General features: G+C 39.2%; 2 protein-coding genes across 2 annotated transcripts; both read right to left on the bottom strand.

Moving 5' to 3' along the window:
- Positions 1 to 5,420: 5,420 nt before the first annotated feature.
- Positions 5,421 to 26,662, bottom strand: LOC110919481 (zinc finger BED domain-containing protein RICESLEEPER 2-like). Its single transcript, XM_035985488.1, has 6 exons — positions 26,604 to 26,662; positions 25,208 to 26,499; positions 24,400 to 25,124; positions 24,262 to 24,319; positions 24,172 to 24,202; positions 5,421 to 5,922 (listed from the first exon to the last, which is right to left on the bottom strand). Exons 1-6 carry the CDS (start codon positions 26,660 to 26,662, stop codon positions 5,421 to 5,423), a joined length of 2,667 nt encoding a protein of 888 aa, XP_035841381.1.
- Positions 26,663 to 51,320: 24,658 nt separating this feature from the next.
- LOC110919482 lies at positions 51,321 to 56,426 on the bottom strand. Its single transcript, XM_022163749.1, has 6 exons — positions 56,183 to 56,426; positions 54,434 to 54,456; positions 53,822 to 54,056; positions 52,826 to 53,668; positions 51,781 to 52,720; positions 51,321 to 51,630 (listed from the first exon to the last, which is right to left on the bottom strand). The coding sequence occupies exons 1-6, from the start codon at positions 56,424 to 56,426 to the stop codon at positions 51,321 to 51,323; spliced, it is 2,595 nt and encodes an 864-aa protein (XP_022019441.1).
- Between the last annotated feature and the right edge of the window lie 15,663 nt (positions 56,427 to 72,089).

Raw genomic sequence — 72,089 nt, 5'->3', positions numbered from 1 at the left:
CAATTTTTCCAAAATTTAATATAATTTAAAGTTAAAATAATTATTATTTGAACAAGTGCTTATAACTTGTAATAATATTGGGAACATAAGAAACGTAACTAAAAAACGTAAATACTAAGGCAAGGCACGACCCGTTAGTCTAATAGACATTAGTACATTGTAGGGAGTCGTGTTCGCTGAGGAGATTTGGATTACGATTCTGAAGACACAATACTGTGAGTTCATGTCCCCCTTTTCTTTTAACTGTTTTCAGTTTTATACTTCGGGGGTGAAATACATGTTACAGTTATTACAAACGTTTTATACATGGTATGATTAGCTTAAGGAGGGTTACTGCTTGATCATGTGAAAGGTGGGTATAACACTTAAGGCCATTAATCCTCATCGTAGAACCGAGGGACATGAGTGATAGATCTATTTGGGTGTAGCGAGCCCACACCCATGGGGACAAGGGTGGCCCATAGGGTGACTATGTCTTCCAGCCGGAGGCCCGGTACAAATTTGCTAGGTTTGAGTCTTCCTGCACCATTTCACACATACCATTGGCTTTGCAACCCATTGGTGATCTGTTTTTCCTTATTGCTACATACCAGGGACATACATACATACAGACATACTTTAAAAGGTTTATTCATACACTTACACATGAAATCGCTCAACTTTTGTTGATGTTTTCAAATTACTTGTATTTCAGGGAACTAAGTGGATCTGGCAGGTGTGTGCATGTTTGTCAAGATGCGTCACGAATAAAGGATGTCATCCGTAGAGTTTAGGAGATGTATCCTATTCCTGGACGGGATACATGTTTCTAAACTTGGTTTTAAATTAAAGTCTTTTGTTGAGTCTTTATGAACTCATTTAAACATGTTGCATGGTTTGTAACTTAAGTTTGGTGTCGACGTTTCAGACAATTTATAATGTGGTATTTTCTAAATTTAAGTAATGGATGAACATCTTATGGTTTTTATCATATAGCGTTGTTATGATTGAATGCTATGGTATTAAGAAAGTCATACCGATAATCACGCCTCCGCAAAAGTCAGGGTGTGACATCATGGCCCGAGTCTTTTGACTTTCTAATCCACGTTCCCGTCTCTTGGTTTACGCATAAACTCAAAATCCTACCCATCTATCGGGTATCTTTACCGAAGTCATCTTCAAAGTAACCATTCCGATATGGTTTTAGACTTCGTTTTAATTTATTTGGTCGTCTTAGCGAAATCCATCGTTTTTATTCAATTAAGTCCTTTATTCTTTATTTAATTCGTTTGACTTTTTCCGTGTGAATTTCATCACTTATGACTGTCAAACTTTTATCCCTATGCCTTAGCATTCCTGTTAGTCGGTCCGTATTTTCATTTACTTTGATCCTTGTCCCTTTTATCGGGCTCGTTATTCTAACGTAATACGTTGCCGTCATCCGACTTGCGTTTACGTTTATTATCAAATATTTTGCTCATTTTATTCATTTGGGTATCCTTTTTAAATTGTCCCATTCACCTCGTCCTTAGTACATCGGACGTAAATGTGTCCATCATAAGAAGTTCCTGGTATTATGCGTTCACTACTTACTTGGCCATAGTAAGCGATCAACACATGGTACACATGACCTTTTATAATTTTCACATTACACCCCATGTAAGTAACGCTTATTCGATTGGCAAAACTTAGTCAATTGCTATTTAACAATTATTAGTTTTACCCGTTTCATTCTTGAACATATAAAATGTTTTTCCTTTTTATCTAGCTATTATATAATCACATTCATTAATGTGATCGCTACCCTTTCTCAATAATATTATATTGAGAATTATTCACTTAGATAATCTCTTCCGCCCACGTTTCCACATGAACTCATCATGTTATTACTTTGTTATTCATCATCGTGAATAACACATGTTTCTTATTTAGTTTTTCTTGGAAACATCATCCTGAATAGGTATCCTATTCAGATTTTCCAAGTTTGATCTTACGTATGCAACAATCATTCTCTAGTGTTTGTTGCATATTACTATTTGTGCGATAAAAATTAAAACGTGCACCTGGTAATGCTTGCCCTAACGGGCTTTCCTTGCCATTGACCGTGTTCGCGATTGTTACGCAATTTTTGTTCTTGGCGAGCATGCTCTGCTTGTCATACTCGGACTGTTCCACCATCATATCCACAATTTGTTAGATTCTCGCCATCTTCAGATGCGAGTGTCCTTCAATTAAACAATTACAAAGGTTAGTAATGTCAACATTAATAAACGCCCGTATTACAATACGAGGCTTTCTACTATACGCGTCAACGCACGTAATTTCGTTAACTATATAAATTATTTAATTGGGGTAACGTGTATTACACAATAACCCTATGTGTTGTTTATAACACTTTAATATGCTAAATCGTTTATATACATATAACTTACCGGCAATCAAGCCTCGGACCGAACACACTTTACTCTTTAACCATAAGCTCTGATTACCAACTTGTAACACCCGTCTTTATTAAATCGGGATTATAATAATAAACTAAGCGTTTTTCACGAAAATGCGTCCATTCAAAAACTTTTAAGTGTTATTATACTTACATATTTAAACATTCCAAAAGATAGTATCATTTGTCTACATAAGTCGTTTTAAACATAAATAAACGACATCATTGCGGAAGCTTCAAAAGATGAGTGTTCGATTCTTGACACTTGGCTTGACCAACATCCGGATGCAAACTATGTTCACCTACATTCAAAACCAACTTAAAAGTTAGTTTTGATATCTTTAAAACAAGTTAAAATGGGTACCGTAATCATAATAAGCAAAAATCAAACTTGTTTCAGTGTTTGGGCCCTCGCGGGCCGCGAAGAAGATATAAGAATCCGTTGCGGGCCGCGACCACTGTCACGTGACGCGACGGTGTTTCCAGTACGGTGTCGCACGACGCGACCCCATGATTTTGACAGAAGCTTGATTGAGTTGTTGCTGCATATTCCCAGCTCTATTTTTTTTTACAAACTCAACTTTAAACATACGTAACTTTGGACTTATAAACCCGATTTACGTGATTCTCTTTCCTACGCGACCGTAATTTGATTCTCTATCTTGTGGAGTTAAAATTCAACATTCAAACAAATAAAAATTCCAAATTTTTATGCCTTCGGCTTATTCTTCAATTTCAACATTTGGACCCGTTTATATTTAAAACCACAAACTTGTTTCAAAATAGTCATGGGGCATACGTCCATGTAATTAACTCAAATTCTTTTTCCCAGATTGCTAACATTTGTGAATTACACGGCCAATGTCTAAGTTATGTGCGTAACCAGTTTTGACCCGTTTAGAGGGTCTTATGCATTTATGCATTAATCTCACTCTTCTCCTTTCGCACTTTATATTTCCACGTTCAAAGTATCTACCTATATCACACAATCATAATGCAATTTCTAAACAACCCATATGGGTCGTTTGCCCAATTTACCCATCAAGGGCTTTTTGGTCAATTTTAGTCCTGCATTTTACGACAAAGAACTTTCGCTAATATTTGACCAAAATATCGTTTTTAACAATTATTCAAAATATGCGTACCTGGCTCGGGTCATGGGATTGACCCGTTTAAATATCTTTCACTATTAATTTCTAATTAATACCAACGCGAACCGTATGATATTTCCTGTAATCACAAAACTTAACAAGCGATTATCAATTAATATTGTCAAATGATTTTACCAATGTCATTTGACCCGTTTAGTCCGAACGACCACTTTCCATTATGAGATGTTATCTAGTTACCATCTCGCCATTTTACCCATTCCGGTTTACACCATGACGTAATGTTTCAAAAATTTCTTATTAGTTCATCGTAACATGACCAATTTACCAATTTACCCTTTTTGCCATTGTTTACGATTTCTCCCCATTGCATTTGTTCCGACTCATATTATTTGCGTCGGAACATTATAATTCTATTACTAACTTTTCCTTAATCATTTTCAATACTGACAACTGATGTATACTATAAAAGGGTGTAAGCTTTTACTTACCTTGTATCCGAAAACATGCTTTTCCTTCACACTTGATTCGTTTGACCCGCTTCCTTTCCAAGCCTCCACCTAGCTTGTTAAGCATCAAACTACCATCATAATTCGTAAGACGGTTAGATCAGTCGTCACTAATTATGACTATTCCATCTTACGGATTTACATCAAAATTTACCATTTGATTTCATTTTGGTCAGTTTGACTTTTAAAGGTCAAACTGCCTATTAGCATAAGTGATTATACTATGAAACTCAACAATTCATTTAAGCACTTTATTAAGTATCCGATAGGCATTATTCTTACGCCACCGTTTTAACCACTTTTCAAATCTAAGTTCATGCTATTATTAACACCAATTTAACTTAGCTCTTGATTATCAAAGCCAATTATTCATTTGTTAAGCAAGAACTAAAGGTTTCCCTCTACTTGTAAAACCCGTTTCATCATAGCATTAGACATTCATCCGAACATCTAACATAATCAAGTTCTACATATTAATTAGTAGACATCATGATTCCAAACACCTATTTACATGAACAAAATCACCGATTCCGTTATAACATACAAAACCCATTTCAAGTTATGTATGAGCATTCATTCGAACTTATAAATTGTTCAAATATTCTGCTCCAACCATCAAATATGATGATTCTAAGCACATGCGTATCATCATCTTTACTTATTTAGTCAAAACCCACTTAGTTCATACTTGAATTTATGGCACAATTCTACAAGTTTGCATCTAGGGTTTGCTCCTAGACATAGATTCACATCAATATCACTATAACATTCAACATTCATACAAAATTTCGTTTATGCATGTTTATCATAAATTCAAAATGTCACCAAACATCAAATTTCAACATACCTTGTGATTCCCTAAGCTTGGTGATCACGATTTTATTAAAAGCCCCAATTTCCTGGCTCGATTTCTCTTTTAATTTGATGAATTTTTGTGATTTAGGGTTCAAGAGAAGAACCCTCTTTTGCTTTGCATAAAAGTCGACCAGGAACACACTCTTGTGTGTGTTTTTGGTGTAGATTTTTCTTTTATTAAATTCACTTTCACTTTTGCCCATTTTAGTCCCTCAAATATTCAAGCTTTATAAAAGGCTTACTAATTCATGCTTCTTTATTGTTTTAAAACAAATAACTAACTAGGTTATTTATTCCTAGTTAACTTAGTGGGTTCCGGGAGTTATAACCCGTTTATTTTAAGTCCCGTTAAGTCGGGCCCCTTTTTATATACATTGTTTTTTTTCTCAACGTATTTATCCTCCTTTTAATTAATATTAGATTTATTTATTTAATTCCTAATATTTACCAGGTTAGTTTCACCACTAACGGTATTTTACCGTTCATAAATATTAATGTGAGTTGATTACCAAACCCATTTTCGGGGTGTTACATTTTTTTCTTGAAACACAATCTTTTTTCGTCATCTGGACACGAAAGAGTTTTTACCAACGTCGCCCACTCGGGATAAATACCATCTGTGAGATAGTACCCACACTTATACTCCACGTCGTTTGCATAGAATAAAGTATCTGGTGCAACACCGTCTTTGACATCGTCGAAAAGATTCAAGGACATTAAAACTGCAATGTCATTGTTCGCACCGGCCATGCCAAAGTACGCATGCCAAATCCATAAATCTTGAGAAGCGACCGCTTGTAATATTAGGGTAGGACCATCGTGGTCACCACGATGATGTTGCCCTTTCCAAGCGGTCAGACATGCCACCCAATCCCAGTGCGTGCAATCAAGACTACCCAACATCCCAGGAAACCCGTGTATCCGCTGATGTGCCTCGTATAGAAGTGGAATATCGGCGGCGGTTGACATCCTCGAATGTCGGCGGCAGTTGACATCCTCAAATATCGTCTCCCGTACAGAGAGATAACACCTAATAAAATAGTGTTAATAAAAAAAATAACAATGTAAATAAAAAAAATAACAATAAGAATAAACAATATTGTTAATAAAAAAATAATAACGATGTAAATAAAAATAATAACAATAGGAATAAACAATAGTGTTAATTAAAATTACCTTCACAAAAATTTTCAAAATAATCACGACACATTCTTGACGACGTCCTTAAATATTCATCTCACGCATCACTTGCTGTGCCGTACGCTAGTTGCCTATGTCACACCCCCAAAATCCACACGCGGAGTACCACCGCTTGGAGGCGTGACATGACCAGGATCAAGCCACCAATCATATTGAACATATAGATGAATAGTAAAAGTTATCCATCAATACGAAAGGTGCTTATCAAAACCAATGTAAGTAAGTGTAACGGAAGCATTAATGTAAAACCCAACATAAGTATTAATGTTTGAAACGTCATAAGTATTTATTAAGTAATCACGATCCATTTGCCCACAACGACTCGCCCCTCCTTGTGCAAACTCCAAAAGTACCTAAGGTCCTGCAAGGCATGCAGCAGAGAGTCAACAACTAGTTGAGCGAGTTCACAGAGAGTAAATGCGTAATAGTAAGTTCATGAGTATCAGGTGGCTCTACTGGGCCAATATAAGTTTCTATTGGTGGGGGGCTTCCCATGTTATTAACCCACTAGACTATTCGTAACCATAGGTGTTCTACATATCCCGAGAACAGTAATACTTACAGTTTACGTAGGCTTTACGTAAGTATCCTTCACAACCGAGGATAGGGGTACGTGGGGGTTTACGTAGGTTTTACGTAAGTGCCTGACACAACCGAGGCAGTAGTGAGTATCCGTTCACGTAGGTTTTACGTGAGTGTCCTTCGCAACCTGAGGACAGTGAGCAATACAAGTATACGTAGGTTTTATGTATGTGTCCTGCACAACCGAGGACGATGGTATGGTAGTCTAGTAATAGTATCCGTATTGAATCTATTCAACCTTATCCTCTCAATCCCATTCCCAACACCCCGGGAATCCCATGCCTTGGTAAGAGTGTGAACTCACCTTGGGTTGCTCGGCAGATACACAGAAAAGTTAAATCAAGCTATTTGGTGGTCAACCACGTCCTACCATGGTTACCATATAAGTTAGGTTCGTATTCAAGTATAGCCCGTATGTTATACACGTATGGTACACAAGTATAAGCATGGCATGCACAAATATTCATAGCAGTTCAAAGGCAATCACGTAAACAGTCCAAGTATCCGGCCCAATCAGTTGGGCTCGTGACAGTGCAAGTCCAAACAGTGTGCATGTGTAGCTGGTCTCGAGTCGAGACTAGGGATCTCGAGTCGCAACAAAAGGAGGTCTCGACTTGAGCCTAAATCACTCGAGACTAGGTGGTCACGAGTCAGGTCTCGAGTCGCAACGGGACTCGCAATGCAGGTCTCGGGTTGTCATGATCAGGTCGAGATCACACGGTCTCGAGTCGCAATCCGGACCCGCAACCAGGGTCTCGTGTTGTGCTGTTTGTGGTCTCGAGTCAAGACTGTGAGGTCTTGACTCGAAATCTATGTCGCAACTAGGTGTGTAACTGATTTCCTGATTTCCTTAATTCAATCTCAATCAATTCCGTGATTTCAGCTAACAAGTTGGGCAGTTTCGAAAACAGATCAAATCAACAATTAATCCATATTCAAGCATGTTCATAATCATCATCAAGAACAATTGTTTACCCACATGCAACCCCTATCATCGGTTTCATGTGATTAATCAACTGATGGACTAACATGCAACCTAAATCATAATCACCACTCATAATCATCACAGCCGGTTACAATCATATATGCGAACCGATTAATAACAAGAATAATGACAAAACAGTAACCTTCCATCCGGACATCATGTATTCATACAACATACGAATCAAGTAAAAATATCATCAACCAATATTACAACTACAATATTCGGTATCAAGTATTAACAGGTTAACAAACTATTAGACACTAACCGAAAGATAAAGGATCATCCGAATCCAACAGCAAGGATGAGAAGGTTTATTCGGCTGCCTTGGTTCCGAGTCGGTCGAGAGAGAGTTGAGTGATTGTGTGTGTTCTTGGTTGCGAAGTTGTGAGAAGTAGAAACCCTAATAGTGTGTGTACGTGTAAACATATAACCGAGCTAAAGGAAGCGGGCTGAGTCCAAGTGTAATGAGCCGAAACCCTCAATGGGCCGCCCTTGAGATCTCGAGTCGTGTAGGGCCGAAAGGGTTAATGGGATCAAGTGGGAGTTGTGCGGTTCGTGTGATATAAACACATAATGCAAAACACTCACGTAACATGTAACACATATACACATTCAAATATCACATAATCATGCATTCATTCCATTAGTATAGTTCACATAAGCACGTAACGTTACACGAAAGTAGGTACGAAATACGGGTTGTCACATTATCCCCAACTTAGAAAAAATTTCGTCCCGAAATTTGGTACGCACTCACTGAGGAAGCTAGGTAAGTTGTATCGTTCACTGGTTTTTCCTGGGGTGTCACATCCTCCCCCCGTTGATCTGGAATTTCGTCCCGAAATTCCGCAGTAGTAGCTTCAGCCTCAGTAGTGGTTGCATTGGTTCCGAATAACTGGGGATACTTTTCTGTCATCTGGTCTTCGCGTTCCCAGGTGTACTCTGGGCCACGTTTGGAGTTCCAACGAACTCGGACAAGAGGGATTCTCTTGTGTTTGAGGACCTTAACATCCCGGTCCGTGATTTCAACTGGTTCCTCGACGAACTGCAACCGCTCGTCGATGGTGAGCTCCTTCAAAGGAACTATGAGGGTCTCATCTGACAGGCACTTCTTCAGATTTGACACGTGAAAGACATTGTGAACTGCACCGAGTCCAGCTGGTAGGTTTAGCTTGTATGCCACCTTGCCTATTTTCTCAATGATCTCGAACGGTCCGACATACCGCGGATTTAGTTTGCCCCGTTTGCCAAAACGAACCACACCCTTCCAGGGTGAGACTTTAAGTAAAACCCGGTCCCCGACCTGAAATTCCAAAGGCTTTCTACGCTTGTCCGCGTAGGCTTTCTGACGGTCGCGTGCTGCCGCCATGCGTTGTCGTATCTGTGCAATCTTTTCTGTGGCGTCCACTACAATCTCTGGACCCGTAATCTGACTATCCCCCACCTCTGCCCAACAGAGAGGTGACCGGCATTTACGTCCGTACAATGCCTCGAATGGAGCGGCTTGTATGCTGGTGTGATAACTATTATTGTACGAGAACTCCACCAAAGGGAGGTGCTTTTCCCAGCCGTTGCCGAAATCAATAACACATGCCCGAAGCATGTCTTCAAGAGTTTAGATCGTTCGCTCAGACTGCCCATCCGTCTGAGGATGATATGCTGTGCTCATGTCTAACCGTGAGCCGAAAGATTTGTGCATCGCTTGCCATAGCTCTGACATGAATCGCGCATCCCGATCCGAAATGATGGAAGTGGGCACCTCGTGCCTCGAAACAACTTCCTTAAGATAGTCGTCTGCGAGAGTGGAGAACTTATCCGTTTCCTTTATACCTAGGAAGTGTGCAGACTTGGTGAGTCGATCCACGATCACCCATATGGTATCATTCCCACGCTAGGATCTGGGTAGGCCTGTAACAAAATCCATGGAAATTTCTTCCCATTTCCATTGCGGTATCGTGGGTTGCTGAAGTAGACCCGCTGGTTTCTGGTATTCAACCTTGACTCTCGCACAGGTCAAGCACTTGCCGACGTAAGTAGCAATGTGGGCCTTCATGCTAGGCCACCAATAAGTAGTTCTGGTGTCGTGGTACATTTTGTCCGACCCTGGATGTACCGAGTAACGAGACTTGTGAGCTTCATCCATTACCAGCTCGCGTAGACCGCCATAAAATGGGACCCAAATACGCCCCGTTACATAGTAGGCGTCGTCTGCCTTCTGTTCTAGTCGTTGCCTTGAGCCGCGTAGGGCTTCAGCCCTGACGTTTTTTGGTTTCAATGCCTCTGCCTGTGCATCTCGTATCTGTGCAGGAAGGCTAGACTGAATCGTAAGCTGTAGCGCTCGCACGCGCTTAGGTAGTGTGTCTTTTCGACTGAGGGCATCAGCCACAACATTGGCTTTGCCTGGATGGTACTTGATGGCGCATTCGTAATCGTTTAGTAGTTCAACCCATCATCGTTGACGCATGTTCAATTCCTTCTGCCTGAAGATATGCTCGAGACTCCTGTGATCGGTGTAAATTGTGCACTTGGTACCGTACAGGTAGTGTCTCCATATCTTGAGCGCAAAAACAACAGCTCCCAGCTCTAAATCGTGCGTCGTGTAATTCCGTTCATGAATCTTAAGTTGGCGCGAAGCGTAAGCAATGACCTTGTCGCGCTGCATTAACACACATCCCAGACCCTGGATGGATGCATCACAGTATACTACAAAATCGTCCGTGCCCTCTGGCAATGAGAGGATAGGTGCACTGCAAAGTCTATCCTTTAAGTGCTGAAAAGCAGTTTCCTGCGTGTTGCCCCAACGGTAGGTGACACCCTTCTGTGTCAGTAGTGTAAGCGGCTGAGCAATCTTTGAAAAGTCTTTAATAAACCGTCTGTAGTAACCCGCCAAACCCAAGAATTGGCGTATTTCCGTTGGCGTACGTGGTGCAGGCCAGTTTCTGATCGAGTCTACCTTGAATGGATCGACATGGATCCCATCCTTGTTTACTACGTGGCCTAGAAAGTGGACTTCACGAAGCCAGAAGTCGCATTTCGAAAACTTAGCGTACAACTGTTCCTTCCGTAGGAGTTCCAGAATAAGGCGTAGATGCTGCTCGTGTTCCTCCTGACTCTTGGAGTAGATCAGGATGTCGTCGATGAAAACAATGACGAACTTGTCAAGATAGGGTTTGCACACCCTGTTCATAAGGTCCATAAATACGGCAGGTGCGTTCGTTAACCCGAACGGCATGACAAGAAACTCGTAGTGGCCATAACGAGTTCTGAATGCGGTTTTGGAGACGTCCTCATCCCGGACTCTCAGCTGATGATAACCAGACCTCAAGTCTATCTTGGAGTAATAACACGACCCTTGCAACTGGTCGAATAAGTCATCTATGCGTGGAAGAGGATAACGGTTCTTCACCGTTACCTTGTTCAGTTCACGGTAGTCGATGCACATTCTGAACGTACCGTCTTTCTTTCTCACGAATAACACTGGAGCTCCCCAAGGCGAAGAGCTTGGACGGATGAAGCCCTTTTCCAAGAGCTCTTGTAGCTGCTTTGACAGTTCCTCCAATTCTGATGGAGCTAAACGATATGGTGCGCGAGCTATGGGTGCTGCTCCTGGAGCGAGCTCGATTTGAAATTCGACCTGACGATGAGGCGGTAATCCAGGTAAATCTTCAGGAAACACCTGAGGGTAGTCGCGTACAACTGGAATATCCTCCAGTTTCTTTTCCTTCACTGATGCATCTGAAACGAGTGCCAAGATCGCGGTGTGACCCTTCCGCAGACATTTCTGAGCCTTCAAGAAAGAGATGATGCCAACCACAGCACCACTCTTGTCGCCTTGGACTTCGAGAGGTTCTTGACCAATACGGGGAATGCGAATAATCTTCTCACTGCATAAGATCTCTGCCTGATGTTGGGATAACCAATCCATCCCAATAACGATATCAAAACTTCCCAAGACTATGGGAATAAGGTCGATGGAGAAAACTTGACCGGCTAAGACGATACTACAACCCCTGACTATCTGCGTGGCTTCTAAACTCTTACCATTAGCTAGTTCTACGACGTGTTTGGTGTTTAGGGGCGTTGATGTACGTCTTAATAAGTTACCCATTTTCAAAGACATGTAACTTGTATCCGCACCCGAATCAAACAAAGCAGTAACATAAATGTTGTCGAGAAGAAACTTACCCATAACGACGTTGGGATCATTCCTGGCATCACCCTGCCCCAACACAAACGCACGACCCCTTGCCTCGTTGCCGTTGTTGTTTCCCCCGTTGTTGTTGTTGCCATTGCCCTGATTGTTGTTATTGTTGTTGTTGTTGTTCCTGTTCAGCTGAGGACAGTGCCTTTTGAAGTGACCTTCAGCACCACAATGAAAACATCCCTTATTGCCCTGATGCTGATTCTGTTGTGCTTGGGGTTGCTGCTGGTTCAGGTTCGCAGGTCGAGGGCTTCTACAATCCTTGGCCTCATGACCCATCTTGAGGCATCTTTGACAGCGACCCTTGTTACACTGGCCACCGTGGTGTCTGCCGCAGTTGTTGCACTTTGGGAGGTTCCCACGATATCCGCCCTGCCTGTGACTACCAGAAGAGTGCTGACCAGGACTCTGGTAACTGTCAGTCTTTCGCTGCTGAGCCTGAGACTGAACTGAAGCTGATCCCTTGCTGGAATCCCCATCCCATTTTCTCTTACTGTCACTGGGAGTAGCAGGAGTAGCTGAAGTAGTAACGGTAGCAGTAGCGCTGATACGTTTAGGCAGTCTGTTCTGATCCACTGCCTGGTCTGTGATGCGATGAGCGAGGCGTTGAATATCCTGGATGTTGTCAAGATTAGCCGAGGTAACATGGCTCTGGATCTCTAGCGCCAACCCTTTGAGATACAACTCAATGCGCTTAACTGGAGGGTCCACCATAGTTGGACACAGCACGGCCAGTTCGTTTGACCTTTTGGTGTAAGCTTCAATTTCCGATCCAGTCATCTTCAGGTGGTACAACTCATCTTCTAACTTGTGAATGTCTTCCCGAGTGCAGTACTCTCTCTTGATCAGTTCCTTGAAATCATTCCAGGGTGTGGCGTTAGCAGCTGCCAACCCTAAAATCTGAACTTGGGCGTTCCACCAAGTTAGTGCTATTCCTTCTAGCGTGCCAGTGGCGTATTTCACCCTGCGAGCCTCAGGGCATTCACACATCTCGAACACAGACTCGAGCTTTTCAAACCAGTGGAGGAGTCCAACCGCCCCTTCCGTGCCACTAAATGTACTTGGACGACAGTCCATGAAGTTCTTGAAAGTACAGACTGGTTGCTGTGCTGGTTGACCTATTGTGTACGAGTAGGACAAAGTTTAATTACAAGGGCTAGTTTAGGAGTGTAGGATCTAAAGATCCTAGTGTGTGCTTTAACCACAGGATATACCTCCTGCTTGTGCGGCTGCAAGTGCCGCAGCAACTTGAGCTTGAACGAGAGCCTCTAGCTGGGCTTGAGTCATGTTAATTCGTCCAGACATGATCTTCATTGTAAAAGTAGCGTAAGTGAGAATGGTTCGCGAGTAGGGCGATGACAGAAAAAGCGTAAGCACGTAGGTATTCTCATGTAATATAGTCATGTGTATCTAAGCGTAATACGAGCAAAGTTCTATACGTTTCTAGCAAGCAGGTAATAAACATAAACCTTATTACCTAGGATGTTGAGTCTTGCACGTGGAGCGAAGCGTCGTTGTGGATCGTTGAGAGCACTGTTCTGGTTATAGTCTGGTTTTAATAAAACGTTTTCCCATATTAAAACCGAGTTCTCTATAACCAATGGCTCTGATACCAATCTGTCACACCCCCAAAATCCACACGCGGAGTACCACCGCTTGGAGGCGTGACATGACCAGGATCAAGCCACCAATCATATTGAACATATAGATGAATAGTAAAAGTTATCCATCAATACGAAAGGTGTTTATCAAAACCAATGTAAGTAAGTGTAGCGGAAGCATTAATGTAAAACCCAACATAAGTATTAATGTTTGAAACGTCATAAGTATTTATTAAGTAATCACGGTCCATTTGCCCACAACGACTCGCCCCTCCTTGTGCAAGCTCCAAAAGTACCTAAGGTCCTGCAAGGCATGCAGCAGAGAGTCAACAACTAGTTGAGCGAGTTCACAGAGAGTAAATGCGTAATAGTAAGTTCATGAGTATCAGGTGGCTCTACTGGGCCAATATAAGTTTCTATTGGTGGGGGGCTTCCCATGTTATTAACCCACTAGACTATTCGTAACCATAGGTGTTCTACATATCCCGAGAACAGTAATACGTACAGTTTACGTAGGTTTTACGTAAGTATCCTTCACAACCGAGGATAGGGGTACGTGGGGGTTTACGTAGGTTTTACGTAAGTGCCTGACACAACCGAGGCAGTAGTGAGTATCCGTTCACGTAGGTTTTACGTGAGTGTCCTTCGCAACCTGAGGACAGTGAGCAATACAAGTATACGTAGGTTTTACGTATGTGTCCTGCACAACCGAGGACGATGGTATGGTAGTCTAGTAATAGTGTCCGTATTGAATCTATTCAACCTTATCCTCTCAATCCCATTCCCAACACCCCGGGAATCCCATGCCTTGGTAAGAGTGTGAACTCACCTTGGGTTGCTCGGCAGATACACAGAAAAGTTAAATCAAGCTATTTGGTGGTCAACCACGTCCTACCATGGTTACCATATAAGTTAGGTTCGTATTCAAGTATAGCCCGTATGTTATACACGTATGGTACACAAGTATAAGCATGGCATGCACAAATATTCATAGCAGTTCAAAGGCAATCACGTAAACAGTCCAAGTATCCGGCCCAATCAGTTGGGCTCGTGACAGTGCAAGTCCAAACAGTGTGCATGTGTAGCTGGTCTCGAGTCGAGACTAGGGATCTCGAGTCGCAACAAAAGGAGGTCTCGACTTGAGCCTAAATCACTCGAGACTAGGTGGTTACGAGTCAGGTCTCGAGTCGCAACGGGACTCGCAATGCAGGTCTCGGGTTGTCATGATCAGGTCGAGATCACACGGTCTCGAGTCGCAATCCGGACCCGCAACCAGGGTCTCGTGTTGTGCTGTTTGTGGTCTCGAGTCAAGACTGTGAGGTCTCGACTCGCAATCTATGTCGCAACTAGGTGTGTAACTGATTTCCTGATTTCCTTAATTCAATCTCAATCAATTCCGTGATTTCAGCTAACAAGTTGGGCAGTTTCGAAAACAGATCAAATCAACAATTAATCCATATTCAAGCATGTTCATAATCATCATCAAGAACAATTGTTTACCCACATGAAACCCCTATCATCGGTTTCATGTGATTAATCAACTGATGGACTAACATGCAACCTAAATCATAATCACCACTCATAATCATCACAGCCGGTTACAATCATATATGCGAACCGATTAATAACAAGAATAATGACAAAACAGTAACCTTCCATCCGGACATCATGTATTCATACAACATACGAATCAAGTAAAAATATCATCAACCAATATTACAACTACAATATTCGGTATCAAGTATTAACAGGTTAACAAACTATTAGACACTAACCGAAAGATAAAGGATGATCCGAATCCAACAGTAAGGATGAGAAGGTTTATTCGGCTGCCTTGGTTCCGAGTCGGTCGAGAGAGAGTTGAGTGATTGTGTGTGTTCTTGGTTGCGAAGTTGTGAGAAGTAGAAACCCTAATAGTGTGTGTACGTGTAAACATATAACCAAGCTAAAGGAAGCGGGCCGAGTCCAAGTGTAATGAGCCGAAACCCTCAATGGGCCGCCCTTGAGATCTCGAGTCGTGTAGGGCCGAAAGGGTTAATGGGATCAAGTGGGAGTTGTGCGGTTCGTGTGATATAAACACATAATGCAAAACACTCACGTAACATGTAACACATATACACATTCAAATATCACATAATCATGCATTCATTCCATTAGTATAGTTCACATAAGCACGTAACGTTACACGAAAGTAGGTACGAAATACGGGTTGTCACATTATCCCCAACTTAGAAGAAATTTCGTCCCGAAATTTGGTACGCACTCACTGAGGAAGCTAGGTAAGTTGTATCGTTCACTGGTTTTTCCTGGGGTGTCACATCCTCCCCCCGTTGATCTGGAATTTCGTCCCGAAATTCCGCAGTAGTAGCTTCAGCCTCAGTAGTGGTTGCATTGGTTCCGAATAACTGGGGATACTTTTCTGTCATCTGGTCTTCGCGTTCCCAGGTGTACTCTGGGCCACGTTTGGAGTTCCAACGAACTCGGACAAGAGGGATTCTCTTGTGTTTGAGGACCTTAACATCCCGGTCCGTGATTTCAACTGGTTCCTCGACGAACTGCAACCGCTCGTCGATGGTGAGCTCCTTCAAAGGAACTATGAGGGTCTCATCTGACAGGCACTTCTTCAGATTTGACACGTGAAAGACATTGTGAACTGCACCGAGTTCAGCTGGTAGGTTTAGCTTGTATGCCACCTTGCCTATTTTCTCAATGATCTCGAACGGTCCGACATACCGCGGATTTAGTTTGCCCCGTTTGCCAAAACGAACCACACCCTTCCAGGGTGAGACTTTAAGTAAAACCCGGTCCCCGACCTGAAATTCCAAAGGCTTTCTACGCTTGTCCGCATAGGCTTTCTGACGGTCGCGTGCTGCCGCCATGCGTTGTCGTATCTATGCAATCTTTTCTGTGGCGTCCACTACAATCTCTGGACCCGTAATCTGACTATCCCCCACCTCTGCCCAACAGAGAGGTGACCGGCATTTACGTCCGTACAATGCCTCGAATGGAGCGGCTTGTATGCTGGTGTGATAACTATTATTGTACGAGAACTCCACCAAAGGGAGGTGCTTTTCCCAGCCGTTGCCGAAATCAATAACACATGCCCGAAGCATGTCTTCAAGAGTTTGGATCGTTCGCTCAGACTGCCCATCCGTCTGAGGATGATATGCTGTGCTCATGTCTAACCGTGAGCCGAAAGATTTGTGCATCGCTTGCCATAGCTCTGACGTGAATCGCGCATCCCGATCCGAAATGATGGAAGTGGGCACCCCGTGCCTCGAAACAACTTCCTTAAGATAGTCGTCTGCGAGAGTGGAGAACTTATCCGTTTCCTTTATACCTAGGAAGTGTGCAGACTTGGTGAGTCGATCCACGATCACCCATATGGTATCATTCCCATGCTGGGATCTGGGTAGGCCTGTAACAAAATCCATGGAAATTTCTTCCCATTTCCATTGCGGTATCGTGGGTTGCTGAAGTAGACCCGCTGGTTTCTGGTATTCAACCTTGGCTCTCGCACAGGTCAAGCACTTGCCGACGTAAGTAGCAATGTGGGCCTTCATGCTAGGCCACCAATAAGTAGTTCTGATGTCGTGGTACATTTTGTCCGACCCTGGATGTACCGAGTAACGAGACTTGTGAGCTTCATCCATTACCAGCTCGCGTAGACCGCCATAAAATGGGACCCAAATACGCCCCGTTACATAGTAGGCGCCGTCTGCCTTCTGTTCTAGTCGTTGCCTTGAGCCGCGTAGGGCTTCAGCCCTGACGTTTTCTGGTTTCAATGCCTCTGCCTGTGCATCTCGTATCTGTGCAGGAAGGCTAGACCGAATCGTAAGCTGTAGCGCTCGCACACGCTTAGGTAGTGTGTCTTTTCGACTGAGGGCATCAGCCACAACATTGGCTTTGCCTGGATGGTACTTGATGGCACATTCGTAATCGTTTAGTAGTTCAACCCATCGTCGTTGACGCATGTTCAATTCCTTCTGCCTGAAGATATGCTCGAGACTCCTGTGATCGGTGTAAATTGTGCACTTGGTACCGTACAGGTAGTGTCGCCATATCTTGAGCGCAAAAACAACAGCTCCCAGCTCTAAATCGTGCGTCGTGTAATTCCGTTCATGAATCTTAAGTTGGCGCGAAGCGTAAGCAATGACCTTGTCGCGCTGCATTAACACACATCCCAGACCCTGGATGGATGCATCACAGTATACTACAAAATCGTCCGTGCCCTCTGGCAATGAGAGGATAGGTGCACTGCAAAGTCTATCCTTTAAGTGCTGAAAAGCAGTTTCCTGCGTGTTGCCCCAACGGTAGGTGACACCCTTCTGTGTCAGTAGTGTAAGCGGCTGAGCAATCTTTGAAAAGTCTTTAATAAACCGTCTGTAGTAACCCGCCAAACCCAAGAATTGGCGTATTTCCGTTGGCGTACGTGGTGCAGGCCAGTTTCTGATCGAGTCTACCTTGGATGGATCGACATGGATCCCATCCTTGTTTACTACGTGGCCTAGAAAGTGGACTTCACGAAGCCAGAAGTCGCATTTCGAAAACTTAGCGTACAGCTGTTCCTTCCGTAGGAGTTCCAGAATAAGGCGTAGATGCTGCTCGTGTTCCTCCTGACTCTTGGAGTAGATCAGGATGTCGTCGATGAAAACAATGACGAACTTGTCAAGATAGGGTTTGCACACCCTGTTCATAAGGTCCATAAATACGGCAGGTGCGTTCGTTAACCCGAACGGCATGACAAGAAACTCGTAGTGGCCATAACGAGTTCTGAATGCGGTTTTGGAGACGTCCTCATCCCGGACTCTCAGCTGATGATAACCAGACCTCAAGTCTATCTTGGAGTAATAACACGACCCTTGCAACTGGTCGAATAAGTCATCTATGCGTGGAAGAGGATAACGGTTCTTCACCGTTACCTTGTTCAGTTCACGGTAGTCGATGCACATTCTGAACGTACCGTCTTTCTTTCTCACGAATAACACTGGAGCTCCCCAAGGCGAAGAGCTTGGACGGATGAAGCCCTTTTCCAAGAGCTCTTGTAGCTGCTTTGACAGTTCCTCCAATTCTGATGGAGCTAAACGATATGGTGCGCGAGCTATGGGTGCTGCTCCTGGAGCGAGCTCGATTTGAAATTCGACCTGACGATGAGGCGGTAATCCAGGTAAATCTTCAGGAAACACCTGAGGGTAGTCGCGTACAACTGGAATATCCTCCAGTTTCTTTTCCTTCACTGATGCATCTGAAACGAGTGCCAAGATCGCGGTGTGACCCTTCCGCAGACATTTCTGAGCCTTCAAGAAAGAGATGATGCCAACCACAGCACCACTCTTGTCGCCTTGGACTTCGAGAGGTTCTTGACCAATACGGGGAATGCGAATAATCTTCTCACTGCATAAGATCTCTGCCTGATGTTGGGATAACCAATCCATCCCAATAACGATATCAAAACTTCCCAAGACTATGGGAATAAGGTCGATGGAGAAAACTTGACCGGCTAAGACGATACTACAACCCCTGACTATCTGCGTGGCTTCTAAACTCTTACCATTAGCTAGTTCTACGACGTGTTTGGTGTTTAGGGGCGTTGATGTACGTCTTAATAAGTTACCCATTTTCAAAGACATGTAACTTGTATCCGCACCCGAATCAAACAAAGCAGTAACATAAATGTTGTCGAGAAGAAACTTACCCATAACGACGTTGGGATCATTCCTGGCATCACCCTGCCCCAACACAAACGCACGACCCCTTGCCTCGTTGCCGTTGTTGTTTCCCCCGTTGTTGTTGTTGCCATTGCCCTGATTGTTGTTATTGTTGTTGTTGTTGTTCCTGTTCAGCTGAGGACAGTGCCTTTTGAAGTGACCTTCAGCACCACAATGAAAACATCCCTTATTGCCCTGATGCTGATTCTGTTGTGCTTGGGGTTGCTGCTGGTTCAGGTTCGCAGGTCGAGAGCTTCTACAATCCTTGGCCTCATGACCCATCTTGAGGCATCTTTGACAGCGACCCTTGTTACACTGGCCACCGTGGTGTCTGCCGCAGTTGTTGCACTTTGGGAGGTTCCCACGATATCCGCCCTGCCTGTGACTACCAGAAGAGTGCTGACCAGGACTCTGGTAACTGTCAGTCTTTCGCTGCTGAGCCTGAGACTGAACTGAAGCTGATCCCTTGCTGGAATCCCCATCCCATTTTCTCTTACTGTCACTGGGAGTAGCAGGAGTAGCTGAAGTAGTAACGGTAGCAGTAGCGATGATACGTTTAGGCAGTCTGTTCTGAGCCACTGCCTGGTCTGTGATGCGATGAGCGAGGCGTTGAATATCCTGGATATTGTCAAGATTAGCCGAGGTAACATGGCTCTGGATCTCTGGCGCCAACCCTTTGAGATACAACTCAATGCGCTTAACTGGAGGGTCCACCATAGTTGGACACAGCACGGCCAGTTCGTTTGACCTTTTGGTGTAAGCTTCAATTTCCGATCCAGTCATCTTCAGGTGGTACAACTCATCTTCTAACTTGTGAATGTCTTCCCGAGTGCAGTACTCTCTCTTGATCAGTTCCTTGAAATCATTCCAGGGTGTGGCGTTAGCAGCTGCCAACCCTAAAATCTGAACTTGGGCGTTCCACCAAGTTAGTGCTATTCCTTCTAGCGTGCCAGTGGCGTATTTCACCCTGCGAGCCTCAGGGCATTCACACATCTCGAACACAGACTCGAGCTTTTCAAACCAGTGGAGGAGTCCAACCGCCCCTTCCGTGCCACTAAATGTACTTGGACGACAGTCCATGAAGTTCTTGAAAGTACAGACTGGTTGCTGTGCTGGTTGACCTATTGTGTACGAATAGGACAAAGTTTAATTACAAGGGCTAGTTTAGGAGTGTAGGATCTAAAGATCCTAGTGTGTGCTTTAACCACAGGATATACCTCCTGCTTGTGCGGCTGCAAGTGCCGCAGCAACTTGAGCTTGAACGAGAGCCTCTAGCTGGGCTTGAGTCATGTTAATTCGTCCAGACATGATCTTCATTGTAAAAGTAGCGTAAGTGAGAATGGTTCGCGAGTAGGGCGATGACAGAAAAAGCGTAAGCACGTAGGTATTCTCATGTAATATAGTCATGTGTATCTAAGCGTAATACGAGCAAAGTTCTATACGTTTCTAGCAAGCAGGTAATAAACATAAACCTTATTACCTAGGATGTTGAGTCTTGCACGTGGAGCGAAGCGTCATTGTGGATGGTTGAGAGCACTGTTCTGGTTATAGTCTGGTTTTAATAAAACGTTTTCCCATATTAAAACCGAGTTCTCTATAACCAATGGCTCTGATACCAATCTATCACACCCCCAAAATCCACACGCGGAGTACCACCGCTTGGAGGCGTGACATGACCAGGATCAAGCCACCAATCATATTGAACATATAGATGAATAGTAAAAGTTATCCATCAATACGAAAGGTGTTTATCAAAACCAATGTAAGTAAGTGTAGCGGAAGCATTAATGTAAAACCCAACATAAGTATTAATGTTTGAAACGTCATAAGTATTTATTAAGTAATCACGGTCCATTTGCCCACAACGACTCGCCCCTCCTTGTGCAAGCTCCAAAAGTACCTAAGGTCCTGCAAGGCATGCAGCAGAGAGTCAACAACTAGTTGAGCGAGTTCACAGAGAGTAAATGCGTAATAGTAAGTTCATGAGTATCAGGTGGCTCTACTGGGCCAGTATAAGTTTCTATTGGTGGGGGGCTTCCCATGTTATTAACCCACTAGACTATTCGTAACCATAGGTGTTCTACATATCCCGAGAACAGTAATACGTACAGTTTACGTAGGTTTTACGTAAGTATCCTTCACAACCGAGGATAGGGGTACGTGGGGGTTTACGTAGGTTTTACGTAAGTGCCTGACACAACCGAGGCAGTAGTGAGTATCCGTTCACGTAGGTTTTACGTGAGTGTCCTTCGCAACCTGAGGACAGTGAGCAATACAAGTATACGTAGGTTTTACGTATGTGTCCTGCACAACCGAGGACGATGGTATGGTAGTCTAGTAATAGTGTCCGTATTGAATCTATTCAACCTTATCCTCTCAATCCCATTCCCAACACCCCGGGAATCCCATGCCTTGGTAAGAGTGTGAACTCACCTTGGGTTGCTCGGCAGATACACAGAAAAGTTAAATCAAGCTATTTGGTGGTCAACCACGTCCTACCATGGTTACCATATAAGTTAGGTTCGTATTCAAGTATAGCCCGTATGTTATACACGTATGGTACACAAGTATAAGCATGGCATGCACAAATATTCATAGCAGTTCAAAGGCAATCACGTAAACAGTCCAAGTATCCGGCCCAATCAGTTGGGCTCGTGACAGTGCAAGTCCAAACAGTGTGCATGTGTAGCTGGTCTCGAGTCGAGACTAGGGATCTCGAGTCGCAACAAAAGGAGGTCTCGACTTGAGCCTAAATCACTCGAGACTAGGTGGTCACGAGTCAGGTCTCGAGTCGCAACGGGACTCGCAATGCAGGTCTCGGGTTGTCATGATCAGGTCGAGATCACACGGTCTCGAGTCGCAATCCGGACCCGCAACCAGGGTCTCGTGTTGTGCTGTTTGTGGTCTCGAGTCAAGACTGTGAGGTCTCGACTCGCAATCTATGTCGCAACTAGGTGTGTAACTGATTTCCTGATTTCCTTAATTCAATCTCAATCAATTCCGTGATTTCAGCTAACAAGTTGGGCAGTTTCGAAAACAGATCAAATCAACAATTAATCCATATTCAAGCATGTTCATAATCATCATCAAGAACAATTGTTTACCCACATGCAACCCCTATCATCGGTTTCATGTGATTAATCAACTTATGGACTAACATGCAACCTAAATCATAATCACCACTCATAATCATCACAGCCGGTTACAATCATATATGCGAACCGATTAATAACAAGAATAATGACAAAACAGTAACCTTCCATCCGGACATCATGTATTCATACAACATACGAATCAAGTAAAAATATCATCAACCAATATTACAACTACAATATTCGGTATCAAGTATTAACAGGTTAACAAACTATTAGACACTAACCGAAAGATAAAGGATGATCCGAATCCAACAGTAAGGATGAGAAGGTTTATTCGGCTGCCTTGGTTCCGAGTCGGTCGAGAGAGAGTTGAGTGATTGTGTGTGTTCTTGGTTGCGAAGTTGTGAGAAGTAGAAACCCTAATAGTGTGTGTACGTGTAAACATATAACCGAGCTAAAGGAAGCGGGCCGAGTCCAAGTGTAATGAGCCGAAACCCTCAATGGGCCGCCCTTGAGATCTCGAGTCGTGTAGGGCCGAAAGGGTTAATGGGATCAAGTGGGAGTTGTGCGGTTCGTGTGATATAAACACATAATGCAAAACACTCACGTAACATGTAACACATATACACATTCAAATATCACATAATCATGCATTCATTCCATTAGTATAGTTCACATAAGCACGTAACGTTACACGAAAGTAGGTACGAAATACGGGTTGTCACAGCCTAATTGTTGTTGTACACTTTTGTATTCCAGAGAAACCAACTTTGTGACTTGCACTTTCTCTTTGCGTGAAAAAAGGGAATTCGCCCGCAAGATCATTAGAAATTTTAACGAACAGACGTTGGCTCATACGAAACCTACGGTTAAACTGACCATCATCGTACAAGGGATTTTCACAAAAATAATCTTGCACTAGACGTTCATGAGCATCTAACCGATCCCGTTCAAGAGGTAGTTGTCTGGTACACAATGTAGAGGATTGGGCTTCTTCTGGCAAATAATTAATCATCTCCTACGTAATTGCGATAACCATATCGTCAAGAATACCGTCGGATGAAGAGTTCGAAGAATGGGATGACATTTTTTAGTTGTGATTGGTGTGTGTTTTAGTTGTGATTGGTGTGAGTTTTAGTTGTGATTGGTGTGTTATTTAGATTGGGAGAGGTTTATATGTATATTTGAATTAAAAAGTCTTTTTTTTTAAATCGAACGTTGGCAAACACCTCGATCCCCTCAATTTCCTCCCGTTACCACCATGGAGCCCTTGGTATAGCGCCCCCTCCTAACTCTCTCGGTGTGTAGGTATAGCGCCTAGGGGTGCTATAGATGATGATCTGGCCTGAGTGGCGCTCCCACACCCTCCGGCCTAAGGAGAGTAGGAATCAAAATTGAGTAGGGCTGTTCACGAGCCGAGCAGAACCGAGCAAGGCTCTGCTCGAACTCGGCTCGAATTTAAACCGAGCGGCTCTGCTCGGATCGAATTTAATGAAACGAGCAAAAATCGTTGCTCGAACTCGCTTGGTTTACAACCGAGCAGCTCGATTTTGCTCAGTTTCGCTCAGTTTCAGTTTCAAATTAAAAAAATGGTATAAAGATTTCAAATTTAAAGGTCATTACCGTGAATCATTCACCAAAATCCAATCAAGTTACATAATAAGTTCACCAAAATACATAATAAGTTCACCAAAATACGAACATAAAACTGATTATTTCAAATACAAAAAAAAAAGAAACATCTTAACACTAAAGCAACATATAGCGTCTTCATCAGCAAAATCCCATCTTCATTAGCAAAATCCTTCTAAAAGATTGACAAATATAACCTGTCAAACCAACCAATTAAACACAACTAGTCAAAATATTTTAAAACGGGTCAAATAATAAAATATGGACAAAAATACGTTATAATCAAGGCTGTAAATTGTTCATAATCTAGATATATATTACAGAAAAAAGGTAAAAAAAATACCATTCTATTCAAGTGCTTGTACCACATCCATCTGGAATCAACACTTCAATCTCCAAATTTTCTTCTTCGTCCGCACATTGCTACGCATTAAAAGTTGATAAAACTTAAGTGCATAAAGTATAAGAATATAAATGAAAAAATAATATAATAAAAAGGTTACCTTTAATGTTTTAATGGTTGCTTTTGAGCCGGACTTTAACCAATCACTTCCACAAACAAGAAGTTCCACCATTTCCTTTGAAAGAGAGCTCCGATAGTCGACCAATATGCGTCCACCAGCACTGAAAGCTGATTCCGATGCAACAGTTGTGATCGGAATGCTAAATATATCTTTAGCCATCCTGCTTAATACAGGAAATTTGCTACAATGTTGGCTCCACCATTTCAACACATCATATTTTGAATCATCCACACATTCATCATTTGGCTCGTCCATATACACCTCAAGTTCAGTTTTTTTTCCAGTTTCAACAGGTCTACGTTTGAGGAAAGCATGAAAATCATCTACATCTTGAGTCGGTTCGTTAGAAGATGTTGAAATATTTGAGTGACTCATGGAAGCCTTAGATGCCATGAATGTATTATGATACTTTTTAAAAAGAGATTCTAACTTGGTTTCTACATCTTCAACCCGCTTTAAACATTCATCTCCTACATACAACTTATCAAAAGTCCATTCAACCGACAACTTCTTATAACGGGGATCTAAAATAGAAGCAATGCACATTAGGACCCCGATTTCACCCCAATACTTATCAAACTTCTCATACATAGGTATACTCATTTCCTTCAAGAAAGAATCATATGACATGAAAGCATTACTTATCTCTCTTTTCACCTTATATATTTCCGTGAGAAACAAGTTAGTAGTTGGATATGTTGAACCTGAAAAGTGAAAAAAAAATATTTGCTTTTAAACAAACATGTAGCAACTTTAATTTTTTAAGAAACAAGATTAAAATATATACCTGGAAACATTTCAGTAGCTTTTAGAAAAACTGCTAACAGCTTGCAAACCTTTTCAGCACGAGTCCATTCATCATTTGTGGGGCACCATACATAGTTAGAATCTCTCGCTGCATAACCTTCAAAAGCTCGTTTGTAGTAAATAGCCGAATCAAGCATCCGATGAGTTGAGTTCCACCTAGTTTTCACATCGATACAAAGCGAACGCCGAATGTCGATACCAATGGACACAGCTATTTCACCAAACTTCTTTAAACGTCCTGTAGACTTTTTCAAGTACTTCACACCTTCTCTAACTTTTGAAGTACACGATTCTATAGTACCCAAACCATCTTGTACTACCAAGTTTAGAATGTGAGCACAACATCTAATATGAAAAAACAACCCCTGAAAATGTAATTTGTTTTTCACTTGGAAGTTATGCATCAGAATAGTGGCTGCCCTATCGTTGTTACTTGCATTGTCTAAAGTAATGGTACCTATCTTGTCTTGAATACCCCACTTTATAAGACATTCTAAGATAGCATCTGATATAACCTCACCACTATGGGGTGGTGCAAGTTCATTGAAACCAATAATGCACTTATTCAACTTCCAATCACAATCAACAAAGTGGGCTGTTAAACACATGTAACCAATTGTCTGGTTTGATGTCCAACAATCGCTTGTAAGTGGTATCATATTCACCTTTCTCAACATCTTTTTTATCCTTTCTCTTTCTCCTTCCACCACCTTTATACAATCTCTTCTGATTGTTGCCCTACTAACTCTTTGAAATAAAGGATTGTTATACTTTAATAACTGATTAAACCAATGATACTCGACAAATGAAAAGGGCAGTTCATGCATTATTATCAACTTTGCAATCATTTCACGACACTTCATTTGATCATAAGCCCTTTTTGTCTCAGTCCTGAATAAACTATTTTCACCATCTTTAGCAACTGGCTCAAAGTTGATGAACCCTGTTTTTTTACCTGTCAATCTTTTGTATACAGGACAATCATTTCGAAGATGTCGCACCAAACTTGATGTGGTGCTCGTGTCGCCTTTTACGAAAGTATGCTTACAATGTATGCATTCATGTTTTTTTACCATTTTTCCTTTATACAAACCTTCAACCTCAACAAAATGTGGATGCACATCAGAAGCATTCTTTCGCTTTCGTTTTTTACCTACGGGCGACACTCCATCGTCCTTATCTAATAACCCATCATCTAGCTCAATATTATCTTCATAATCTAAATCAACATCAACAGTCTCCATTACATCTGGTTCCTTATTACTCGACATTCTACAAACATGATACATAAATTAAGTTAAACAAAGATTAAGTACTAACAAACTGAAAATTACCAGGATAAAAAGATTGCCGAGGATGAAGAAACAACGCCGTACGTGCGGCTCCGCTGCTCCGCTGCTCCGTTGCTCCCCTGCTCCCCTGCTCCCCTGCTCATGGATGATGGCGAATGGTTTAGATCTAGGGCAAAAGAACGCCTGTGCTCTTTTCAGTATTTTGTTGCGTTAATTTGTTAAAATTAGGGCAAAAGAAGATTTATGAATTAGTGCCAATTTAGGGGCTTAGGGGTGTGGGCTTCACATTTTGGGCTAACTATTATTTGAGCTAAATACAAAATATTAATCCATAAATTCAATAAAATAATAATTACAAGAAATAATATATTACATATATATATATATATTAAAATATAAAGTATAAAAAATTCGAGCCGAGCCAAGCCGAGCGGACCTTTGCTCATACTTGGCTCGTTTTTAAATCGAACCGAGCGGATTGGCTCGCTTACAATCGAGCCTAAAACTGAGCGAGCATTTACCGAGCAAATGTGAGCGAGCGACGAGCGAGCGGCGAGCGGCGAGCAGTTTGCCCAGCCCTAAAATTGAGTCACAAAAAATACCAATTCTTTCCTCAACCACTTCACCACTACTACATTAGCAACTAATCATTCTATTTATAGTGCATATAATATAATGAATGAAACTTTGATACCATTTTTTGTTTTGTTATTACAACAAATAACTCTACTTCTAAATAATAGCTTGAATTATGTATCTATCTACAAGTTTGTCAGAAAAAAATATATCTCATTTACATATCTTAACTTCCACTTTTGAGAATAGTGTACAAGTTTAACGCCATATTGATTTTAGCAATGCTACGTCTGTTACTTTATGCACTATGTTTAGTTATGTAATCATTCATTTTATAGGAGAATATAACTTTTGTACCATTTTTTGTTTCATTAATATTCAATGAAAGCTAATTATGTTTTTCGAATGGGAAAATACTGAATACACATTAAAAAATAGGACAAAATTCGTTGGAGACGGGGAAGAATCTATATATGATAAAAAGAAAACTCAATGAATAGTGATTTTTTTAATAAAAAGAAAACTCAATGAATAGTGATTTTTTTAATTCTTTATTATGTGATTTTTTTTATATTAAGTAATACCCTATATTCATTTATTAGACTATGGGATATGGACGAGGGTTGGGGCGTGGGTTAGGTACAAATGCCCAAGTCACCACCCCAGGTGGGCTTGGGTTTCGGCGTGGCCCCTTGGGCGGGAGTTTCAGCCCGGGCATTGGGCATGCCTAGCGGCCCTCCGTAACCGGCTCTCATTGGCTGGGTTGGCTAGGCCATAGCGGCTAGGTTTAAATTTTAAAAAATAACCGTTTGGCCAAGCCAAACGGTTCATCCAAGTCACTAAAAAACCCCTCAACACCGTCTGTCCACATCGCTACCCCAACCTGTCACACCCCCAAAATCCACCTGCGGATAACACCCGCTTCGAGGGCGTGACTGACCAGGATCCAGCCACCAATTATACTGAATAATTAAATTGATAACAAAAAGTAATACTTACTAACCGTAAGATTTGCAAATATCAAGTTCAGAGTTTAAAGTTTTAAGTTCAAACAGTAATAAGTAGCGGAAGCACAAGTAGAGCAGTTTAACAAAGTTCGTATTTCAAAATAAGGTAACACCCAACACAAGGGTGGACAGACACTACTCGTTCCCAAGCAGCAAGCTCCTTCGTCACTGGTTACCTGCAAAGCATGCAGTAAGGGGTCAACAATAATGCTGAGTGAGTTCACTAGTGGTCCAGTTTTAGTTTACCAAAAACTTGAGTTGTTTAGATAAAACATTTATAATCACGTTGTGGGGAGCTACCCCACCTGTAAGCTCACTAAACTGTGGATACCGAAACTGTTGACGGAATATAAATATTCGTGCCCCGAGTCAATGTCTATCATCATTGACCATGTTGCAAGGTCTACTAGTTCACGCCCGATTCCCCCGGTCACGGTGTGAGGTTGTCAAACCTAATAGCGCTATCAACTAATAACCCGTTCGCCCCCGGCGATTAATCGGTACTGTAAGCAGGGACTTAAAGTGATAGAGTTTCGTTTAGCATGGCTAGTTGTGATTTATAAATAGTATCCAAACGTATCTCCCCCGGAGATAGTAATTACCCATTCTGTTTTCCCCCGGAGTAATGGGTCAAAAGTATTTTCCCAAAGTTGGTAGTTTGTTCGTGTCCCTCCGCGGGACGCATGCTTTTAGTGTGTGAACTCACCTTGGGTTGCTCGGCAGATTAGGTTACTTGTCAAACACGTTGGTCACCACGTCCTAACATGGTTACCGGTATAGGTCAGGTTTGGTGTACAAGCATTCACGTAAACATCTATACATAACTGGCACATAACATGCATAAAAATACAGACAGTGGGTTATTGGGCCGGCCTTAACATTTAAGCAGTCAACAGCAACACATAATCCAGTTAACAGGTAGCCCACATTACACATATCGGCCCAATAACCAAAATGGACAGCCCAGTCGCAACCAGGTGGTCTCGAGTCGCAACCAGGTGGTCTCGGCTTGTCACGCTGTGGTTGCGAGTCGCAACCGTGGTCTCGAGTTGTCACGTTTTGGTTGCGAGTCGCAACCGTGTGGTCTCGAGTCATCATGCTGTGGTTGCGAGTCGCAACAGTGTGGTTGCGAGTCGGAACAGAGTGGTTGCGAGTCGGAATGCTGTCCTTTTCATGAACACGTGATGATGCAGATGCATCAGTCCATTTCGTACCAAGTAATCAGGCCCAAATCGGGAAACAGCCAATGAGGTTTCTACTAACACTTTGCCTAATCTGAATATTAGTAAACTTAGATCAAACTTTGCCATTTTTGAAATCTTCAAACTACATTCAACAAGTTCATCCAAGTTCATAGTTTTCTAGGGTTTTCATGCCAACATAATCACACATTTTTGAACCAAAACTCACATATTTCTAGCAAGATCATCATGCAAGAACAAGAAACACACATGTTTGTAGCCGAAATCTCATATTTAACAACATCATTTTGCAAGAACAATGAAGCATAGATTGGTTGGCCATAATCATTCTTAAACTACCATTTGTTAGTCATTTTAAACATATCATCAAGCATTCAAACATAGTGGTTTACACATAATGCCTAACTTCACAAATCATCCTAAAGAGTATGCATAACATTACTAACTAAGTACTTTCTAGTTCATAACCATTTTATTCATCAAGCATTCAAGACAACCATTACACATATGTAACACTAACCGGTTGAGAAGAAGGAGCCGAAAACAATAGAAAAAGAACCGAGAAGATGGAGTGTCCGAGTGATGATCTTGACCGAGTTTCTTGTCCGAGATCCTAGCTTGAACCGAGATTTTGGAGAAGGAAAGTGGTGTTTGTTGAGGGTTTTCTAGTTGAGAGAGAAATAGGAGAAGTGTGGGTATGTTGTGTAGCAAATGAGGGAAATGAGGAGAAGGTTGGGATTTATACAAGGGGGTTTTCGGGTTGGGCTTGGGGTTTCGGCCCTAACCGGTTACGGCTCAAAGGCCCACTCGAGACCGAGTGGCCCACTCGCAACCGAGTGGTTGCGAGTCGTGGTCTCGGGTCGTGGTTTCGGCTCTCATATATATATATATATATACTACATATATACAACACGTAATATGCACAAAAGATCACGTTTTCATTTAATAATATTTATATATACACAAAATATTACAAGGTGTTCGTATGGAAAAACCTAGAGTGTCACATTATCCCCAAGTTTTAAGAACTTTCGTCCCGAAAGTTGAAGCAGCCACTGTCAAGCTAGAGTGTTTCAACGGGGTGTCACATCATCCCCCCGTTAGTTTGGAATTTCGTCCCGAAATTCAGTTGTAGCTTCAGTGCTGGGGGTTTCGTTTGGGAACAACTGGGGATACTTGGACTTCATCTGGTCTTCCCGCTCCCAGGTAAACTCTGGGCCGCGTCGTGAGTTCCAACGAACTCGCACGAGAGGTATCTGGCTACGTTTGAGGGTTTTGATCTCTCGATCCGTGATCTCAATCGGTTCCTCAGTAAAGTGTAGCTGTTCATCAATGGTTAGTTCCTTGAAAGGAATTATGAGTGTTTCATCCGACAGACACTTCTTCAGATTAGACACGTGAAAGACACTGTGCACTGCACTCAGCTCTGCAGGCAGGTTCAATCTATAAGCCACCTTACCGATTTTCTCGGTAATTTCGAATGGTCCAACATATCGTGGATTCAGCTTGCCTCGTTTACCGAAACGAACCACACCCTTCCAGGGTGAGACTTTAAGTAGAACCCGGTCCCCGACCTGGAATTCTAACGGTTTCCTACGCTTATCAGCGTAGCTTTTCTGACGGTCACGAGCTGCCGCCATGCGTTGCCTGATCTGGGAAATCTTTTCCGTTGTATCTACCACCAGTTCTGGGCCTGTGAGTTGACTATCACCGACTTCCGCCCAGCAAAGAGGTGATCGGCATTTACGACCGTACAATGCCTCAAAAGGTGCCGCCTGAATGCTAGTGTGGTAGCTGTTATTGTAGGAGAATTCTACCAGCGGCAAATGCTTCTCCCAGTTCTTGCCAAAATCGATCACACATGCTCTAAGCATGTCTTCCAGGGTTTGGATGGTGCGCTCAGACTGCCCATCCGTTTGTGGGTGGTAAGCGGTGCTCATGTCCAAACGTGAGCCAAAGGATTTGTGCATAGCTTGCCACAACTCGGAAGTAAAACGAGCGTCTCGGTCGGAAATAATAGAAGTTGGCACCCCGTGCCTGGAGACTACTTCCTTTAAATAGATTTCCGCCAAGGTAGAAAACTTGTCTGTTTCCTTAATGGCCAGAAAGTGTGCAGACTTAGTCAATCGATCTACTATCACCCAAATAGTGTCATTCCCGCGTTGGGATCTAGGTAGTCCTGTAACAAAATCCATGGAAATCTGTTCCCATTTCCACTTCGGGATTTCCGGTTGCTGGAGTAGGCCTGCTGGTTTCTGATACTCGATCTTGACTCTTGCGCAGGTCAAACATTTGCCAACGTAGGCTGCTATGTGGGCTTTCATGCCAGGCCACCAGTAAGTAGTCCTTAAGTCGTGGTACATCTTATCTGAACCAGGATGTACTGAATAACGGGACTTATGGGCTTCGTCCATCACAAGCTCTCGTAGATCTCCGTAAAGTGGGACCCAAATGCGCCCTGCCACAAAGTAGGCGCCGTCTTCTTTCTGTTCTAGTCGCTGTCTTGATCCTCGCAGGGACTCAGCCCTGACGTTTTCCGGTTTCAGAGCTTCAATCTGAGCATTTCGGATCTGGGTAGGGAGGTTAGACTGGATGGTGAGTTGTAACGCTCGCACGCGCTTTGGTATAGTGTCCTTTCGGCTGAGGGCGTCTGCCACGACATTGGCCTTGCCCGGATGGTACTTAATGGCGCATTCATAATCATTTAGAAGTTCGACCCATCGACGCTGTCGCATGTTTAATTCCTTTTGCTTGAAAATATGCTCGAGACTCCTGTGATCGGTGTAAATGGTGCACTTGGTACCGTACAGGTAATGTCTCCATATCTTAAGCGCAAAGATCACTGCTCCTAGTTCCAAGTCATGCGTAGTGTAGTTCCTTTCGTGTGTCTTGAGTTGTCGAGAGGCGTAGGCAATAACCTTGTCGCGTTGCATTAACACGCAACCGAGCCCATGAATAGACGCATCGCAGTAAACCACAAAGCCGTCCGTTCCTTCAGGCAACGAGAGAATAGGAGCACTACAGAGGTTATCCTTTAGTTTCTGAAACGCGGTTTCCTGAGCTTCACCCCACTTATAAACCATACCCTTTTGTGTAAGAGCCGTGAGAGGTTGAGCGATCTTTGAGAATCCCATGATAAATCTTCGATAGTATCCCGCTAGTCCTAAGAATTGGCGGACTTCAGTCGGAGTCTTAGGGGTAGGCCAATTCTTTATAGAGTCGATCTTTGCAGGGTCGACGTGAATTCCATCCTTGTTAACCACGTGCCCAAGGAAATGGACTTCTCGAAGCCAGAAGTCGCATTTCGAGAACTTGGCATACAGTTGCTCACTGCGAAGAAGTTCGAGGATAAGGCGTAGGTGCTGTTCATGCTCTTCTTGACTTTTCGAGTAGATCAGGATGTCGTCTATAAACACGATCACGAATTTGTCGAGGTAGGGTTTGCACACTCTGTTCATGAGATCCATGAATACCGCGGGCGCGTTGGTCATTCCAAAGGGCATAACGAGGAATTCATAATGACCATAACGAGTTCTGAATGCAGTTTTGGAGATGTCTTTATTACGGACCCTTAGCTGATGGTAGCCTGATCGCAGGTCAATCTTAGAATAGTAACTTGATCCTTGCAGTTGATCAAACAAATCGTCGATTCGCGGGAGAGGGTAGCGATTCTTGATGGTAACCTTGTTCAGCTCACGATAGTCAATGCACATTCGGAACGTGCCATCCTTCTTCTTAACAAAGAGTACCGGTGCTCCCCAGGGCGATGAACTAGGACGGATAAATCCTTTATCCAATAGTTCTTGTAGTTGCGTCGAGAGTTCCTTCAATTCTGCGGGGGCTAGTCGATAAGGTGCACGAGCTATGGGCGCTGCTCCGGGAGCTAGCTCGATTTGGAATTCGACCTGACGGTGGGGAGGGAGTCCAGGTAATTCCTCAGGAAATACCTCGGGATAGTCGCGTACTACAGGAAAATATTCAATCCTCTTTTCCTTTTCCTGTGTGTTGGTGACAAGTGCCAAGATAGCGGTGTGCCCTTTTCGTAAACACTTCTGGGCTTTCAAGAACGAGATAACGCCGGAGATTTCTCCGCCTTTGCCACCTTGTACAATGAGGGGTTTGCCAGAACGACGGGGAATACGAACTGCTTTCTCTTGACAGAGGATCTCAGCGCGATGCTTGGATAACCAATCCATACCAACAACGACGTCGAAGCTTCCAAGTGTAATAGGGAAAAGATCGATACTAAATGTCTGACCAGACAACTCTAGTTTGCAGCCTTTGATAACATGTGAGGCCTCGATGTTTCTACCATTGGCTAACTCGACGATATGAGGGGAACTTAGTAACGAAAGCGGACGCTTAAGCTTCTTACTAATACGTAGGGACACATAACTAGCATCGGCTCCAGAATCAAATAATATAGAAACATAACGATCATCGAGTAGGAACTTACCCGCCACGACATTGGGGTCATTCCTTGCTTCTCCAGTTCCAATCACAAAAGCTCTTCCTCTAGCACCATTCCCGGCATTGTTGTTCTGATCGTTGTTCCCAGCCCCCTGATTGTTGTTGCGGTTCTGGTTCAGTTCAGGGCAATTCTTCTTATAGTGCCCCTCAGCTCCACACTGGAAACAACCCTTGGCATTCCCGTGATGTTGTTGCTGCTGGTTCTGCCCCACGGGACGTGGACTCCTATAGTCTTTGGCCTCATGCCCCATTTTGTTACATCGCTGACACTGACCTTTCGCACACTGTCCGCTGTGATGTCGATTGCACTTGTTGCACTTGGGGTGGTTACCGCGATAGCCACCCTGTTGTTGAGTGCCCTTGTTGCTTTCAGTTTTCCTTTGCTGCGCTGGGGCCTGAGTGGGGTTAGCATCCTTGCTTTGATTTCCTTCCCACTTACGCTTGTTGTCACTAGAAGTTCCGACAGTAGCACTGATCCTTTTGGGCAACCTGCCCTCTTCTACGGCCTGATCAGTAAGTTTGTGAGCAAGTCGAACAATCGGCTGAATGGTAGTGTGGTTGGCTGAAGTTACATGGCTTCGAATTTCTGGAGCCAAACCCTTGATGTATAGTTCGATTCTTCGATACATAGGTCGAGACATATTTGGGCAGAGAGCAGCATAATCATTGGACAGCTTGGTGTAAGTTTCAATTTCCGACCCAACCATCTTGAGCTCATAGTACTCATTCTCAAGCTTGTGGATGTCATCCCGGTGATAGTATTCCTCCTTAATCATGTCCTTGAAATCCTCCCACGCAGTAGCATTAGCAGTTTCCAAACCAAACATCTGAATTTGCGCCTTCCACCAAGAAAGCGCGTTTCCTTCAAGCGTAGCAGTAGCAAACTTCACCCAGTTCGCAGGGGGACACTCACAGACAGCAAAGATAGCTTCGACTTTCTCAATCCAATGCAGAAGACCTATGGCACCCTCAGTGCCGTTAAAAGGGAGAGGCTTGCAATCCATGAAGGTTTTGAAAGTACACACGGGTGGTTGCGCAGGTGCATGCTGACCTATAGGGTGAGTTGCGAAAGCTGCAGCCACTGTGTTGAGCAGGTTAGTGAACTGAGCCTGTGTCATGTTAATGTTTCCTCTTCCGCGTCCACTCATTGTCTTCATAACCAGAAAACACAGTATGAGTGTGAGGTCGTAATGTAGCGAGAATGAGACAGAAGGGAGAGGTGTATCTATCTAATTTAGGCACACTAGTACGTATAGCATAAAAGGAAACATAAGGTAAGCAAACAAGTAAACACTGGTCCGAGCTATGTGGTCAAATGTGTCGAGCCTTGCACTTGGAGTGTAGTGTCGTCGCGAGTCACAGGTTATAGTCTGGTTTTCTCCAAAAAGATTTTTCTCCTTTTTTTTTTAAAACCAAGTTCACTATAACCAATGGCTCTGATACCAATCTGTCACACCCCCAAAATCCACCTGCGGATAACACCCGCTTCGAGGGCGTGACTGACCAGGATCCAGCCACCAATTATACTGAATAATTAAATTGATAACAAAAAGTAATACTTACTAACCGTAAGATTTGCAAATATCAAGTTCAGAGTTTAAAGTTTTAAGTTCAAACAGTAATAAGTAGCGGAAGCACAAGTAGAGCAGTTTAACAAAGTTCGTATTTCAAAATAAGGTAACACCCAACACAAGGGTGGACAGACACTACTCGTTCCCAAGCAGCAAGCTCCTTCGTCACTGGTTACCTGCAAAGCATGCAGTAAGGGGTCAACAATAATGCTGAGTGAGTTCACTAGTGGTCCAGTTTTAGTTTACCAAAAACTTGAGTTGTTTAGATAAAACATTTATAATCACGTTGTGGGGAGCTACCCCACCTGTAAGCTCACTAAACTGTGGATACCGAAACTGTTGACGGAATATAAATATTCGTGCCCCGAGTCAATGTCTATCATCATTGACCATGTTGCAAGGTCTACTAGTTCACGCCCGATTCCCCCGGTCACGGTGTGAGGTTGTCAAACCTAATAGCGCTATCAACTAATAACCCGTTCGCCCCCGGCGATTAATCGGTACTGTAAGCAGGGACTTAAAGTGATAGAGTTTCGTTTAGCATGGCTAGTTGTGATTTATAAATAGTATCCAAACGTATCTCCCCCGGAGATAGTAATTACCCATTCTGTTTTCCCCCGGAGTAATGGGTCAAAAGTATTTTCCCAAAGTTGGTAGTTTGTTCGTGTCCCTCCGCGGGACGCATGCTTTTAGTGTGTGAACTCACCTTGGGTTGCTCGGCAGATTAGGTTACTTGTCAAACACGTTGGTCACCACGTCCTAACATGGTTACCGGTATAGGTCAGGTTTGGTGTACAAGCATTCACGTAAACATCTATACATAACTGGCACATAACATGCATAAAAATACAGACAGTGGGTTATTGGGCCGGCCTTAACATTTAAGCAGTCAACAGCAACACATAATCCAGTTAACAGGTAGCCCACATTACACATATCGGCCCAATAACCAAAATGGACAGCCCAGTCGCAACCAGGTGGTCTCGAGTCGCAACCAGGTGGTCTCGGCTTGTCACGCTGTGGTTGCGAGTCGCAACCGTGGTCTCGAGTTGTCACGTTTTGGTTGCGAGTCGCAACCGTGTGGTCTCGAGTCATCATGCTGTGGTTGCGAGTCGCAACAGTGTGGTTGCGAGTCGGAACAGAGTGGTTGCGAGTCGGAATGCTGTCCTTTTCATGAACACGTGATGATGCAGATGCATCAGTCCATTTCGTACCAAGTAATCAGGCCCAAATCGGGAAACAGCCAATGAGGTTTCTACTAACACTTTGCCTAATCTGAATATTAGTAAACTTAGATCAAACTTTGCCATTTTTGAAATCTTCAAACTACATTCAACAAGTTCATCCAAGTTCATAGTTTTCTAGGGTTTTCATGCCAACATAATCACACATTTTTGAACCAAAACTCACATATTTCTAGCAAGATCATCATGCAAGAACAAGAAACACACATGTTTGTAGCCGAAATCTCATATTTAACAACATCATTTTGCAAGAACAATGAAGCATAGATTGGTTGGCCATAATCATTCTTAAACTACCATTTGTTAGTCATTTTAAACATATCATCAAGCATTCAAACATAGTGGTTTACACATAATGCCTAACTTCACAAATCATCCTAAAGAGTATGCATAACATTACTAACTAAGTACTTTCTAGTTCATAACCATTTTATTCATCAAGCATTCAAGACAACCATTACACATATGTAACACTAACCGGTTGAGAAGAAGGAGCCGAAAACAATAGAAAAAGAACCGAGAAGATGGAGTGTCCGAGTGATGATCTTGACCGAGTTTCTTGTCCGAGATCCTAGCTTGAACCGAGATTTTGGAGAAGGAAAGTGGTGTTTGTTGAGGGTTTTCTAGTTGAGAGAGAAATAGGAGAAGTGTGGGTATGTTGTGTAGCAAATGAGGGAAATGAGGAGAAGGTTGGGATTTATACAAGGGGGTTTTCGGGTTGGGCTTGGGGTTTCGACCCAAACCGGTTACGGCTCAAAGGCCCACTCGAGACCGAGTGGCCCACTCGCAACCGAGTGGTTGCGAGTCGTGGTCTCGGGTCGTGGTTTCGGCTCTCATATATATATATATACTACATATATACAACACGTAATATGCACAAAAGATCACGTTTTCATTTAATAATATTTATATATACACAAAATATTACAAGGTGTTCGTATGGAAAAACCTAGAGTGTCACATTATCCCCAAGTTTTAAGAACTTTCGTCCCGAAAGTTGAAGCAGCCACTGTCAAGCTAGAGTGTTTCAACGGGGTGTCACACAACCCTTCACTCCTACCCGAACCCGCTACCCACACTTGATACCGGCACAACGCGATGAAGGGCCGCCAACCCGGTGAGACCCGTTACTGGCCGGAAGCTTTCGTTAGCTACCGGCACAATTTAAACGCGTGCCAACACAAGTGGCGCGAGCTACGACCGAAGCTCGACCGTTTTAAAGCCTACTACGATAGTGTCCCAGCCGGTGATATAAGTCATGAATACCGGGTGGCGGTGGCCAACATTGAGTTCCGGGGCAAGGAGCGGAAGCCGTTTGACAAGATCGCCCTATTCGAAATCTACCTAACGCTTTAGGCTTTTTTTTTTTAATTTTGTAATCCTTTTTTTTAGAATTTTGTAATTTTTAGAAACTTTTAATAATAATTTTAGCCTTTTTTTTAATTCTGTGTGTATTTTTTAATTTTAGGTTTTTTTTTTAATAATCCTTTTTTTAATTTTAGCCAACCCACGCGGGCTAGCCCCGCCCCGCCATACCGACCCAACACGTCACTCACGAGCGCGCGCGCGCGCGGGGGGGGGGGGCACTCGAAGTACACGTGTCAACCCATGCCCCAAACCCCTGCCCCACCATACCCCACGTTCGAAAACACCAATGCCTTTCGCGCAACGCGCATCATTGAAAAACACTAGTTATAATGATCTTACAAAAACTACACGTGTTAGGTTTATGTTTAGAATACCAAAAAAGACTTTTTGTTTTGATATTCCAACTAAGTTTAAAGAAGTTGCGTCGAATTTTTTTGTTATTTAGTCTGTGTTTATATGTATTTTGAAATCACTATGAGCATGTTGCAAACGGAACTGTTGACAAGGATAAAAAGAAAATGTAGAAAAAAACACTAAAAGATAACCGAAAGAAAATCAACCAAAAAAGTTGTATGGTAACGATGTTGTTCGTATGAAACCCGTGGTCAGAGATGAGCAAATTGTTCTAGGTACCGGTACCAAATCTGCTAAACCAAAAGATCTTAAGTACCAATTCGGTACTGACTTTTGGCGTTCCTGGTAGCGGTTCACTACCGTTTTTTACCTTCATATACCGGTACCATAACCGGTATTTTCGGTATCAATACCAATTCTGTATCGGTTGGCACCGAGCTCATACCTACCTGGAAGCTAAAAAAAGAAAAAATTAAAAGTTGAAGAAAATCAACAAAAAAAAGTTGTACGATACCGTTGTTCGTACGGTAACCGTGATCAGGGATGAGCAAATGGTACCGGGTAGCAGCACTGAATTTCTCGAACCAAAAGATTTCCAATATCAATTCGGCACCAACTTTTGACGTTTTCTGTATTAGTGCCGGTTTTTATCTTCATGTATTGATACCGAACAGGACCGGTTCTGTATCGATTGGCGTCGAGCTCATCCCTACCCCTGAAACTAAAAAATGAAAAAATTAAAAGTTGAAGAAAATCAACAAAAAAGTTTGTACGATACCGTTGTTCGTACGGTAACCGTGATCAGGGATGAGCAAATGGTACCGGGTAGCAGCACTGAATTTCCCGAACCAAAAGATTTCCAATATCAATTCGGCACCAACTTTTGACGTTTTCTGTATTAGTGTTGGTTTTTACCTTCATGTATTGATACCGAACAGGACCGTCTCGGTATTTTCGATACCAGTACTGGTTCGATACCGGTTGACACTAAGCTTATTCCAACCCCTGATATTAAAAAAAATTAAAGTTAAAAAGTAAAGAAAATAACTATTATTATAATATTAAAATAATAAAAGTATTAAAAAACTATGTATTATTATAATATTAAAATCACTATTCATTTGAATTTATTTTTTAATACATAGAGTAATAATAATATATAGTAATTTATAGTAATAACTTTACTTCTGTTATGAATGTATCCATTATGTAGTGACTATCCACATCTATAACTCCTATTCCTTTAGTGCATCCATTATGTAGTGACTATCCACCTCTATAACTCCTATCTCTTTAGTTACTATTGTACTAATGTAAGGGCCTATATATAATGGCATTTGTATATGATGTTGAAATCAATCAATAAGAAATCCATCTCTCATTCTCCTATTCTACTCTACACATTGCTAGTAGGTCGATGTTTTACAACACGTTATCAGCACGAATCACTTTTGAAGTCAAATTGCATTATCATAAGGTCAGTTGTTATTATCTAATTATTTCATCGTCTCATTTTTTTTATTATTCTATCAAGCATAAACCACACTGTAATTCATACGGTAGTTGGATTGTGTCGTTAGAGATTTGTTTCAATTCTTTTACGAAAACCAATGGTCAAAAGGCTTGAGATGGTTACTCCCAAAGAATTGGGATTTAGTTGATATTGGGTGGGTTGTGTTTAATAATAGAATCAAAACTATTGTTTTTAAATTTTGAGAAATAGATATGAAAAAGGACAGAAAATTTTGCAAGACAAAGTATTTTATAGTTACAGGATGATAAGCGTTAAATTTTGTTATATTGTTTATAAACATTAAAAAAATGATTTCTTCATGTTATTATTACTATTCTTTTTATACGATCCTTCAAACCTTGTAAAGGATTTATTTAGAAACTCTTTTAAATGATAGAATACACATTTACATATTTTATTTGGAAATTAAGCATCGTAGATAAACTTTGTTATTATATAACAATTAAGAATCAATCAATTTAATTTTTCCGCTAATGTATGTAGTAATTATGGTTGTCTATTGCATAGACAGAGCATCTTTTATTTGAGCAAATAATTGATATAGATAAAATTTGAGACCATGTTTTGGTTTTGGACTGTTAGTATCTAATCTGACAATAATAAAAAAGAATGATAAAAATAAATAAATAAATAAAACAATAATGTATAGATTAACTACTAGTTTATATAATCATTTAGCTACTATTTCCAACTTTGTATTTTTATATATATTGGTGTAATCAAAGTTAATTATTTACAACATGTTATTATCAAAACTATTAGGATGTTTAACCGGCTTTTTTTTTTTTTTTTTTGAAATATTAACGTATGAATAATCTTTTGTAATTGGTAAATCTAGGTAGTATTTAATTGGTTCTAGTCATGTTATAATTATTTTGTTAATATATTTTGTTGTCTGCTACATATTTCAAGATATGACGTATAAAGGGTGAAAAGTATATTTTGTGTTGAAACAACATATAAACAATGTTATATTTCATGAAAAAAATTGACCAAGTTTAGTTTCATTTAAAAATTTATTAAATTTTGAACTTCTGAATATTAAATAATCAAATAATTTGGTTATAAAGCATATAGACTTAAATTTACGCCTTTGTGTTCAAATCTGTCGTTGGTTATTAATGAAAACACCCCTCAATATCTCAGTAGATTGTCTTTGATATAGCTTCAGTACCATGCTAGTTGTTATTTACTATATTGCCTTGGATATTTACTATTTATTTTAACTAATTTGTTTTCGTCAGAGAATCGTCATTAAATCCCTTTTTAGTATGTTTTCTTTTGCTATTATAATTAAAGGATATACGTAAATAAGTTTATATTTATAGATATTTGTATCTATATTCTTGGGATCTCTATATTAATTGGGTTCCTCCTTAACTTGATGATGATTATCACTTTTATATATGAATTATATATACAAATTATATATGTGCGTAATTTGACAATGATATTTAGTACTAAAAAGAAAGACGTATTTCAAAATTAAAAATGATCATATGTTGGGAAGTTGAGAGGGATATTTTTTTTTGTTTAAAAATAGAGTAATAAATATTACGAAAGAAACTTCAAGTTCTCACTATTTTTTATGAATAGCTTAAGTTGTTAATATAGATATTAAAATAGGTTTACATGTGCTATAATTGCTAATTTTGTTTTATTTATCCTAAATTTGTTAATAAATTAAAAATATCTATTTCTTACACTTTTATCTCATCAATAGTTGTCAAAGGAACTAATTAACATTAAACATGCTTATTACAATAACTTACGATTGTGATTACTTACACTATAAAAAGCATATATGTTTTCTCATAAGTATTGGCAAAATAATATATTTTCTCATAAGTTTTAAAAAATAATCTCACTTTTATGGTTTTACTATAATTTATTATATATAGTAACATATTATAACGTCATGTATCATATAACTTGACATTATGTATAAATTATATGTCACAATCTATTATTCATTTATACATATGGTATTGAATAGAATAGAATAATTAAAGTTGTGTATAAGATCACACATTATAAACATGGTTGAATAGTGATCAAGATTAATTTATAATATGACATTCGAAGTTTCAAACTCACTAAAGCTTATTGTAAATTTATTGATGCTTGTAAGATTTTGAACTGATAAATCTTAATGATTCGGTCGTATAATTGATTATGTGGTGAAAAGATTAGTGATACATGTGGATAAAACAAGTTCCATTGTCAAACCTCAAATATGCTTTTGAAGAAGCAAGATTGTTAAAGAATATGTAAGGTTTGAAATGACCACCATGAAAGTTTTGTGATTCTAATCCATTCATGAAGTGAATGTGATGATATAATGACCAATGTAAAGGTCGCGATCATGTATATAATAACTAAGAAAATTGTAATGATGTCACCATGATCATTGTTTGGTTATAATCCATTCCTTAAATTGAATGTGATGATATAATAATTGGTGTAAAGTTCGTAATCATGGTAATTGAGAAAATTGTTATGATGCTTATGTAATGATCAACCATTTAATAATAAGATGACTATACAATGATCGATATAAAGGTCGTAAGATATAAGATTGATAAAATTTATACGACTCATCTAGTTCTCAATTGATGGTAAGCAAAAAGAACATTATTTACAAGGAAAAATCGATTAAATTCTTTTCATTTGTCACACTTGAGACATATGCTCCTAAAGTAGCAATATCTTTATAAGAGTCATGAAAAAATGAAATGATTTTATACTCATGTGACCGAGTAAATAATGAAAAACTATGAAGCTTGTTTTGGTTCTACTCCATTCCCAAAAGTGAATGTGATTATATATTAATCATTGTATAAGTAATGATGGACCTAATTGAGAAACTTGTAATGATGAGAATGACTATAAGAACTGTAATGATGGTCATTTTAATAATGAGATGGACCACAGAAAGTGGCAAACTAAGGAGTGATTGCATAACGAGATGGTTTTAACTTTGAAGTTATAGTATATTCTCTCGCATCATACGTTTTGTATTACATACGAGCAAGTAAAACACATACGATCATAAACCAGAAGTTTATGGATCATAATTATTTAATTAGTTGGCATGACCGGTTAGACCACACCGAGTCAATGATGATGTGAAACATATTGAAGAACTAGAAGATTCTTCAAGATAATAATTAGCATGTAATGTTTGCTCTCAAGGAAAATTATATATTTGCGAAATAAACGAGGGTGTGTATACCTGAATATTTTGGAAGTGATTAAAGGATATACATATCCTAACATGATACCATTTAGTGTTTTAAATCGATGCATCGTCTAAATGGTTATCAAATCCACAACCTGAAGTTTGTGTGATTGTGGCTTAGCTATTGTGATAGCAAGCATATTTATCCAGATTAGTATATTTATTTGATAATAGTGAATTTGATTCCCAAGTTATTAACGATCATTGGAATAAGTATTATTGTTGAGATGATCACTAAACGTCTACTATTGGTTACAAACCCAATGATCATGAGAGGAGCAAAGTTCATTTAGGTACATGTAATTTTATATATAGTACTATCAAATCATATCAAGCCAATAAGTTATAGTTCTCCACATACAGTTGGTTTTTGGTTAGTAACCAAATATGTCTCATCAACGATTTTGGTTGTGCGACATATATTGAAACTCATCCACCACACCACACAAAGATGTGACTTCTAAAAATTTGGGAATATGTTGGGTATAAATAATCGTCTATGATTAAATACTTAAAGTCATTAGTGAGAAATTCGTTTGTGGCTTATTGGTTTTCACTTTAGTGAATGAATGTTCCCAACATTAGGGGGAGAAAACAAGTAGTTGGAAAGTGAAAAGTGAAATGAATTATCATGTCAGACAAGTTCACTGACCTAAATAGAGTGACTAAGTAAGTCACATAATCAACTGCTTATGCTCCAGTTTTCTTTGTGTCCCAAGAGGACAACCACAAATTTTTGTAATGAGTCTATTGCACGCCTATAGCGTGGTAGACTAGTTGATTCCAACAATAAAATTCCTCGAAAATTGGAGCAAGTAATTAAGATGGTTAAGTCAAGGTTATAGTAATAAGATCTCCTGAAGAGACAATAGACATGGTGGTTCAAGAAGAACCTTAGGTACCTGAAAATAAAGAGATCTCGATAAGTTGTATCATGTCTAAGATATGTATGGAATCGAAATAAAAATCGACGTCGTTATACTTTTATATATAATGTAGCGCTTAAAATGATTAAATGATGAGGATCAAGATTTAAGATCTGCCTATGAATGAATGATTGGCCAAAATAGAAAGACGCAAATAAGGCAGATTTTAGTTCTCTAGTGAAATGGAAAGTTTCTGGACCAACAGTCCATACAACTAAAGTTGTAAAATATGCTACATACAAAAGTGTCTTCTATGCGAATCATGTGAAAATCAAATTAAGTGATATAAGTCAAAATTGGTGGCACAAGAGTTTTCACAAAGACCTATGATTGATTATGAGAAAACGTATTCTCTAGTGGTGGATGCATTAACTTTCCAATATCTTATTAGTCTGGTAATATATAAAAGAGAATTGACTTGCGTCTTATGAAAGTTATGTATCACTTGATAGTAAGTCATATAAAATAAGTTCTCGAGAATATTATGATTATTATATAAATTCAGATCTGAATACATATACATGTTGTATATGTTATTGAATTGAATATAATTGGAACTCCCCATGAGTATCCTAAAGCATTTGAGTGCTTAAGAGGTTAATTGAAACACCTTATGGATGTAATTATAGTGCACCAATACTCCAATAAACATACATAGAAAATGTGTACCTGGTTATTATGGCATCTAAATGTACACTATGTACAGACATGGTACAATATGAATTTTGGAGATAAAAGCAAGTGTTCTTGATATTTTTGCATATGATATAGATATCTATGTGTTAAAAGGGCAAGTTTATACAGCAAAACTTCTAAGAGTGAAAGCACATGCATATTTTGATAAGATGGAAGAATTCCCTCATGGATTGATAATGCTAGAAGCATTAATGATGTCAAAACCTCAAGAACGTACTATATCAAGTTCATAGAATATGTATGGACTAAAATAGTTAGATCGAGTGTTATACAACTCAAGATATTTGCACAAAGAGGGATATAAGTTTGATTAAATTAGCCATGTTTTATCGACGTTCTACTTTTAAAAGTTCACTATAATCGCAGTTTACAGTGATGATGTCTAGGCATCATCGAGAGAAATTGTCGAGCTTTTAGAGGGAGAATTTTTTAATGACCTTGGCACGGTCTAATTATTACTCGAACTGCAGTTCGCGTATATATGTAATTATATTTTACCAATCCCCCAAGTACATCTAGAAGATGATGTTTGGATATTTAGTATGGACATAGTTGAACCTTAAAGTATGTTAAAGGTTGTTAAGTCATTTGTTATAAGAAATGCCTATTATCATCTCCTATCAAAGTAGAGATTCTCATTCTAGAGGTACCATCGTTAAATGCATAAGTGCATTAATATGTTTTGCTAGTTATGTATGGTTATAATATCTTTCACTTGAGCTTATGTCATGATATAACATGTGTCAAGCGAAAAGACATTGGAATGAGTTCAAAGAAACATTTTAGGTATAAACGATATTTGATATATTTTACTAACCCATCAAAACAAGTTTGGTTAGTCTTGTAGATGCAGGAATGTAATGAAACACAGTCATGGATATATGATAATTTTTGGAAAGATGCACCTAAAGTCTCGTTAGAAGATTATACAACATTGCTCAACATAAAGGATTGCACATTAAGGGATCAAACAACATATCATTCGCTACAAAGGCTTTATTCAATTTTCAAGGATGATGGACACACATTAAAATGAGGGGGAGACTTATTCAAGTTGCACTCTTTTTCCCTTGACTAAGATTTGTCCTATTGGGTTTTCTTAGTAAAGGTTTTTAATGAGGCAACATATCTGATCCAAAAGTATCAGGGGGAGAAAATGCACGCTGCACTCTTTTTCCCTTAGCTGAGGTTTTGTCCCACTGGGTTTTCCTAGCAAGGTTTTTAACGAGGCAGCATCACCAAGTATATTAAAGAATAGTATATCATGTGGATAGTCAAGGGGGAGTGTTATGAATGTATCCATTATGGGGTGACTATCCACATCTATAACTCCTATTCCTTTAGTGCATCCATTATGTAGTGACTATCCACCTCTATAACCCCTATCTCTTTAGTTACTATTGTACTAATGTAAGGGCCCATATATAATGGCATTTGTATATGATGTTGAAATCAATCAATAAGAAATCCATCTCCCATTCTCCCATTCTTCTCTACACATTGCTAGTAGGTCGTTGTTTTACAACACGTTATCAGCACGAATCACTTTTGAAGTCAAATTGCATTATCATAAGGTCAGTTGGTATTATCTAATTATTTCATCGTCTCATTTTTTTTTATTATTCTATCAAGCATAAACCACACTGTAATTCATACAGTAGTTGGGTTGTGTCGTTAGAGATTTGTTTCAATTCTTTTACTGTAACACCCCGCCCCGATTAGGGCTGATGTGTTACACAATTCGGTAATCAGAGACAATTAATAACTTAATTAAAACATAAATTCCATAGGTTTAAAAACAAAAATTTCCAAAATGGCATAACGGTCTCAACAGAAAAACATAAGTGTCTAAATTTATTGAATATAAGGTTTTATTAAACTCCTTGTTCCAACTCTAGCTTTTTATTATCACTCTTCACACATTTCCCCGATTTCCCTGAGTACCTGTTTAAGACATAATAAAAAAAACAACAAAAAGAAACGGTTGAGCCAAAAATTGCCCAGTAACGGAGAAACAATAGCACTAACACATAAATGATAGAAGCAATACACTACGCACTTTAACGATGCAAACAATACAATACGCTAAATGATCACTGATGAATACCATAAAGGTATATTAGAAATACCCATGTGAGCCACTAACAATAAACACTAATATTTTGTACATTAGCTGCAGTTCCAATGCACCATTATGTAGAGGGGATGTGGGCACTCACACCTATCCCACTACCACTAACACTTACACTTACACTTACACTCCTAGGATCGATCCATACACCTCTTAATAATCAATAAGTGCAATCACTTAGCACACAATACAACATAGAGACGCCGTGGGACTTTCGCACCGCCACGAATGGTGCACGTCAACTGTGCCTATGATGACGCCCTATGTCCCCATAGGTGGATATGCTCGGGTATCACATCTAGCCAATGATCAATAATAAATAAATAAATAAATAAATAAATAAATAAATAAATAAATAAATAAATAAATAAAACTTGTGGGAACATGTGACAATGAGTGAAAAAAAAATGGAACCTATCGCATGCGTATTAAAGGCAATAATTCAATACGAGATGTGTAACAATAAATCATAGAACGGTGACGATGGATACTACAATATTATGAAGCGAGTAAACACTTTACGCTACGAGTGACGGACTAAATATCCGTGCACTATGAGAATAAAGAAAAAAAACAATATTATGCTAAAAGCAAGAGACCACAAAATCCGTACCTTAAGCAATTAGCGATGACTATAGTAAATCCTAAGCTTGAATCAAATGTCACGAAACCCTACAATATTATTACATAATATTAATTATTATACTTGTTTTGTTGTTGTTTAAATAGGATTTCTATAAGAATACTTTCTGTGGTTGTAAATAGTGGTATTAATTCTTTTCTATAGTATTCTGGGTATAAAACAGATGGTTATATTTATTTATATATTTACTTATACATCTTTGTAAATGCTTTTACATTAACGTAAATAAAAAGAATCAAGAGTTAATTCATTCACTTTCTCAAAACAATCAACACTAGTTTATATGAGTTCCCTGGTAATCAAGTTTCCACAAAAAAAATAAAAAAATAAAAAAATAAAGAAAGAACTATAAAAAAATCAACAGCATGTTGTCTTTTTCTCTAATCCGAGAACTGAGTTCCTCGTCCTCCCCCAAATATAAAATTTGCAGATTGTGCTTACAATCGAAATCTTAATTATAGTTTCTTATTAGATTGTTGGCTTCAATAACTATAAAAATGACAAAATCGAACTTGAAGACCAAAATCAAAACGAACAAAAAACTTCCTTTTCCTCAAATGTTGGTGTGCTATGTTCAGTTCAAACATAGTGATTGCCAAAAAAATATTAGCTATAGATCCTTTAATTTAGATAACTTAAGGATGGCGAAACAACTACAATCAGCGGAGGTTTTAACATCGTTACCTTAGTCACCAAGCGAGATAGATACGAGAGCAATGGGTGGCAGCTTGCTGCAATCGGACACGAACGAAAACGGGTGTGTGATGGGGTTGTGCAGATTAGCGGAACGAAAACGGGTTTGTAAATTAGAATATCACAACACATGATTTAATACAATGACTTAGGTTACCTGGTTCAAACAAGTCAATCGCTGGTCTGCGGGAATCAGAAACCGGCGTCTTCTCCGACACTGCTGCGTTTCCCACGGTGGTCGATGACTGCAGAATCAACGATGACGCGACCTGCTTTGGAGCGAGCGACAGAACAACAACTCCTCGGCAACGTAGCGGCGGTGATTTTGGGTTGGCTCTAAGTTTGATTATGCTCGTATACGTTTGTCTTGAAAGGCTAATATTGTGATTCGAAACATACATTTGGAAAGGATTACAAGAGGTTGTGATTGAATAGGAAAAAGGAAAGTCGCTTCATGATTGATCGGAGGTTGAGGAAGGATCGGATGGTGATAGCTGTGCAACTTAATTCCTTATCAAATCATTCTTATTTAGTTATTATTTATTTCATTTAGTTTAGTTTTTTTTTTTTTTTTTTTTTTTTTTTTTTTTTGTCGGGTATACAAGTTCTACTACCTAAACACAATTTAAAAAAACTATATGATAGTTCATATTATAATAATTCATATTGTCATTTTATTTCCTCTCTTCGTAGGAAGAGATATACAACAATCTTAACTATTAATATTATTATCATTATTATTATTATTATTATTATTATTATTATTATTATTATTATTATTATACCTTAATTAAGTGTGGTTGAAAGTTGACCAACGTTCTAGGCATTGAATATCCGACATAGTAATATTCCATAATACTTATGACATTTATTTCATTAGGGTTTTGAAAGTTTCGTATATTACAATTCTACCTCCCTTAAAATAAAATTTCGTCCATGAAATTAGCATTATATAACACTATACAATACGGGTATTTCAACTCTCTACCCCTTAAAATAATTTCGTCCACGAAATTAGCGATTCATGTTACCTATTAACGATGCGAAAAACGATAACGTAGTTGCAAACACGCTGAGCATAAAGAGTCGAAAAGACACACAAGTGAGTTTGATACACGAAAATTTAACCATTAGGAACACTAACCTTAGGTTTCGAATAGATATGGATATTGAGAACGGATCGCTTCCTCCGATTCCCAAGTGGCTTCACGTTCTGGATGATTTTTCCATAAGATTTTGACGAACGGAAAAGATTTCTTACGCATCACGCGTTCTTGTCGGTCCAAGATAGCCTCGGGTTCCTCTTCGTATGATAAGTCCTCACGAATCTCGTGTAGAGAATAGTTCACAACATGGAGTGGATGATAATTATACCCACGTAACAGTGAAATATGGAACACATTATGCATGTGCGACAATTGTGGCGGTAGAGCTAGCCCATAAGAAACTTCGCCGACTCTTTCCAAAATTTCAAATGGTCCGATAAAGCGAGGACTCAGCTTTCCCTTTATGCCAAAACGTCGGACACCACTGCATGGTGAGACTTTTAAGAACACGTTTTCACCTACCTTAAATTCCAAAGCCCTTCGGTGGCGATCAGCATAACTCTTCTGTCTACTTTGGGCTTCCTTAAGTTTCTCACGAGCAATAGCAACCTTTTCGTTCGTGATCTGCACCAGTTCAGGACCCTTTATCATCTTTTCTCCGACCTCGTCCCAACATGTGGGAGCTCGACATTTACGCCCGTATAACAATTCAAAAGGTTCCATATCAATACTAGCTTGCCAACTATTATTATAAGAAAACTCCACCAAGCACAAGTATTCATCCCAGTTTCCCGTCCACTCAAGTGCACATGATGTAAGCATATCCTCTATAGTCTGAATAGTACGTTCAGACTGTCCATCATTTTGCGGATAGAAAGCAGTGCTAAATCGTATCTTCGTATCCCAAGCATTTTGGAAACCCTTCCAGAACCGTGATGTGAAACGTGGATCTCTATCACACACTATAGATGATGGTGTACCATGCAATCGAACAATCGAACAATCTCACGAAGGAATATCTCTGATAGCTTACTCACCACGTACTCCTTACGAATGGGCAAGAAATGAGCAGACTTTGAAAGTCTATTTACCACAACCCAAATAGCATCATTCTTCATACGGGTTCTTGGTAGACCAATTACAAAGTCCATAGAAATATCATCCCACTTCCAGACAGGAATATCTAAAGGCTGTAATAATCCACTAGCCCGTCGATGTTCAATCTTCACTTGCTGACATATCAAACATTGGCTCACATGTCTAGCTACATCTTCTTTCATACCACTCCACCAAAAATGTTTCCTCAAATCCCTATACATCTTTGTGGATCCAGGGTGTATAGAATAAGGTGAACTGTGTGCCTCAGTCAGTAATGATTCACGAAGAGATGAATCATCTGGCACACATAAACGCTTCCCACACCATATTGTTCCATGTTCATCCACTCGAAATTCAGATTGTTTTCCTACTCCCAAATTTTGTAAGACCGCCCAAAGCTCACCATCTTCTATTTGAGCATCCTTTATCTGAGTGATGAGGTTCGGTTCGATCTTAAGTCTAGCCAAATAACCACCAGACTCACCAACCTGTATACCAATATCCATGCGTCTGAGGTCTGATTGAATTTGCGGCTGAACAGTCAAGCATGCCAAACCCCCAGAATTTTTCCTACTCAGTGCATCTGCAACAACATTTGCTTTACCAGGATGGTACTGAATGTTGGCATCATAATCCTTGAGTAGCTCTAACCATCTCCTCTGCCTCATGTTAAGCTCCTTCTGAGTGAAAATATACTTGAGGCTTTTATGGTCGGTGAATATGTTACATGTCTCCCCATATAAATAATGCCTCCAAATCTTGAGTGCAAAAACAACTGCTGCTAACTCTAGATCATGCGTTGGATAATTCGCCTCATAGGGTTTAAGCAGACGTGAGGCATAAGCAATAACCTTTCCATGCTGCATGAGAACACAACCAAGCCCTTTCTTTGATGCATCACTGTATATATCAAATCCGCCTGTGCCAGAAGGTAGAGTAAGAATAGGGGCGGATACTAGCTTCTGCTTCATTTCCTCAAAACTCTTTTCTCGATCATCGTTCTAAGTAAATTTTACCCCTTTCCTCAAGAGTTGAGTGAGAGGTAATGCCAGAATAGAAAATCCCTCCACAAAACGTCGATAATACCCTGCTAGGCCAAGAAAACTTTGAACTTCGGTGACTGAAGTTGGTCTGGGCCATTTAGTGATAGCTTCCACCTTTGATGGATCCATTGTGATACCTTCCGCTGATACAATGTGGCCTCGAAACGCCACTTGTTCAAGCCAAAAGTCGCACTTAGAAAATTTTGCGTATAACTTCTCCTGGTGTAAAGTTCCTAGAACCGTGCGAAGATGGTCCTCATGCTTTACTCTACTTTTAGAAAACACCAAGATGTCATCGATGAATACAATCACGAACTGATCCAAGTACTCATGAAATACTCGGTTCATAAGATCCATGAAAACAGCAGGAGCATTTGTCAAACCAAAAGGCATGACTAGAAACTCATAGTGACCGTACCGGGTACGAAATGCTGTCTTATGAACATCTTGATCTCTGACCCTCAACTGATGGTACCCTGATCTGAGATCAATCTTTGAGAAAAACTTCGCTTCTTGGAGTTGGTCGAAAAGGTCATCAATACGTGGTAAGGGGTAGCGATTACGAATGGTAATCTTATTCAACTCCCGGTAGTCGATGCATAAACGCATGCTACCATCTTTCTTATTCACAAACAAAACCGGTGCTCCCCAAGGTGAAACACTAGGTCTAATGAATCCAAGTTCCAAAAGTTCTTGCAGCTGTTCTTTCAATTCTTTCAACTCCAATGGGGCCATACGATAGGGTGCTTTAGAAATGGGTTCAGCTCCGGGAATCAAATCAATAGTGAACTCTACTTCACGTTCAGGTGGTATCCCTGGCAATTCTTCTGGAAAGACATCAGAGAAGTCTCGAACAATAGGAACGTCTTCGACACGTGGTGCATCCACTGTGGTATCTTTAATAGCAGCTAAGAATCCCTCGCATCCATGGGATATAAGTTTTTGAGCTTTAAGAGCAGAAATGATTTTAATGGATTTTCGAGGTTGAGATCCTTGATAAATACATTCAGGATTCAGAATATCACCAAAAATGACTCGTTTGGAGTGACAATCCATGGTAGCTCGATGCGTGGATAACCAATCCATGCCTAGTATGACATCAAAATCTCCCATTAGCATGGGATAAAGATTCGCTATACGAATAACATTTCCGATCACAAGCGGGCAATCTTTATAGATGTGAGTAATAATCGAAGAATTTCCCATTGGTGTAGAAATAACTAAAGCTTGATCCAATGGAGAAGGCGTAATTTTAAGATGTTGGGAAATTAGTTGTGAGACTATTGAGTGGGTTGCCCCAGTATCAAATAACACATACAATTCATGCTCACCCAAATAAATACTACCCGAAACGGTACCTAGTGAATCGATAAACAATAAGACACAAACGATTGTATGAAAACCATAAACAACTAAGCAAGCAAAATAATAATACTAAAAGGAACATTTATCAGAGACGGTACCTGGAGCATTAGCAGCTTCCCCTGCAGTCAAAGAGAAAACACTCCCTCCAATAGTAGGTGGCACAGTAGCTCCCCTAGTGGTATCAGTTGGTCGGTCACCAGCCTTTGGACACTCATTAATCTTATTCCCCATATCTCCACACTTAAGACAAGCCCTAGTAAGTCGACGACACATGCCTGGGTGACGCTTGTTGCAATGGTTACACACTGGAGGCTGGGTAGGGTTCGGGTTACCTTTCTGGTTTACGGGTTGAGCTTGGGTTGGTGGCTGGTAGGGTTTAATCTGACCCTGATTTTGGCTTCTTCCCTGCCATGGTCTATTATTCCTTCCTGATGACCTATTCCCCATATTGTTTTGATTATTTCGAGTAGGTGCTTGAGATGACTCACTAGAGAACGGAGTGCGGTATTCGTCTCTGTTTGTCTTCCTACTATTGTTGGAACCACCCAAAAATTCTTTGTTCTCCATATCAACCTTTTTGGCAGCCTTAGCGGCCTCTGCAACAGTGGGGAACGTTGACTGGATGATTGCTCTACGAATCCGATCACAAACTGCCCATTGATATTTCTCTGCTTGTTCCGCTGGTGTTCCCGCAGCTGACCCAAGAAATCCAACTAGTCGATAAAATCGATCAGTGACGTCAGAAAGTGGTTCGTCATTCCTCTGACGGATATTGTGATACTCTCGTGTGTGCGAACTCTTATCCACGCTTTTAAAATATTTCTCAAAGAAAATAGCACGGAAATCTGCCCAAGGTAAATTCTCCACAAATGGGTCTCCTCCTCTTTCTTCCAATACACCTTCCCACCAAGTTTGCGCATCTTCTTCTAGTTTATACGATGCTAATCTCGATTAAAATTCATCGCCAACTCCTAATGCCCAAAATATTTTCTCGATGTGAGCGATCCAATCCCTTGCTACAGTTGGAGTGGTTGCCTTTGTGAAAGATCTCGGTTTCTGTTTTATGAACTTATCTAGCCAATCCCCAATTACACCGTTTGGGTTTGGCTTTGGATTAGGGTTCGGATTAGGATTAGGATTGGGATTAGGGTTCGGATTAGGATTGGGGTTAGGGTTTGGATTCGGATCAGGACCACGTACGGCCTGAACAAGTGCAGGCAACATAGCATTAAAGGCCTGAGTGATAGCAGCTACGATATTCGGATCAGGCTCATTTGGTCCACCACCATTACGACGACCAGAGTTGCGTGTCTCACGACGAGGAGGCATCTAAAAAGCACATTAAGAATTTAGATAAAACAAATAATAAGGACTTATCACATAAGAAAATACCTAACCCAATGTCTACCCATTCCTCACGTGTCTTAATTATTTAGTTAATGTTTTCTACAGGATAGAGCGTAGCCTACGCTCTGATACCATAACTGTAACACCCCGCCCCGATTAGGGCTGACGTGTTACACAATTCGGTAATCAGAGACAATTAATAACTTAATTAAAACATAAATTCCATAGGTTTAAAAACAAAAATTTCCAAAATGGCATAACGGTCTCAACAGAAAAACATAAGTGTCTAAATTTATTGAATATAAGGTTTTATTAAACTCCTTGTTCCAACTCTAGCTTTTTATTATCGCTCTTCACACATTTCCCCGATTTCCCTGAGTACCTGTTTAAGACATAATAAAAAAAAAACAACAAAAAGAAACGGTTGAGCCAAAAATTGCCCAGTAACGGAGAAACAATAGCACTAACACATAAATGATAGAAGCAATACACTACGCACTTTAACGATGCAAACAATACAATACGCTAAATGATCACTGATGAATACCATAAAGGTATATTAGAAATACCCATGTGAGCCACTAACAATAAACACTAATATTTTGTACATTAGCTGCAGTTCCAATGCACCATTATGTAGAGGGGATGTGGGCACTCACACCTATCCCACTACCACTAACACTTACACTTACACTTACACTCCTAGGATCGATCCATACGCCTCTTAATAATCAATAAGTGCAATCACTTAGCACACAATACAACATAGAGACGCCGTGGGAGTTTCGCACCGCCACGGATGGTGCACGTCAACTGTGCCTATGATGACGCCCTATGTCCCCATAGGTGGATATGCTCGGGTATTGAGGTCAATAAAACGATTCACTCAAGTCAAGGCAAATACACTAAGGATACACTAATGCTATATCACATCTAGCCAATGATCAATAATAAATAAATAAATAAATAAATAAATAAATAAATAAAACTTGTGGGAACATGTGACAATGAGTGAAAAAAAAAGGGAACCTATCGCATGCGTATTAAAGGCAATAATTCAATACGAGATGTGTAACAATAAATCATAGAACGGTGACGATGGATACTACAATATTATGAAGCGAGTAAACACTTTACGCTACGAGTGACGGACTGAATATCCGTGCACTATGAGAATAAAGAAAAAAAACAATATTATGCTAAAAGCAAGAGACCACAAAATCCGTACCTTAAGCAATTAGCGATGACTGTAGTAAATCCTAAGCTTGAATCAAATGTCACGAAACCCTACAATATTATTACATAATATTAATTATTATACTTGTTTTGTTGTTGTTTAAATAGGATTTCTATAAGAATACTTTCTGTGGTTGTAAATAGTGGTATTAATTCTTTTCTATAGTATTCTGGGTATAAAACAGATGGTTATATTTATTTATATATTTACTTATACATCTTTGTAAATGCTTTTACATTAACGTAAATAAAAAGAATCAAGAGTTAATTCATTCACTTTCTCAAAACAATCAACACTAGTTTATATGAGTTCCCTGGTAATCAAGTTTCCACAAAAAAAATAAAAAAATAAAAAATAAAGAAAGAACTATAAAAAAATCAACAGCATGTTGTCTTTTTCTCTAATCCGAGAACTGAGTTCCTCGTCCTCCCCCAAATATAAAATTTGCAGATTGTGCTTACAATCGAAATCTTAATTATAGTTTCTTATTAGATTGTTGGCTTCAATAACTATAAAAATGACAAAATCGAACTTGAAGACCAAAATCAAAACGAACAAAAAACTTCCTTTTCCTCAAATGTTGGTGTGCTATGTTCAGTTCAAACATAGTGATTGCCAAAAAAAATATTAGCTATAGATCCTTTAATTTAGATAACTTAAGGATGGCGAAACAACTACAATCAGCGGAGGTTTTAACATCGTTACCTTAGTCGCCAAGCGAGATGGATACGAGAGCAATGGGTAGCAGCTTGCTGCAATCGGACACGAACGAAAACGGGTGTGTGATGGGGTTGTGCAGATTAGCGGAACGAAAACGGGTTTGTAAATTAGAATATCACAACACATGATTTAATACAATGACTTGGGTTACCTGGTTCAAACAAGTCAATCGCTGGTCTGCGGGAATCAGAAACCGGCGTCTTCTCTGACACTTCTGCGTTTCCCACGGTGGTCGATGACTGCAGAATCAACGATGACGCGACCTGCTTTGGAGCCAGCGACAGAACAACAACTCCTCGGCAACGTAGCGGCGGTGATTTTAGGTTGGCTCTAAGTTTGATTATGCTCGTATACGTTTGTCTTGAAAGGCTAATATTGTGATTCGAAACATACATTTGGAAAGGATTACAAGAGGTTGTGATTGAATAGGAAAAAGGAAAGTCGCTTCATGATTGATCGGAGGTTGAGGAAGGATCGGATGGTGATAGCTGTGCAACTTAATTCCTTATCAAATCATTCTTATTTAGTTATTATTTATTTCATTTAGTTTAGTTTTTTTTTTTTTTTTTTTTTGTCGGTTATACAAGTTCTACTACCAAAACACAATTTAAAAAAAAAACTATATGATAGTTCATATTATAATAATTCATATTGTCATTTTATTTCCTCTCTTCGTAGGAGGAGATATACAACAATCTTAACTATTAATATTATTATCATTATTATTATTATTATTATTATTATTATTATTATTATTATTATTATTATTATTATTATTATTATACCTTAATTAAGTGTGGTTGAAAGTTGACCAACGTTCTAGGCATTGAATATCCGACATAGTAATATTCCATAATACTTGTGACATTTATTTCATTAGGGTTTTGAAAGTTTTGTATATTACATTTACGAAAACCAATGGTCTTTTTGGCTTGAGATGGTTACTCCCAAAGAATTGGGATTTAGTTGATATTGGGTGGGTTGTGTTTAATAATAGAATCAAAACTATTGTTTTTAAATTTTGAGAAATAGATATGAAAAAGGACAGAAAATTTTGCAATACAAAATATTTTATAGTCACAGGATGTTAAGCGTTAAATTTTGTTATATTGTTTATAAACATTAAAAAAATGATTTCTTCATATTATTATTACTATTCTTTTTATACGATCCTTCAAACCTTATAAAGGATCTATTTGGAAACGCTTTTAAATGATAGAATACACATTTACATATTTTATTTGGAAATTAAGCATCTAGATAAACTTTGTTATTATATAACAATTAAGAATCAATTAATTTAATTTTTCCGCTAATGTATGTAGTAATTATGGTTGTCTATTGCATAGACAGAGCATCTTTTATTTGAGCAAATAATTGATATAGATAAAATTTGAGACCATGTTTTGGTTTTGGACTGTTAGTATCTAATCTGACAATAATAAAAAAGAATGATAAAAATAAATAAATAAATAAAACAATAATGTATAGATTAACTACTAGTTTATATAATCATTTAGCTACTATTTCCAACTTTGTATTTTCATATATATTGGTGTCATCAAAGTTAATTATTTACAACATGTTATTATCAAAACAATTAGGATGTTTAACCGGGGGTTTTTTTTTTTTTTGAAATATTAACGTATGAATAACCTTTTGTAATTGGTATATCTAGGTAGTATTTAATTGGTTCTAGTCATGTTATAATTATTTTGTTAATATATTTTATTGTCTGCTACATATTTCAAGATATGACGTATAAAGGGTGAAAAATATATTTTGTGCTGAAACAACATATAAACAATGTTATATTTCATGAAAAAAATTGACCAAGTTTAGTTTCATTTAAAAATTTATTAAATTTTGAACTTCTGAATGTTAAATAATCAAATAATTTGGTTATAAAGCATATAGACTTAAATTTATGCCTTTGTGTTCAAATCTGTCGTTGGTTATCAATGAAAACACTCCTGAATATCTCAGTAGATCGCCTTTGGTATAGCTTCAGTACCATGCTAGTTGTTACTTACTGTATTGCCTTTGATATTTACTATTTATTTTAACTAATTTGTTTTCGTCAGAGAATTGTCATTAAATCCCCTTTTAGTATGTTTTCTTTTGCTATTATAATTAAAGGATATACGTAAATAAGTTTATATTTATAGATATTTGTATCTATATTCTTGGGATCTCTATATTAATTGGGTTCCTCCTTTACTTGATGATGATTATCACTTTTATATATGAATTATATATACAAATTATATATGTGCGTAATTTGACAATGATCTTTAGTACTAAAAAGAAAGACGTATTTCAAAATTAAAAATGATCATATGTTGGGAAGTTGAGAGGGATATTTTTTTTTGGTGTGTTTAAAAATAGAGTAATAAATAACGAAAGAAGCTTCAAGTTCTCACAATTTTTTATGAATAGCTTAAGTTGTTAATATAGATATTAAAATAGGTTTACATGTGTTATAATTGCTAATTTTGTTTTATTTATCCTAAATTTGTTAATAAATTAAAAATATCTATTTCTTACGCTTTTATCTCATCAATAGTTGTCAAAGGAACTAATTAACATTAAACATACTTATTAAAATAACTTACGATTGTGATTGCTTACACTATAAAAAGCATATATGTTTTCTCATAAATATTGGCAAAATAATATATTTTCTCATAAGTATTAAAAAATAATCTCACTTTTATGGTTTTACTATAATGTATTATATAGAGTAACATATTATAACGTCATGTATCATATAACTTGACATTATGTATAAATTATATGTCACAATCTATTATTCATTTATACATATGGTATTGAATAGAATAGAATAATTAAAGTTGTGTATAAGATCACACATTATAAACATGATTGAATAGTGATCAAGATTAATTTATAATATGACATTCGAAGTTTCAAACTCACTAAAGCTTATTGTAAATTTATTGATGCTTGTAAGATTTTGGACTGATAAATCTTAATTATTCGGTCGTATAATTGATTATGTGGTGAAAAGATTAGTGATACATGTGCATAAAACAAGTTCCATTGTCAAACCTCAAATATGCTCTTGAAGAAGCAAGATTGTTAAAGGATATGTAAGGTTTGAAATGACTACCATGAAAGTTTTGTGAGTCTAATCCATTCATGAAGTGAATGTGATGATATAATGACCAATGTAAAGGTCGCGATCATGTATATAATAACTAAGAAAATTATAATGATGTCACCATGATCATTGTTTGGTTATAATCCATTCCTTGAATTGAATGTGATGATATAATAATTGGTGTAAAGTTCGTAATCATGGTAATTGAGAAAATTGTTATGATGCTCATGTAATGATCAACCATTTAATAATAAGATGACTATACAATGATCGTTATAAAGGTCGTAAGAAATAAGATTGATAAATTTTATACGACTCATCTAGTTCTCAATTGATGGTAAGCAAAGAGAACATTATTTACAAGGAAAAATCGATTAAATTCTTTTCATTTGTCACACTTGAGACATATGCTCCTAAAGTAGCAATATCATTATAAGAGTCATGAAAAAATGAAATGATTTTATACTCATGTGACCGAGTAAATAATGAAAAACTATGAAGCTTGTTTTGGTTCTAATCCATTCCCAAAAGTGAATGTGATTATATATTAATCATTGTATAAGTAATGATGGACCTAATTGAGAAACTTGTAATGATGAGAATGACTATAAGAACTGTAATGATGGTCATTTTAATAATGAGATGGACCACAAAAAGTGGCAAACTAAGGAGTGATTGCATAACGAGATGGTTTTAACTTTGAAGTTATAGTATATTCTCTCGTATCATACGTTTTGTATTACATACGAGCAAGTAATACACATACGATCATAAACCAGGAGTTTATGGATCATAATTATTTAATTAGTTGGCATGACCGGATAGACCACACCGAGTCAATGATGATGTGAAACATATTGAAGAACTAGAAGATTCTTCAAGATAATAATTAGCATGTAATGTTTGCTCTCAAGGGAAATTATATATTTGCGAAATAAACGAGGGTGTGTATACCTGAATATTTTGGAAGTGATTAAAGGATATACATATCCTAACATGATACCATTTAGTGTTTTAAATCGATGCATCGTCTAAATGGTTATCAAATCCACAACCTGAAGTTTGTGTAATTGTGGCTTAGCTAATGTGATAGCAAGCATATTAATCCAGATTAGTATATTTATTTGATAATAGTGAATTTGATTCCCAAGTTATTAACGATAATTGGAATAAGTATTATTGTTGAGATGATCACTAAACGTCTACCATTGGTTACAAACCCAATGATCATGAGAGTCGCAAAGTTCATTTAGGTACATGTAATTTTATATATAGTACTATCAAATCATATCAAGCCAATAAGTCATAGTTCTCCCCATACAGTTGGTTTTTGGTTAATAACCAAATATGTCTCATCAACGATTTTGGTTGTGCGACATATATTGAAACTCATCCACCACACCACACAAAGATGTGACTTCTAAAAATTTGGGAATATGTTGGGTATAAATAATCGTCTATGATTAAATACTTAAAGCCATTAGTGAGAAATTCGTTTATGGCTTATTGGTTTTCACTTTAGTGAATGAATGTTCCCAACATTAGGGGGAGATAACAAGTAGTTGGAAAGTGAAAAGTGAAATGAATTATCATGTCAGACAAGTTCACTGACCTAAATAGAGTGACTAAGTAAGTCACATAATCAACTGCTTATGCTCCAGTTATCTTCGTGGCCCAATAGGACAACCACATATTTTTGTAATGTGTCTATTGCACGCCTATAGCGTGGTTGACTAGTTGATTCCAACAATAAAATTCCTCGAAAATTGGAGCAAGTAATTAAGATGGTCAAGTCAAGGTAATAGTAATAAGATCTCCTGAAGAGACAATAGACATGGTGGTTCAAGAAGAACCTCAGGTACCTGAAAATAAAGAGATTTCGATAAGTTGTATCATGTCTAAGATATGTATGGAATCGAAATAAAAATCGACGTCGTTATACTTTTATATATAATGTAGCGCTTAAAATGATTAAATGATGAGGATCAAGATTTAAGATCTGCCTATGAATGAATGATTGGCCAAAATAGAAAGACGCAAATAAGGCAGAGTTTAGTTCTCTAGTGAAATGGAAAGTTTCTGGACCAACAGTCCATACAACTAAAGTTGTAAAATATGCTGCATACAAAAGTGTCTTCTATGCGAATCATGTGAAAATCAAATTAAGTGATATAAGTCAAAATTTGTGGCACAAGAGTTTTCACAAAGACCTATGATTGATTATGAGAAAACGTATTCTCTAGTGGTGGATGCATTAACTTTCCAATATCCTATTAGTCTGGTAATATATAAAAGAGAATTGACATGCGTCTTATGAAAGTTATGTATCACTTGATACTAAGTCATATAAAATAAGTTCTCGAGAATATTATGATTATTATATAAAAGAGAATTGACATGCGTCTAAAAGAGTATAAGCCATTTCTTTTAAAACCTGGTTTTTAAACTATAGCAGGTTGGACTTAGCAATAGTTCAACCGGGTTAAGTAGTTTACCCAATAGTTTCATAAAAATGTAACCTCAACTTAAAAGATAATAAAAAAGTACATAATTCTATAAATAAAAATAATCTAAAAGGTAATCCATAGTAAAAAAATAATCCAAATCCAAAAGTTAATTCATAGTAAAAAAAATAAACCAAAAGTACTCAATTTTCCAACAAAGTTTTTTTTTTAACTAGTATGATGCCCATGCGCGTTGCACTGCATGCATCAAAGATATGAACCGTTTATATCCAAAACTTAATACTTGATATATAATGTACACCTTACATAACAACTTCATACAAAATCTTATACAATAAAAGCTAATCTACTCGTTTGTTTTTAATTTCCACTACTTGATGCTACATGATACACCAAAGATTTTTCAAAACAATGAACTTTTTTTAAGAAAATGTAAGAACCCCAACCGGATTTTTGTGTACTAGCAAAACCACCATATCCTCGTGTTGTGCTAGCCTCTATTTTCAACCCCTGGTTCCATCCGGCTGCAGGCGCAAACTTGAGTCCCGGCTAAAGCCATATTCAAAGGAGGACGTTGCCGATGTTTCTTCTTTATGCCCATCGGTTAATACAACAAAAAGCCACCGATTGTCTTGGAATTGTGTGTACTTGGTGACCTACAACATGAAAAAATAATTATGTGTAAACATAAAATACAGGCTATAAAAATATAATAGGTAATAGGTTTACCTTGATGTAATCAACTCCAGCACCAGCCTCGGTATGTTTATCTAACATTACCATACGTTTCGGATGTACACATGGCACTAAAAATGTGAATCTGAAATACGTTGCTAACTGGGGAGACAATAACGCAATAAGGAATCGACTAACCAATAACGTGCCATACTGAAACGACACCATCCAACAATTCTGCAATAAGGTACAATAGCCTATTACACAAACGTATAAGTCAGAATTAAAGCAAGCCAACTATAGTTGGTACTTGATATTAGATAAGCATAAAAGCATATATAACTGTCGCTTAACTAAACGTCACTTGTTATAAAAGCTGATAATATGTCAACCATCATTGGTTATTAGTGACCATAAGCTTAAATTAAAATAGGTGTTGTTGCTTGTTCTAAGCCATCTTAACCGCCTAAAACAATGAACTTAATTATCACTGTAACAACCTCGCAAATTTCCATTCCTAAAAGGCACATTAAGAAACCCTAATTGAAACCCCAAGTAGTACGGTGCGACCCGAAATCTTTAAAAACAGAAGAAACCAGCAACAGGGCCCCCTAAAACTCTAGGGGGGATCCCCTAATTGATTTTATCCTCATAAAACGGATTTAGAACACGTAATCTCGAAGTTTGACAACTCACCCAGGCTATACCTGACACCAGGCTACCCTAGCCTAGACGGGTCACCGCCGCGACACGCGGGAGGAACCAAAATCCAGTATAAAACCCAAGGACTTGGCACTTGAACTGATTGATTGTTACGACGTTAAAAATCACTTCGTACGTTGATCTGTGCTCTGTTTCTTTCAAAAATACAACCCGAGTGTCGAAACTCTGCTACGATAACAGGGTAATAACTCGATCACTGCTACGATACAATGCCCGATCGATTAAAACCGGTCCGATGGATGTTTAAGTGCTGCCCACATTGGGCTATACTTTTTCATTCGTCGTGAGGGTTTCGATCTCATGAATATCGTAAATGTTGAATTAAGTTACTAATCTAGTTTCGTTTGCATTGTATATTTTACTAGGTTTACCAGCATAACCAGTAGGCAACCTGGGATCGTTTAAATTTGCAATGTGAGTCATTCTGTTTTTATCAAAGTTGCTTTGAAAAACCCTAAATTTTTTCCCGTTATACTTACAGTGATTAAGTATTTGTTATCTTAAATTACTGAAAGTACGTGGGGTTTTGTATACATAACTTATCTAGCGTCACTTTTAGGTGAACGGACCTAAATAGTGATATGACCACAGTCACATATCCGATCAAGTGACAACTGGGTCAGATAATTATAAGATAGAAACAATTATAATCGCTCTTAATACTGTATATTATAACAATGTGTCTTTTGTATAAATTGAGTGCACTCGCCAGTATTTTTCGCTAATCAAATCTTTTTAAAACATATTTCAGGGGATTTACTATGAAGAAAAGGAAAGTGTCGCGTAGCACTTCAGCTTAAATAAAGTGGCTCAGTAAATAGAAATAAACATGTTTTCTGTAATCAGGGGATTTCCCAGTGAAATTCCTTTCTTGTAAAATACGGGGTTTGTCCCGAAACTTATAATAAAATAATTTGGTGTTTCCTTTTTGAACGGTCCTGTTAAAATTTCCGCTGCCAATATAAATACCAATATCACGGGTTTCTGTCCCGCGGCTTCCGAACCGGGCAAAACGGGTCGGGGGCCGTGACAATCACCACCAAATATTAGTTGAGCCGTCTCTAATTCCCCATAACACAACCGACCAAAAGGAACAAATAGCAAATCAGTTCCTGAGTCACCAGATAGTGGATGTTAATTGTCGTGAGTATACTTCGAAATTCTTCGAATATGCAAGAATAGTACCGACTCTGGCCTTGCCAGAACCTGTACTCATTTCTCGCTACATTTGGGGATTGATTAGTGAAATCCGTGACCTAGTCAAGGCTACGAGACCTCGGTCGATAGACGATGCAGTCGAACTGGCCAACACCTTGACTGGCGGATTGGTTCGTACGAGAGAGGAGAATATGAAGAAGGAATTGGCTCAGAAAATTACCCAAGGTTTCCGTTTGGGTAATAGTAATAACTCCAAGAAAAAGGGACCCGGGCAGTCTTCCACCCCACCATTTTGCAGTAATTGTAAAAGAAAGCATTTTGGAAGATGTAAAGGATACTGCAATGTCTGCAAAATACCAGGTCATCGAGAGGAGGACTGCAGGAAGAAATCCACAGTCTGCTACAATTACGGAGAAGCAGGGCATTTCAAGTCAAATTGCCCTAAATTGGTCAAGACAGCTGACAACAAAAAAAAGCGACCCTTGGACTAATAAAAAAATGCAAGAGCTTTTCAGCTGACAACCCAAGAGGCAGATCTGATTCCTGACGTGATAGTTGGTACGTTCCTTGTCCATGACGTTTATGCAAAAGTATTATTTGACTCTGGTGCAAACCAAAGTTTTATAAATACTTCATTCTGTCGAGCTCTTAAGCAACCCTTAACCAAACTTAGTCAAGTTTATACGGTAGAAACGGCAGACGGAAACCCTATCAGTATAGATAAGGTACTTCAAGAAGGAAAGATAGAATTATCAGGGCATAAGTTCTCGGCAAACCTTCTACCTATGAATTTAGCAGGATTCGATGTTGTGTTAGGAATGGATTGGTTAGTAGCCAACCATGCTCGGATCCTATGTGATCAAAATTCCATAGAAATTCGTGCGCCAACCGGAGAAGTAATTTTGGTTACAGGAGATAAGCCCCGCAAACCAATGAAGTTCATTTCGGTAATGAAAGTCGCTAGTTACGAGCGAAAGCAAGGCATGGTGTATATGATCTCAATAATCATTAACACTAAAAGCAAAACACTTCAGGAAATTCTAGTAGTATCAGAATACCCCGACGTATTCCCGGAAGATCTACCTGGATTACCACCAGATAGGGAAGTAGAGTTTAGAATTCATCTAATACCTGGAACTGCTCCAATAGCTAAGGCACTTTATCGCTTAGCGCCAGCAGAAATGTTAGAACTGAAAAAGCAGTTAGATGAATTGTTAGGGAAAGGATTCATACAACCCAGTTCATCCCCTTGGGTGCACCGGTGTTGTTTGTGAAAAACAAAGATGGGTCAATGCGCATGTGTATCCATTATAGAGAATTAAATAAGATTACTATTAATAATCGATACCCATTACCTAAGATTGATGATCTTTTTTATCAACTTCGGGGAGCTAGGTACTTCTCTAAGATAGATTTGCGCTCTGGATACCATCAACTGAAAGTACAGGAGAAGACATTCCTAAAACTGCTTTCAGGACTAGGTACGGTCACTACGAGTTTACAGTCATGCCATTTGGGTTAACGAATGCTCCTGCAACATTTATGGATATGATGAATAGAATCTGTAAGTCGTACTTGGATAAATTTATAATTGTCTTCATTGACGATATACTTATTTATTCCAAAAGCCAGGACAAACACTGTGAACACCTACATGCACTCTTAACCCTGTTAAGAAAAGAAAAGTTTTACGCCAATTTTTCTAAGTGTGAATTTTGGTTACAAGAGGTGCAATTTCTAGGAAACATGGTTAATCACAAAGGCATTCGTGTAGATCGTTCTGTCACGGCCCCCGACCCGGTTTGACCCGTTTCAGAGGCCGTGGGACAGGAATCCCGTGGTATTTAATTTAGGCGACAGCGGAAGTCTTTTTAAAACAGGATCTTTCAATAATTTAAACTGCTCGTTTCATAACTTAGGGATAAATTCCCGAAATTTACAGTAATGTGATTTCTCAGGAAAATCTTTATTTTCAAAACATGTTCATTTATTTATTTACATTGAGCCACTTTTCTAAGCTGGGAGTGCTCCACGACACTTTTCTTTGCTCATACCAGATCACCTGAAACATGTTTGAAAAAGGTTTTGTCAGCGGGGAAATACTGAGTGAATCATTCATTTTACTGAAAACGACACTTTTGTTATAATTTACAGTATTAAGGGGAATTACAATGTTTCTGATTTCAAACCAACTACCCATAGTATTTGTCACTCGACTACCCATTGGCTATCTCGTTGTCCAAATGGTGTCTGTGATTGTGGTCAGATCACCCCTTGGCTAACTCGTTGTCCAAGTGTGACGGGAAATAAGTAATGTATACAAAACCCCACATACCGGCTGTAACTTGGTGATTACATAGACTTAATCACTGTAACTATAACTTTGAAAATAATTTGGAGTTTTGTAAAACAGTTGATAAAAAGAGAATGACTCACATTGCAGATTTACGAGCAGAGTATAAGCTTTACTGATTAGCCTTTTAACCTAATTTAAATAACAATGCACACACAAACGGGATTAGTAACTAATTCAGCAGTTACGTCAATTCACGAGATTAAACCCTCACAACTATTATCAAGTGCAATACTTAATAATTCAATGGATTCACAACGAATGACAGAGCATAGTCCGAATTTGAACAGCACTCAAACATTCAAGTTGAAATCACAATGAATAACAAAGTACAAGCTCAATTTGAGCAGCACTCGGATAATCATTGGATAGTTATAATCGATCGGACGTTGAATCGTAATAGCGATCGAGTTATTACCCTGATTGCGGCAGCACCTCGTGATCGTGTGTGTGTTTATTGTACTGTAACTATGATAATTCGACGTACACAGAAGGTATAAACGTCGTTTCAACTCCTCTGTGCAAGTCCCAAGGTCGGCTATTTATAGTAATTTTTGGGTCTCCCTTACGGACCGTATGCCTGACCCCTTACGGTCCGTAAGCTAAGCAGTCTAATTCATAGGTTGCCTAGACTCGGGACTAGCCTTGGTGATTCAAAAATCCAGCCAATCAGATCTTTGCAACGTTTTATTTAGATAACTATTCAACTAGGGTTTGCCCCCCTCAAGTTTTAGGGGCCCTGATCCTGATTCTGATTATTCTGAAAATTTTAGGGCTAATGCATAATTACTTGGGTGTCTCAATTAGGGTTTTCTTATTGACTAATTATTGTCCTAATTATTGATTTTAGTGGCAGTTGTTACAATCGTTCCAAGATAGAAGCTATCACAAGTTGGAAAGTCCCGAAGTCAGCTATAGAAGTCCAAAGTTTTCTAGGATTAGTTGGATACTATAGGAGTTTTATCCAAGACTTTTCTAAAATAGTTGTTCCATTAACTAAGTTAACCTGTAAAACTGTTAAGTTTGAATGGGGAGCTAAGCAGGAAGAAGCCTTTAGAATTCTAAAGCAAACATTGATAAATGCCCCAATTCTTGCCTTACCAGAAGGAACAGAAGATTTCGAAGTCTACTGCGATGCTTCTAAGATAGGATTAGGATGTGTGTTAATGCAACGTAAGAAAGTGATCGGTTATGCATCAAGGTAATTGAAAAAGCACGAGGAAAATTACACAACTCATGACTTAGAATTAGGAGCAATAATTTTTGCCCTTAAGATTTAGAGACATTATCTGTATGGTAGTAAGTTTACTGTCTTTACAGATCATAAGAGCTTAAGATATATTTTTGGACAAAAAGAATTGAACATGAAGCAAAGAAGATGGATGGAAATCTTAAGTGACTACGAGTGTGAGATTCAATATCACGAAGGAAAAGCAAACGTAGTAGCCGATGCTCTAAGTCGTAAGTACCATGAGAAACAAAGATGGTTGTGGCACCGGAGGAAAATCCACAATCCGCATGTTGCGACCTCTTATCAAATTTCGGGACGAAATTTCTTTCAAGTTGGGGATGATGTGACAACCCGAATTTGCTAGGTCAATAACGTTTAATCTTGTGACTGTAATCCCTCGTTATTCCTCTTTCACTTTTGCTACGATTAATTAGTTAACGTAAACGCGTCGGGTTATACTCGAGTGCGTTATTGGGCCACTCTTGTGATTGGACCGTCCTTGGTATTTCATGTATTTGGGTAAAATATTCTTGGGTCGTCCATGTCATGAATATATTTAACATACACACATTACAATTGGGCCGGTCATCACATTAGTTATATGTTGAGCCCACGCATCAAGTTACCAGCCCTAATATATCAATATATCTCTATTTACTTAATATAGTGATCCGCAGCCCAGTTTAAGTCCACAAGGAAGCTGATAAGTTCTTGGCACGTATATACCTTTAGAGTAAACATGTGGGTATACGTTCATATAGTCTGGAAGCAATAAACAAACCCTAAACACTCTTATTCGCTTCTGGGAATCATCGGCGGATTATCTTGTGCGTTGTCTTTTGTATCTAGCAAACACTAATATCCGGTTAGTATGATTACGATGGTTCTTGCAATGTTTTTCTGTCGTATTACATGTGTATATGTGGATTATTGGTGTTGCAAATCATTTGAGTAGCAGTTTATTGTATAGGAGATCGATATATGTTACATGTTGATCACGAATAATTGGCGTCCGTTATGTATTTGATGATGGCGATACATGTGAGTTTTAAATCCGTAGGGTTTTGATCATGTGCTTGAATATTAGGGTTGCATAGTAAATTTTAGTCTTCTTGATGATAGTTGTGCTTGCAGTCATAACATGTTAAATCGCTGAGATGATGTTGAAATTAATATATGTATACATAATATGCTGATAGTTGTTAATTGTTATTCCCTTGGCTGATTATGTGACAAGATGAGTAATGGGATGATTCTTTGATGTTACCAGTGAATGGTTAATGAAGCAATTTAATCATATGGTATTACATGATCGATGCAATTTCTGATCTTATGCTAAAGGATAGTAATATGTTAAATGGTAATACTGTTCGATGCCAATATAGGAAATAATTGGAACCAAAAGATTGAGACTATTATAATGGAATAATGATTAGGAATAAAACAGTATGTTAATGGGTTGTGATTGTTGCTGAAACAGATTAATAAATTGTGGGCCAAATATTAGGGAGTAGATTGTAAACTGGGTAGGAGTTTGGGCTGGATTACACATTAAATCGCGGACTGGGTACAGGGACTGCACTTTCTCGGCTGGTTATATCTTCTTTATTGTGGACTTGTGTTGACTAAGCATGTGCTACATGATTGGTGTGTATGGATGACAGTTTATAGTTGGGATAAGGTTATAGTGGGGTACATCTTGTGAATACAAACTGATAACAAAAGGGCCATGTGGTTAATAAACAATTTGGAGTCTTTCGTATACGGAAAAATTGTCACTAATCACATTGTTATACAAGCCTTGATATAGTTACATGAATACTTGAATTTGGAATTTTAATCCTGTTAATTTTGATGAAAACCGGACCATGGGGTAGGGTGTAGGTTTGTTGGATTTAAGGAAACAAAAGTGCAAAACAGTTAACACTTATGCAACCGAATTCAGCCAATTAGTGAAGAATATTGTGTTGACTAATGAAAATAATTCAATGGATTAATTGCACACCACATGGGCCTCACATACACACGGATTTGGACCACACAGATTATTGCATAAATATTGGGTTGTAAGGGTGTTTGGGCCTATTAGTTGAGTTGGCTGGTACAACATAACGGTTGCACAAAGGACGGGATTCGCACATTCTTTTTGGGCTGATCACATTTTGGCACACACACTACAAAGCTGGGCTTATAAGCCCTTCCATTTAAGAGTTGAATTGCACATTTGTAAACTGCATTGCACAATCTTAGGTGAATTATTGACTTGACTGGATTGCATACTCTTATGATTGATGAGCAAACTGTTATGTGTCTTGCGAAACATGAACATGTGGTGTGAGCTATGCATATGACTCGGATGCTTAATACATGATGTTAGGGATTATTGTGCTACATGATTTCTTATTACGACATGCATAGGGATGTGTGAAGTACTTGCACGCTACTTGCGTAATGTGTGTAAAGACTATGTGATTATGTGAATACGAAACTGATTTGTTATTGGTAACCACAATAGGGTTTGGTTGACCAACTGGGGACGGGTAACACAACATACCGAGCAATCTAAGGTGAGTTCACTACATTCGAGCATGCGTCCCAGTGGTTGGGGACAGTCAGTGGGTATCCCGTGGAGGGATAAGTCTTGTGGGTAAAAACGGGTATATTGGTTAATATTCTCACCTATCATTCTTGTAAGTCCCTTATGTTGTTACCTGGAGGGTAACGGGTATTAGTTGGTAGCGCTACTTAGGTTTGGCACCCTCACACCGCTCCTAGAGAGGACGGATGTGAACTAATGACCCAGTCGGGCCCAGTACTGGATAGGAGTACGTGGGAAAGGGCAGTCATGTACTTCAGGAGCCGTCTTGTTCGGAATTGAGATATTAACAATATTACTTGCATTTGTCAGTGAACTGTTTTACATACAACTGGTAACAAACGTTTTCTTAAACTGTGAACTCGCCAGCTTTGTCTGATACACTTGTTACATGCTCGCAGGTCGTTAGGTATCTTGGAACAGGAACTTGCTGGCTGGAGGGCATGAGTGGTCATGGTTCACACCGATTGGTTTTATTTATTGAACATTGGTTCTTACATTTGTTTGGAAAATGTTTATATTGTGATATGTTAACGCTTCCGCTGAATTTGCTGGTTTCGAATAACTTATGTTTGGATTTTAATATAAAATGATGAAACTTTATTTTTAAACTTATGGATTCAATGTAATTGGTGGCTCGTTGCTAGTGGGTCACACGCCTAACAGGGACACTCCCTAGGTGGTATTTTGAGGGTGTGACAGTTTGGTATCAGAGCTGCTGGTTATAGTGAACTTGGTTTTAAAACGTTTTTATAGAACCAGACTATAACCGAACAACTACGAAAATCGACCATGACACTCAGCTCCAGATTGCAAGGTTCGTTTCTCATTTACTATTGCATAGTATATCTAGTGTGCACTTATGTATAACATTACACGTGAATGCACACTTGGCACAACATTATGAGCCCTTATGTTACCAACCCTTGTTATGTGATCCGTTAGTGTGACACTACCCATTGCTTATTGTGATTCTTAACCCTGTAATACCTTTGTTTGCAGTTTGGATGAGGGGAAACTTTTTGCGCGAGTTAAGAGGCACTGAGATAAGCATGCAAATTGCCTTATTATTATGGGTGCACACATAATAATAATGTGGGGTGCATGCGAGTCCCAGTGAGGCTTAACGAATGTGAGAGGGGTCCCGCTCTGTTATTTGATCAGTGTGAAACGTAACAAATTTATAGGAATCATAACAGTGATTGTTACCTACTCGAATGTGACCTTTTCACCTCATTCTGAATCCTTTCGAATCTTGATGCTATCGAGTATTATCTGAACACCCCTCTGAACGCCTAGCGAACCGTGCAGAATGTTAGGTGCTGGTACAAACGTCCCTGAATTGGATGTTGCAACGTCAATGACTAACCTTTCTCACTTCTCATCGTATGGTGGAACTCAAAGATTTGGCGCATTAGATCCAGAAGTGCGATCACTTCTGCAACACTCTCGCAGCAAGCCGTGTAGTATATAACCAACTTGGAAGAACGATGGACAAGAGGGTAAATGTAGTATTTTACCGACTTCAGCATTTGAACGAATCTAGTTACTGCCAACGAATATCAGCGAATTGACTCCAAACGAATCCTTAACCCTAGTCAACAACTTATGGGAGCCGACTTCTACGAATTAATCGGGACATAAACAATGACAATTGACCATAATGTGGAATGTGTAACTGGCAGTGCAATGAGTAGCGCCATGGAACATGGCACGGAATGTGAAGAGATGGA

This window comes from Helianthus annuus, chromosome 16 (assembly GCF_002127325.2).
Source record: "Helianthus annuus cultivar XRQ/B chromosome 16, HanXRQr2.0-SUNRISE, whole genome shotgun sequence".
NCBI lineage: Eukaryota > Viridiplantae > Streptophyta > Magnoliopsida > Asterales > Asteraceae > Helianthus > Helianthus annuus.
The sequence above is the reverse complement of the archived record's forward strand: the minus strand, read 5'-3'. Positions and strand labels throughout refer to the sequence as shown.

Coding starts and splice junctions, on each gene's coding strand:
- LOC110919481 (XM_035985488.1), bottom strand. CDS start 26,662: ATGAGCAGGGGAGCAGGGGAGCAGGGGAGCAACGGAGCAGCGGAGCAG. Junction 26,500..26,603: donor GCGGAGCAGCGGAGCCGCAC/GTACGGCGTTGT, acceptor TCATGTTTGTAG/AATGTCGAGTAATAAGGAAC. Junction 25,125..25,207: donor AGCTACTGAAATGTTTCCAG/GTATATATTTTA, acceptor TTCACTTTTCAG/GTTCAACATATCCAACTACT.
- LOC110919482 (XM_022163749.1), bottom strand. CDS start 56,426: ATGTATGTTTCGAATCACAATATTAGCCTTTCAAGACAAACGTATACG. Junction 54,457..56,182: donor GATTGACTTGTTTGAACCAG/GTAACCCAAGTC, acceptor TGTCTTAAACAG/GTACTCAGGGAAATCGGGGA. Junction 51,631..51,780: donor AAGACAGCATTTCGTACCCG/GTACGGTCACTA, acceptor TTCTAAAAGTAG/AGTAAAGCATGAGGACCATC.